At 36.2% G+C, this 58,362-nt stretch overlaps 1 protein-coding gene across 1 annotated transcript; it reads right to left on the bottom strand.

Moving 5' to 3' along the window:
* Nucleotides 1–12,696: 12,696 nt before the first annotated feature.
* LOC140161342 (uncharacterized) lies at nt 12,697–28,495 on the bottom strand. Its single transcript, XM_072184827.1, has 2 exons — nt 27,180–28,495; nt 12,697–12,916 (listed from the first exon to the last, which is right to left on the bottom strand). Exons 1-2 carry the CDS (start codon nt 28,493–28,495, stop codon nt 12,697–12,699), a joined length of 1,536 nt encoding a protein of 511 aa, XP_072040928.1.
* Nucleotides 28,496–58,362: the final 29,867 nt, after the last annotated feature.

Below are 58,362 nucleotides of genomic sequence, written 5' to 3' on the forward strand. Positions count from 1 at the left end.
TTCTGATGTGTTCCAAGCAGCATATACATGGACATGCAGCTAAATGATGAACGTGAACCAGTGCGACAATGATTTCACATAATATGTGCTACATGCTGAAGCGGCACCTCGAAGGAGATACGAAGGCGGCTTGTTATAGCAAGAAGCAAATTTAGTCAAATCCAAAACCTGCTTAAAAGGCCAGTTACTTATAAAGTCAACACCAGACTGCTTTAGGCACTCATGTTCCCCATAGCAATGTGAAGCCTGGACCCTGAAGAAAAACAAATCACAGCCCTTGAACTATGGTGCTACCGTCATCTTGCGTGTCACTTGGCAAGACAAACACACTAATGAATGGGTTCTTGCACGGATTGATCCAATCCAAAAGAAAGAATCCTGACAACTGTGAAAAAACATATGCAGCAGTACCGTTGGTCACGTAGCAAGGAGCAGTACGGGCATTCGTGCTATAGAACCCTGTTGCATAGACAAACACAAGGCACCAGAGCCAAATGACGTCCACGAACATCATGGGAATCAAACATCAGATCCTAGACTAACCACTTACCAATGCTTACGCTGCAACCCAATTCGCACAAGACGGATGCTAATGGAGGCACATCACAAGACTAGCTTAAACCCATCCCAGAATGAGTGAGCGCAACTTGAAGTCAATAGAAAATGTAGACCATTGCATATCATAAGTCATCTTGCAAAAATGTTTACATCCAAGATCATAGCTTGAACACTGAAATGAAGGAATAACCCAAACATGTCAAATGAGCCTTTCTTCTTCTTCTTTTTGTGTGTGCAAATGATAGCTTAAGGGAAGGGGTATGAACGTTTGGACAGTATTTATTGTTGGACATGAGAGCACATCAGACCTATCGAATTGCATTCTGAATACGAAGAATGTCCTTCTGATATCAAATAATTTTGATTTTTTGAAATTCGTAATGTAATACACATTTTATGGCAAATCATTAACAATTGATATTTTTGATATTTAACAATACTCGAAGTAAACTGTATAAATCTGATGATATGTACTTAAAGTGTATGTAGGTGGGATGAAAAGCCGACGATCAATTGAACATTTTGACCTTTCGTATTGAAGATATGGATTTTTCCCCAAAACACCCCAAAATTAGGTCTTTTTGGGAAAAAAATCCATATCTCCAATATGAAACGTTAAAATTTTCAATTGATCGTCGGCTTTTCCTCTCAGCTACATACACTTTAAGAATATATCATTAAATTTACTTCGAGGACGGTTATATATCAAAAATGTGAAAATATTTTTTTAAATAATTTGTCATAAAATTTGTATTATACCGTGAATTTCAAAAATGAAAATTATTTGATATCAGAAAGACATTCTTCGTATTCAGAATGCAATTCGATATGTCTGATGTGCTCTCATGTCCCACAAAATGCTGTCGAAACGCCCAAAACGCTCATTCCAGATCCCTTAAGGATTGTCAAAAATAGATATTACCACATACCCTATAACTCTATATTCATGATACTAGTCATCCAATACTGTACATTTCTAAGATATTTACATGTGCAATCTAGATACAATTAAAAATAACCTGATGATGCTCAACACAATCCTGTTCAATTTATGTAAAATCTCGTGTATTTCCACGCAATCTCCAAAAAAGTTCCGCTTAAATTTCTTCGAAACAATTCCGCGGATTCAACGCAGTCTTAAAAAGGGCGAAGTCGAGTTAGCGCAGCGGTGGTTCCCTCGCTTTGCACCACTGAGGTCCTGGGTTCAAGCCCCGACGCTTCCCAAGGACCCATGTGCACTTGGTTTATCCCGATTCCATGCTCGCTCTCGCAGGTTTTCTCCGGGATCTCCGGTTTCCTCCTGCTTCAAAAAAAAAAAAATCGGTGATTAGTTGTTTGGTTAACAAAACTTCCTTCACTCAATGGAATTTGGGGAGCTGCACAGATAAATGGTGGATGTTACAATCTAAGTGCGGATAGATTTGCGTTATTCCGGCTGCACAATGCCTAGTTGATGCGATCTGATGATTCACCATGGCAGCGAAATTACAGCACTTTGAACACTCCGTGATCTGTGGTAAGGCGCTATACAAATACCGAAATTTATTTATTTTATTTATTTAAAAATCCGCGCAAACATTGAACCCCTGCAAAGTATCTGGATTTTATCGGGCCAAATCACTGTCCCTAGTTATAACTAGAAATATCTGAAAGGAAAAATGGTTATTTTGAAAGCTGTAGACAGTTGGCCTGCAGCCTATAAGTAGAGCCTAACGATTCAAATTTATATATTGTATATTCTTTATATTATAGGCTTAAGAAATGAACACATAGTCGATGGGTAGATTTCATATACACAGGTTGTATCGCCGATAAGGCATTAAACCATCATTCTGGATCTATACTTCTCGTGTACTTTTCTTACATCATCATAAATACCAAAGGCCTGACACTCATGTCATTATTGTGTAAATTATCTTGATTTTATAACCGCGTATAACCCCTTAATGAACACCCTAAAACATGTTTTGTATGTACTTAGTTCTTGCTTAAGGGACATTGGAGGTTTATCTACTGTACGAAGGACACGAAGAACATTATTTATCTGCAGGCAAAGATGTTTCATCATGATGAACATGAAGGTGAATGGCACGACATAGCTTTGACTGGTGAACCTTTTGCTATGTTTTCAAAATCTGTCTCTTCCACGGATTTCTCAGAAATATGATAATATTAAGGTGGGCGGGATGGCAGGAGCCATAGTAATACATTGATCTTATAGGAATTGAGCAAGGAAGCCAATATTCGCATTTATATTTCCGTAAGTCTTAAAGGTTTTGAGTTGAGGCCATAAATTATATAAAAACCAAACTTTTGGTTGGGCGTCTTCCACCTCCCGAGAAAAATCACACACATGTGGCGGGAATAACACTGTTTGGGATCTCCTTTATACCATACCATTCCGCTTGTGTGTCAGCTTTCTTTGTTTCAATATTTGAATGCAAATATTCCTTGAAATGCACTCTTGAATTTAATTTTGCATTCACAGACCATTTCAGATAGCTAAAGCACTTTCTCTCTCATGTTGTCATCGGTTATAGTAGATTCAAGTTCCACTTTCCATGCGTTTATATATTTACAAAAAGAAAAAGGAAAAGAAAACGAAAAAAAAACACGAATCGAAAAAGAAAAGCATATAAAAAGAGTATTTAGCCACTAATCCTACAGATGGCTTTAGATGCAGGTGATATTAGCAGTGCTTTCAGCAGAACCTTTTTGCCCACTCATTTCCCCAACAGTAACAAATGTCCTCCGTCTGGATTATAAAAGATCTGACATAGTTAAAATTATGTCTTTTATTTCCTTGGTGGACATGGTGGATGAAAACTACTTCATTAAACACTCTCCAGTGACATGTAAACTGGCCTCAAAAAGAAACTTATAATATTTCACCGGGTCATATCTTAAAATGCTCTCCATAAAATGAACAAAAATTGCACACAGGATTACTTCAATACTCTACTCTAAACACATGTCAGTAACCAAGCAGTTGTCCAACTGACACAACAGTAAAATGTACTGACACGGAACAGCTTCCGGGACCACATTCACAGGCGAATAATTGGAACCCAGCAAAAGAAATCTGTTGGGCTGTGAATGTGGTCCAGGAAGGCGTTCCATGTCAGTGCATTTTGCTGTTGTGTCAGTTGGACAACTGCTTGTTTACTGACATGTGTTTAGAGTAGAGTATCGAAGTAATCCTGTGTGTATTTTTTTTAAAATTTTTATAGACAGGGTTTTAAGATATGACCTTGTGAAAAAAGTTTCTTTTTGAGGCCAGTTTATATGACAGATGAATTTGCTAGTTATAAGATTATTGGAAATATATCCGAGCATAGTTACAGACAATGCCAGAAATATTTTTTTCAACCTGAGTCTATCTACAGGGTATCCCAGAATGATCTATACCATGTATAAAAAAGTATTATAAGTCAACAGTGTATCTAATTTTAATACATGAAATACATTGGTTCACATGACACCTACTTATTCTGTTACTTTAATGGAAATAGTTCGATTCGTTTTGGCGTGACATTGATATGATTGAAAATGGACTAAAATTAGATGAGCACATGGATATTTCATCACCATTGTCAAGCCGTACTGTGGATGCCTACTATAAGGAAAAATCTTATATTCTTTTTATAGGAAATGTACCACATTTGGCACAGATGTAGACCTTACAACACTGAATAATTCTTGATATCGGATTAAGGGATCTGGAATGAGCGTTTTGTGCGTTTTGACAGTATTTTTTGTGGGACATGAGAGCACATTAGACATATCGAATTGCATTCTGAATACGAAGAATGTCTTTCTGATATCAAATAATTTTTTGAAATTAAGATATAATACAAATTTTATGACAAATTATTAAAATTTGATATTTTTCACATTTTGATATATAACAGTCCTCGAAGTAAATTTTATAAATCTAATGATATATTCTTAAAGTGTATGTAGCTGGGAGGAAAAAGCCGACGATCAATTGAAAATTTTGACCTTTTGTATTGAAGATATGGATTTTTTTCCAAAACACCAAAAAAAAAAAGGTCTTTTTGAGAAAAAAAAATCTATATCTTCAATACAAAAGGTCAAACTTTTCAATTGATCGTCGGCTTTTCATCCCACCTACATACACTTTAAGTATAAATCATCAGATTTATACCATGTATGCAGTTTACTTCGAGTACTGTTAAATATCAAAAATATCAATTTTAATCATTTGCCATAAAATGTGTATTACATTGCGAATTTCAAAAATCAAAATTATTTGATATCAGAAGGACATTCTTCGTATTCAGAATGCAATTCGATATGTCTGATGTGCTCTAATGTCCCACAATAAATACTGTCCAAACGTTCATACCCCATTCCTTAAGTGAAAATTTTCAATATGAGTTATTTGAGTTGAAAAACGTTTCTGATCTCTACCACAATTTTTACCCAAAAATGTCATTATCACAATAACAGAATATATCTTGCTCAAGGAAATACACTCTGCGGCACTAAGAACGAATCGTCTCTATACTTACTATGACAAATGAATCTTTGCAGGCATTTCAAACGATGGAGCTCGCATACCGCAATATTTATCTACAAACTGCCGCCAAAGGAAGAATAGTTTTAGGTCACTCAAGCGTGACAAGTCCTTTATTCCATACATGGTTTGCTTCGTAACATCATCCAACATCATAAATATTCGACCTGCAAAACTTTTGCCAGATAACTTGACCTTGAATGTTTAGTAACTTTACAGATTTTCAAAATAAGTTGTTTGTCAAAATTCTGAAATGTCATTGGTAGCTTTTTATCACAAAGGATGTCCTTTTATCTGCCAAAACAGCACCAGCCAGCCTTGATTCTAAATAAGACTTCCTCTATTGTGTTGTCTTCCATCTTGACTGTCTTACCCAGATACTTTCTACTTTCTCTATCGGTTCATTGTCAATTTCAATAGACTCTATAGTGTCATACATACACCACCAGATAGTGTTACATAATGAGAACTGCGTGAGGTATAGTCACAGACTTTTTTGCATTCCTCATATCTTCTTGTTGTCGCTAACTTGTTAATAAATGAAATAATATAGTAGAATAACACTTAGCACGTTTCAAATATTGTTTAGGGAGACTCCTGTTTTATTGTTTGCTATTGTTGGCAATAGCAAAATCTTTATAGAAAGGAAAGCCTTTAACACGCATCTGACCACACATTATACATACACTAAAACCTTTCCAGGTCGACAAAGGTGGTTGTATGAGCTAAAAGTTTGTGTTCTACTACTATTCTAAAAGGCAGCACTCTCAATATTTCAATCCCCGAAAAAATCTAAAATATACAACAATACCTCATTTCAGCTTTTTATTTTATTTCCCTTAATAAACTCCTCAACAAAAGTTTGGAAAGTTTTTCAAGCATCTATATCTCAAACTATTTGTGACATGTTTATATCGTGTTGCATATCAATGGATAGCTACTTTATTCTCCTTTACAATGACACCATAGTTGAAACAATCAGCTTTTTCACGGCTTAGTACAGATCTTGTGAATGTAGTGGGGTCTAAAACAGAATGTGCCAAATTGACCATTATTCTGTGCAGCAAGCTGCAATCCCATATCTTCACAATCTGGGACCTAATGCAATCCTCCGGGCTCGAAGGTGACAACCCTTGCCCCCACAGAGTCAGGGTAGTCAACAACTACCTACAGAATATGGGGATAGAGAGAAAGGAATAGCCTGCCATCAGCCCAGACCTCAACCCGATTGAGCACCCGTGGGACCAGCTTGGTCGTACTGTGCGTGCCATAGTAGCCAATGCAACCACATTGAATGACCTGCGACGAATCCTGGTTGAAGAATTGAAAGCCATCCCACAGCAATGTGCGATCAGGCTAGTGAACAGCATAAGGAGAAGGTGTCTGGCTGTTGTGGCTGCTCGTAGTATGTCCACCTGCTATTGAGGTTAGTGACTAGTGGTGTTTTTTTTAGCACAGAATAATGGTCAATTTGGCACTTTTTGTTTGAGACCCCACTACATTCACAAGACGCGTACTCAGCCGTGAAAAAGATAATTGTTTCAAATGTGGTCATTGTAAAGGGAATTAAGTAGCTATCCAATGATATGCAACATGATGCGTGAAAAAACTTTTGTTGAGGAGTTTAAATGGACTTATTTGCAGCCAGTGAATGTAGACCATTAATTTTATGCTAATGCTGTTACGTAATAACAGTGAGATTCCATATTTACATGTGTTTTTTCAAATACAAAGATACCGTGATCACAGAGAAATGCCATGAAAATGATCCATTATTATGTGGTCACACGTCAACTTTCGACCCTCGTAGAGTTGTTAGTAGCTGGGCAACAGTGTACCTCTTTGGTGGCAGCAATGGGAATCCGGTCGTGTAATACACTCGCAAAAAAAAAAGAAGATATTTTGCGAATGTTGTTGTTGATAAAGGTTATTACGGAATTCTAATACTGCGCTTTTCTCCATCGAGTCTGAAGTTGTTCGTGGGATACAAGTATTCTAATTCAAATAAAAGAACTTTGCATGAAAAATCCCTTCTAGAACATAGGGGAAAAAACACTGTCCGCAAGGGTATAGATTACGATATTTAAAAATATCTGCATACTTAGTGCATTTCAACTTATTTCAACTTATATCAGATCAGCTGAATTCATCTATATAATTCAACCTATATAAGTCAACGTTTTGAAAGGGCTTTTTAATTGATATAATAGTGCCTTATGTAATAGTGCCTTTTGGTTTTCAAATAATTTAAATTCAAGATGTTCAACAGGAACAATAAAACTACAATTTGGTGAGAATATGTTTGAAATCAAAAGATCCTGAAAGAAATACTCAATTTGCAAGCTTTTAAATCTACTTGCATAATATTTGTTTGTGTTTATTATATACCACGACTGCTAACATTAGACCCAGTTTTAACCACCGTTTATCTGTGGGAGCTGGTAGTCTAACGGATAAGGCGTCCGTCTGGAGATCGGAAGGTCGTGGGTTCGATTCCCATGCCTGCACATCCCTTGCCTTTTTTCAAGTTGGGTTGTGTGCCGGTCGGGATTTGTGTTTATTTGTTACCATGTTTAATTGTAACACTTTGGGTTGGTAACTTATATCCAATTTCCTCTTGTAGCAAGCAATCGTTCCCCATTGTGTTTATTTGTTCTCGTGTAGGATGCGTATCCCCATCCCGGTCCCCGCACTCCGTGCATCCGCGGGTATTCATGCTTGTCGGTGAACTTTAAAAACACCCCCTTTTACATCTCATTTCGCGAAGTTTTTAGGGGAAAACACCCCTTTTTTTTAGCGATTTCGCGAATTATTTGCCCTTCGACAATACCCAATATTTTCGCTAAAACGCGAACGATATTTCTAATATACCCTTTTCTGCCAGAAACGCGTAGGCTGCTCGATGAAAATACCCTTTTTTCAAGTTCGCGAACACGTGGTTTGAAAAAACGCCCCTTTTTTGTGTGTTTCGCGAATCGCGTTTCTTCATCTGAAAACACCCCCTATTTCGGGAAATTTTCGACGAGCATGAATACCCGCGGATGCACGGAGTGCGGGGACCGGGATCCCCATTACCTACTAAACTTCGCCCTGCGAACGTAGCAAACAATAAATTGAGCGTATTTGAATGTTTTGGTACTGTTTTTCTTTTTAGAGCGTGTTATTTTCAATTTCAGTATCTCATCTGCATGGTAATTTGATCAATAGAAGTAATTGTGAGTTAAATATTGGAGCCAACATGGCGAGGAAAACATATTTTCATTGACAAATTTTTATTTAAGAAAGAGTTATGTATTCTGACCATTTTGTATTTATATCAAATATGATGCTCTGGGGATATTTTGCTACCATAAAGTCAAAGTCAAAGAGCCAAAAATAAAATAGCGATATCAAGTCTAGTAAAAGCATGGTAAATGTATAATATGAATTTGCTAGAAATGTTTAACGAAGGACAGGAAAATTAATGACCATGGGGAAGAAGCATACAAAGAGAGGAATCGATGAGAATTTGTGTGTGTGTGTGAAGATTGCAAATTCCGGCAATGAAAATGAAATATTCAATTGGGAGGTTGGATTATGTGTCCACGCCCATACCCAAGGATATACCCCTTATACCCCGGGGTTATACGCTTACAAACAGAAATACCGCCCTCGTACTAAATTACACTGCCGCAGTCCTATTTTATAGTATTGGTTTCAATTGTATAGAACACGTAGAGTAGACCATGTAGACTGTGTCTGTGTTGAAGTGTGTTATTTACGAAAACTGGAACATCCGATTTGTAATGATGATCTTAGAAAGCATAGAGCCGGGCGTAGAGAACTATTAAACTGTTAATGATAGCGGGGTTTTCGGGTGAATGTTCGGGAAAATGGTAAATTGAATGAAATGCAACTTTTTTTTATAGCGTTTGTAAAATAGACAAAACATACTGATCATATTATATTATACTCTCGAATTTGAGCCCAATGGTCAAATAAAATGTTTACTGTTTGAAAGCACAATAATTTTCTTATATTGACCTATGCTTGTTTCAAACCGGGGTTGTGGCTGTACGTAGTATTTCCACCTGCTATTGAGGTTTGACTAGTGGTATTTTTTTAGCACAGAATGATGGCCAATTTGACACATTCTGTTTGAGACCCCACTACATTCACAAGACGCGTACTCAGCCGTGAAAAAGATGATCGTTTCAAATGTGGTCATTGTAAAGGGGAATTAAGTAGCTATCCAATGATATGCAACACGATGCGTGAAAAAACTTTCCAAACTTTTGTTGAGGAGTTTAAATCGACTTATTTGCAAAAATAGTTTACAATAACATTTTTTGAAAACATTAAATTTTTTGTTGTAGTGTGTTTTCATACAAAACGTTTTAAAACGTTATCATGACCTTTATATAACCCGACATTTTAATGTTATTAAAACGTTTTTACCAAAACCATAAGCCAAAATATAACTTATTTGAAACGTTTTTAAAACGTTTTTGTGTTTGCTGGGTTATTTGTTTATGTTTATTATATACTTTACAGAGAGTCTGTTACACGTACGACTTCTCTACTCACTAACCAACAGAGAAATGATGAAAATGAAAATAATAACAGACAAATTAAAATCAAAATTCGTCATATTTTGGCTTCAGGTGAGTTAATGTTCTTTGTTTATTTACAATTGGAAAAAGTTGGATTCTTCTCAGAGTATTGCACTTTTTAAGAATGAAATAACATCACACTCTTGCATTTGAAAGGTTATCTTCGGGCAAATTCCCTCGTTTCTACTTCAAGACCAATGAATAACATAATGAGAACTGCGTGAGGTATAGTCACAGACTTTTTTGCATTCCTCATATCAAAATTTGCGTGCGAGCTTCCCACAGGGTTCTAGAATCTAGATACATAATTATAATATCATGGCCACCATTTACCAATAGAAACCATTGAAATTGAAATGACCAATTAATATAATGTACTCATTGTCTGCAAATTGGACTTCAGCGCTCCCCCAGAAATATGGTATGATAGGATAATTTTGTGTAAAAACTTCCGGCTGGTATCAGACGTCACGTGTGTTAAGACAACCGGCGTTTCTTGGAAATAAAGTAAACTTGGCATCTCGATGAACTTCATGGTTTGTTTGGGTATTTTTCGAAGTACAGAGACCTTTTTCCAGCAAATGCTGGCAATGGTTCTACTACGTGACTCTAGCGTATGGTCTTTATTGGTCAAACCAACATGAAAAGTTCTTTTCAATTATTAAAACATGACAAATTAATGTCGTGCCAAAAATGATAAAAAGAAATATTTGTAGCCATATTGTTCTCATTATGTTCGTCTCTCACTGTTCTCATCGTGTTGTGCGAGTATACTTTTTTCTTCCTACTTTTCACCTCTTTCTTTAAAATGCTATCGACAATGGCTCAGTTCAAGTCTATGATTTTGTTTTCTGACTTTGTTCTTCATCAAATCTGTAATTAATCCATCTCTTTATCAACATCTACTGAATCACTCCGGGTTTTTTTTCATTCCCAGTATCTCTCCTTCTTTGTTTGTCATACTGCAGTTACTGTCCGTTTTCCTATACACAATACACAGTGCTCTCACCATTGACGCGTGACCTCTACAAACAGTGTATGTTATAGGTATATGGGCATTGCCTAGTTAACATCACTGTGTGAAAAATAACCAGCCAATATTTAAACTATTCTCCAAACTTGTAGCAAATATATTTCTCTAACATGACCTAAAATTACAGCTAGGTTAGATGTTCAGAAGGGGTCGCACTTTCGTAGAATATGAGTGCGGGCAAAGCATAACTAGCTCATAGCTAGCCAACTCCCCGTGTTAATTGAATGGAGATTTGACCGAAAATATTGAGCTATATTGGTAACGGACCGCTCCGTTCTGAAGGATGCCACAAAAAAACGGTACAAGCTACATTTAAACTATTCTATGAAATTCTAGAAAATATAGTTTTGTAACATGTCCTAAATTTTTAGCTAATTTAGGTGTTTGGAGAGGGTCGCACTATTGTGTTTTAGGAAGGATATGTAAACGACAGATAACACCAAAAATATGAAGAAATTATTTCCAAACCGTGTTAAGTCAACAATCATTATGTTGCTCATTTTCAAGAATGCTGGTTTACAAAAAGCAGGCCATTGTCTCATTTCGTGAACAAAGGTACACATACCATTGTTTCCTTTCGTTTCCTTTATAATCGGTTACCCAACTGAAGCTATAATACCAGCTTTATTGCTAATCGCACATGTAAAACAGCTTAAAACAGACACATGTGCACAACCAGAGAAGATCCGATTTAATCAGTTGAGCTGTTTCAATGAGTGTTATCTTGGTTTAATAGCTTTTAATGGGGTTTAAGTCCTGCAAAGGTCGAGATGAATTCTACTGTAGACATGACTGCATCATGTAATTCAAATAAAGACACGATACGAAACCAAAACGTCTGGTCGGATCAATTACCATACCAACGGGTTAACACTATTCCGGGACACTATTTTTGAATGTATTGCCCTATACTTTCAAAGACACTAATCGAATCTTGTTGGAGTGATCAGCATGATGATCCTTTCTTTGATAATCTATGTGCAATGCAGTGGGACGGCGTAACTATTGCAGAGCAATGCATTCAAAAAATAGTACCTATTGCCATTGTAATTAATCCTGTTACATCACTACTTCTACGGCGAATACATCTGTCAATGAAGTCGGATAACTCAAGAGATTAGCCATTGTTATGCATTAGAAATGATTTGAACCGACCCATTGACTCGGTTCTATTTACTCATAAACTGAGAGAAAAAATATCTGGTGATATTCATATTCAACTTACAAACTATGAAAAAACCACGAACGAACAAGACATGATTAGCCTACCATATCGGACCACCCATGGTAACATTTTTACCGGGCATTTTTATTAGGATTTGAAATCCCAGAAACTTTTTTATTATTTAACCAAACAATGTCTGTCTCCTGAAGACGTACAGACTAGAGAAATCATTTGAAATTTACAAAAATCATAGCATCTGCCTTAAATTTGGCAAAATACGCCAATTATATTTGGTAGCGTATATTAAGGCAAGTATTTCTAAACACAGTGAGGTTCTGTTAACCAATTTGTACCAATTTAACCTATATATTTACCTACATGTAAAGCACGCGTGTTTATAGTATACCGTCCTCACCATAGCTTGCTGAGCATAGTAAAATGCTTGCTGTGATATAATAGTAAAAAAACTTATGAATGAAACATTCCCCACGAGTATATCGCACTAGGTGAATTTTGATTGAGCACGTGTCACGTCTTTCCAAGATTTGTTTGTTTACAAAATCATATTACTTCGATTGCTTGTGTAATTACTACGCCAAGATTCCTGTCACCTGAAATCCCCATGATTGAATTGTTGAACTTGGGCCAATAAGTGTCACTAGCTCCTTGTTTGATAAGAACTGGAAGATGATGCAATTGTGCGGCTTGTTTCGATGGAAGTTACCCTACACAAGCCCAACCCGACCCCTACATTGGCCTATTTTGTTTGTCAACAATTAAAACAGTTTCTTATCAACATTTAATGATTTCATTGTGCTGATAACTGACAGTAATCTGGAGACAGATATCTCCAGTGGAGGCAAGTATCTTGAGGCAAGTATCTTGAGGCAAATATCTGGAGGCAGATATCTGGGGCTGCATCTGGAGGCAGATATCTTGAGGCATCTGGAGACAGATATCTTGAGGTATCTGGAGACAGATATCTGGAGGTAGGTAGCTGAAGGATGCAGATATCTAGAGACAGATATCTGAAGGAGGCAGATATTTGAAGACAGATAGCTGGAGGCACATATCAGGAGGTAGGTATCGACGACAGATAGATGGAGGCACATTAGGAGGTAGGTATCGGATATCTGGAGGCATGCTCAGGAGGCAGATATAGGGTGCACAACTTACAAGTTCCCCCTAATGCTTTTTGAAACAAATCGAAAAGTATTTGACGAAATGTAAAATTGTAAAAAGTTATGAGTAACGTGGTTTGTTTTACAAATCTGGACCAATTTGTAGTGTCACACATCATTGCGTTCGGTCACAATGGGTCATTATTTAAAAAAAGAGGCAGTATGAAAAGTTGCACCTTAGTCCATAGGAGGCAATTTTCAAGCAATACAGTATCCTAGCAAACACAAAAACGTTTTAAAAACGTTTTAAATAAGTTATATTTTGGCTTTTGGTTTAGGTAAAAACGTTTTAATAACATTAAAATGTCGGATAAAGGTCATGATAACGTTTTAAAACGTTTTGTATGAAAACACACTACAACAATATTTTTAAATGTTTTCAAAAAATGTTATAGTAAACTATTTTTGCAAACATTTTTTGCCAAATATTTTGTCAACACTTAAATAACATTATGTTAAAATATTTGAACCCAGCAAACACAGAAATGTTCTTAAAATGTTTTTTTTCAAAACCTTTTAATAACATTTAAATGTCGGGCAATAAAAGGTCATGAAAACGTTTTTAAAACGTTATTGAAAATATTTTGGGCAAACATTTTCGCAAAATATTTTTTCAACTAAAATAACATTCTGTTTAGAATGTTTTGTATCAAGTTTTCAAGAATCTTTTTGGAATGTTATTAAAACGTTTTTATACCTTTTATATAACCCGACATTTAAACGTTTTCTGTAAAACATTTTTGTTTGCTGAGCAGTAGATTATCAAAAATTGTTTTTTAAGGTTATGAAAACGTTTTATACTCTTAATATACCCTTTATATAACCCGACATTTTAAACGTTTTCTGATAACCTTTTATAACCTTTTGCGAATGATGTCGAAAACGTTTTGTGTTTGCTGGGATGTCTGTTCATGTGTTTGTAATGGAAATAAAACTGAAAGTCTCGGTAGATGTTCTGTAGGGAATGTGTCCTCCTACACTGTTAACAAGTGCATTACAACGTCGGCGCATGCTGTTTATTAAAGTCCGGATCCGTTGCTGGTTTCAGCCAAATTCACTATTGACATGTCCTGACGAGCACACGTCCACGAGGTGATGTCGGCTGATTTTTCACTTCTCATGTCACCTGAAATTTTATTCTCAATTTTCGAATCGCATTGGTGCAACTCCCATACGACGAGCAATTTCTTTCACTGGTACATTTTCATCCAGCAAACCTATTGGTCGACCGCGAAGGAAATCGGGCAAACGAGGCATTTTTAAAATTACTTTTCACATGTGATGAACTACTGGTGATGTATGGTCTATTCTCACCGCAGTACATATCCCGCCCAACTCAGCTATTTATCATTAAAGAGAAAAGAATTAAACACCTTTTTTGCTTTTGAAAAAGAAGAAAAACAAAGATTAAGTTTTCTTTAACAAACACATGAATATTACTGGCATACTGTCTTGTTTTAGAGTTGCCTCCTATGGACTTAGATGCAACTTTTAACACTGTTAAAAACGGTCTCTTTTGTTTACATATTGAACCATTGTGACTAAACAAAATGACGTGTGACGCTATAATTTGGATCAAATGTGCAAAACAAATAAGGCTACCCATACCATTTTACACGTTTGCATTTCGTCAAATATTTGTCTAGTTATGTTAAAAAGTATTTTTGGGGGAACTTATAAGTTGTGGACCCTATATGTCTCTATACAAGCTATTTTTCCTTTAGAGATGGTACTTTTAATTAAATCGGAAATATGTATAAAGAGATGAGACCATAGTAGCAGTAGGTGAGAGCGAATACAACTTTAGGTTTGAAAGTGCGCTTCTCAAAATTGTGAATATTTTAAAAGGCAATACGTTATAAGAATTGAACAGTAGTAATTTGCGATTCAACTGAAGTAAATGAGGTGCCAATACAGGGTGTTCCTGAAAGATATGTAGGTATTTCAATGCCCGAACCACATCGAACCTCGATGTGGTTTAGATAGACCTAGTATAAAACATCTTATTCTTTTTGAATGTTGAAAATTGACGGCTCCGTTCTTTGAATTATGACAATTTAAAAAATAACACCTCATTTTGTGTTCTTTATCCGGGCCAAGTCGGTGTGAATTTTTGAATGCGAAAATTCAAGTGCCTCTTCCTCAAGAGATACGTTGCCATTTCAGAAAATGTTTTCTTTTTCTTTTTGTGGTTGAAACTATTTACCGGAAATAAATAGATAAAAGAGCAAACTACTAATATTTTCGGAAGGGACACAAGTCAAACAGTCAAAAATTCACAAAAACACATTAATCACGAGTTTCATCAAGTAAAAGGTATATACACAGGGTAGCGCTTATCCTTCTCATCCGGTCCATTTTAAACATATTAGTAAAGGCTGTTCTGCGCGTTTGTTTAAGAATTTATCATCAGTTGTTGCCATCTCCTCTTTTGATGGACATAAGTAACAACATAGCTAGTCCATCGGAAAGGGCCAGCAAGTGCGTCATCACGACAACCCACACAGCGTGTGTACTATCTTGTGGTCCTTTCTATATGGACTAACCAGTGGCGTAACCAGTTGAGGCCGGGGGCAAGCTGCCCACCCCCCCCCCCCGACACAAAAAAAATGGGAAGAAGAGGCAAAAAATAGGGGGAAATAGGCAAAAATTAGGCTCGCACAAAAATACTACAACTTTTGATCAGAAATTGGGAAATGTTTAAATCTTGCACCCACCCCGGAAGGTCAGGTCTGGTTACGTCACCGGGACTAACTTTTTCATGTGTGCTCTTGATTGACGTTCTCATTGGCCGATCATAATAATTGTAGCATATATAGTTTCAACAAAACGTCCGGATAATAACAAAAAAATTCAAGAAAGGAAAACATCATTGGAGCGGAAATGCATTTAAACAAGTTAAACAAAATGGTCTAAGCAGTGAGCATGATGAGTCAATACCTAGGTGATTACGAACCGGAAAGAATCAAGGCCAAAATTTATTGTGGTAATTTTTATTCTATAAACTGTACATTTGTGTGCAAATTGAGGGCGCTATTTACATATATTTTAAATTTAAATTTATAGCCAGATAATAAGAGCTGTACAATGTACCTTACATTTCATGATAAAAATTGTTTTGAAAATTCCATTGTCATTTGTTAGTATTTTTGCTGATGTTCTAATACCATGAATTATACAGGTGTCTACCCCTTGTAAAGATGCAAACAAGATTTAAGATAAATAGCACCATCATTGTTCAACTTTTCTTAAAAATGACTCAGATTTACATGCCATCAAACAACCGTGAACCCGTCATAAATCTAAACCTGCTTATGTTGTGCCGATTTGATTGACACAGCCGTATGCAGCTTCTTTTCAGCACTAATTTGATACCGCATTTGCTACCAAAACCTCTAAATTGACAAAGATTGATACCAGTATATGAAATTTGGTGCATTTGTAAAAGTTGCAAATTAAAAAGTAGCACGCAGAGCTGTAGAGGTGAGCAGAGCCCGAAACAGCCTAGCCTTTAGGTTATATCGATTGCATCATGTACAGCATTGAAACAATCCATGCGCTTTAAATTGACAATTGAAATTTAGATTTATGATGTTTTGTGCCCCAGGACACAGTGGTTGGCCCGTTTTTCTCTTTTTTTCTCTTCCAAATCTCACATTTTAGCTTACAAATGATCGTGGGAAAATGGGGTTTGCCCTTGGTGGGCGGGACACTTGGTGTTGTTCAAAAAATCACAGAGAGGTCATAGGGGTTAAAAACGTTTTTTCAACTCAAAATGCTACTTCTGCCACAAATAACGTAGCAGAGTGACATCACTTGCACACATGGATTGACCAATGAATATGGGGTAATCACTTCCGGTATAAAACCAAATACATTCAAAAATTTATCAGCCTAGAAAAACATAGCACAGTGACTTTATTTCAACACAGGAATTGTTGTTACCCAGTGTGTATGTGGTGTTTTTTTTATTTCGGGTCAAAGGTCATTAAGAGGTCACTTATGGTCCGAAACGAAATTCCTAGTAGTAGAAAAACAAAAACAAACATGCTCAAAAATAATGACACTGCCGTTGGATAGGGCATGTTAAATGCAACGTATGGAAAGAGCAGCAGTACACTGTTTGTGACGTGAAATATGTTGACTCAAAAAATTCCAGTGCTGATAACCATTGGGCTATTCCAGAAAATAAATGCACACCCCCTATAGAGGAGTAACTTTTCAATCAAAGAAATGTCTGGATTTCCAAGTCTGCTTTATGAAAACGACTGGAATTCCAGTTGCCAATGTCACTTGAAAAAGCTTGGAAATCCAATTAAATGAATAAAAAATCACGGAAATGTCCAATATGAGCTCACAAATTGAGGATTTCTGATTTTGACCTATTTTTCTGCCGGATTTTTTTGCCTTTGGACACTTGAAAAGTCTGGATTTCCAATAGTCACGACTGGACAAAAAGCCTGGAAATCCAAACTCCTCTATAGGGGGTGTGCATCTATTTTCTGGAATAGCCCATTTGTACATACATCTTGAACTCTTGAAATTATTGGACAATGTTTCTGAAAATATTAACGTCAAAGTTAAACAAAAAGCGATCTCTGTCAAGAATACCATAGTGGCCGAATGCCCTAGTTCTAGAAGCGGGGAAAGCTAGATGTCTGGACACGTAAACAGGCTATTACTACAACTTTTAAACCGATGTGTGTCCGTACATTGAACTCACTAAGTGCGTTTATAAACCCAAATAACCCGTTGTATGTGGAGTTCGTGATCAAAGAACTCCTTAAAGGGGCATTTCGTGATCCACAGCCTCATCCCCCACTTTTCCCAAAAAAAGTTGAGATTTTTACACCACTGGATACCTCTCGCTACATAATGTTTATGTACCAAATATTTCTTGCAGATTAATTCGTTTAGCAAAAATATCGCCAAATTTGAATTTCGTTCTGGTGCACCAGAACGAAATTACAACACATTGTCTATGGAGCAGTGTAATACACATAATCATGCATAACTCGCAAACGCAAAATCGGAATCAACTGAAATTTTGGAAATAAGCTTTTTCGTGGATATCTACTGAAAATGTCATAAAAAGAGGATGCTAGGATCACGAAATCCTCCTTTAAATCTTCAAATGAATATAATAACTGTGGTCTACTTTTTTGCGGTTTGCATTTACAAAGAGATGAGAAAGAGAGCATTTTAAACCGAATCAATTAAGTTCAATGTAGGAGGCCATTATCATTATGTCCCATATATCCCAGTTTCAGTCCGCATAATGCATCCGCTTTCCGATACTTGACCAGCCACTTATCTGTATTGCTAGCCTAATACCCATCAGAGTCAGCCATTGGTGAGATGTAAACAACTAACTACAATTTTCTTTACAGATTAATTTATGGTGAATGAAATAGAAAGTTGTGCTTCTTTTAATCGATAATTAACAAGCATAGGGAAAAAGCGAACATAATTATTAATTTTCAACTTATCTGAAAATAAATATCAAATTAAATATAGACCATAATATTGAATTGCTCATAGACAAATAATGGGATAAAGAGACACAAAATTTGACATACTTCACACCCATATTTGGGTGGGTGGGCGGGATAAAAAACGTTCTTCTGGTATGACAGATAAAAAAACAATGATACCAAATACTAACAAAGAGAGTATTATTAGGAAGATTCGGCACATAAAGTTTGCTGCTCTTAAGGCCTCTTAACATGCATGCATGGCTAGCAAAACCCTTGACCAATCAAGTCCCATTATCTACTTAAGCAATTGAAGTTTTATAAAGATTCATGCATTCACTTTATCAAACCTTATTTTTGCAAACCTAAGGAGATTTTTCAATACTATACTAGTATCTAGTACTTTTTCCTTTTTACTCACCATCTTGTCATAATACCTATATCATGATATAGCATTACAACCCATTGCAATATTGCACAGGTAAATCGGAAACATGGGTTTGTGGACTTAACACGGTTTGGAAATAAATAAGCTCTTCATAATTATATTGGATTTGTATCTTCATCTGTCCAACGCTTTCTGAAAGTCTATAAAAGATAAAGGTATTATAGGCCTGAAATTCATTATTCGCTGTCACGTTCCTGACTAATGTATCATCTCGCGATCGCGGTGAAACAAAAATGCATTCACTGGAATATTCAGTTGGAAATTGCAATATAAAAATAAAGCAAAGAACGCAAAAATACAAATTCTAAAACCTTTCGACCTTTTAAAAAATTGCTGTCAAAGTCTCGAATAGTAGAATTAGGAGGAAAATTGAAATAACCCGCTGTTACACTGTTGAAGACCGTGGAGAGTAACTCTGTATGAAATTGTACTAACCTTTGCGGTAAAAGGGTTAATCGTTGTAGTATAAGCGTGTCATCTTATGATACAGTAAACCATGCAAGAGATTCATGAATGGGCACATAGTTGTGTTGTAGTGCGTTTTCTGGTCGAATTTGCTGAAGGAAATAAATAAGCAATCTCTTTTTAAAGCGACCTGTAAATGAACCGCAGAAATACGTTAACTATTTCTTTGTTTATCCGTATGCTTACGTCCGTTTTAGTTGCTATTGTTGTTAATTGATACTGCTGCAGTTGGTGGTGTAGGGGGCGTGTGTAGCACTATCTTTCAACATCGGGCACAAGTTTGTTTGTTTGTTTGTTGTTTGTTTGTTTACCTAGGTTGGTCCATGAGGGACACATGCTAATCCATGGAAATCCATGGACCGTTCCAAGCTCATACAAGCTAATAAGATGTACGCTGGCCCAGATAGCTTTGATAAACAAATCAAGAAATGGAAGAAAATAGCAAGGAAAAGGAGAAAGGAGAGAAAGCCACTCCCAAATATTGTACAGTTTCACTCTTAGCCCTTACTTCGTGAGAAAGGAAACTGGAATTCAAATTTCAAGCTCCGACGAAGTCTATGATAGGAGGTCTTTTATGGACAATTCTCAAAATTGGAAGTCTCTTCAGGGGCAAATGCTTATTATTGGGGGTACTTTATTGACGAAAGTGGATAATATCATTTTTATATAGTATACTGTATTGAGAATATTGAAGAAATAAAAGGAGTTTCTGTGGAAAATGTATCACACAAAAAAAAACCCAGAAAAAAACCATTGTAGAATGTTCAAGAAGGAACCGGTATTCTGATGAGGATTCTCTTTTCAAAAAGGGGCTCTGTGAGTGACAAATTAAGAACATGTGGTCTTTGGGACCGCAAAAAAAAAGAGGGCCTTAAGGAACGCATATGATGATTCAATATTGACAGTGGTCAGCTGAATCACCATTCCGGGATCACCATCGTTCTCGAATCAATTCAAACAAGTCCTGTGAAAAAAAATCGTTATTGTGTCCAGACGGGGTCGAAGAGATGATTAGAATCTTTACTTTTTTGATGATAACTGCTCCGATGAAACTGTTTTATTTTATCCACTCCACATCCACGTTTTAAGAAAAGGGCTGTCGGTTGGGTTTTTTTGCGGTGTAATTGCGGTGTAATTGCGGTTTTATGGTAAATATGGTTTAAAAGAATTATAGCATAAATTTAATGAATGTAGGAAATGCAACATTTCTCAGCCTAGATTATTTTGTAGGTTATAATAATTTGAATGTCTGGGTATTTTTATTATTCATTTAGGGATGCTAAAAGTCGTTATGAGAGTTTAATTATGAGGTTAAACCGCATCCAAGTTCAATAGTTTGACTACGGCGATGATTTTATGATGCTGCGGCTCATCGTTTGTTTACATGCAGGCATGATATCAGACCAATGTTTCATGTGATCGGTGTGTATTTTTCTGCGTTGAATGTTTTCATTTTTTTTTATCATAACTGTATTTAATAACATTTACACGTCGGGTTAAATAAAGGACATGAAACTTTTAAAATATTGTGTTTGAAAAAAAAAAAAGCCCCATAAAACCTCTTTATGTGGTTCAACCACCTAATATATATTGTGTCCGGGTCGAATATATTTCTTCTTCGTCGTCTTCTGATTCTTTCCCTCTTTTAAATTGCTACAATGCCAGGAATCAAGGCGTTTTTTTGTTTTCGTCATTAGCAAAATGGCCGATTTTGTGATGAAAACGTAAGTATATTGAATTTTACATTCATACAGTGGAATCAACGGAGGATCCAGCATTCATTTATCACGAAACGCCCACAGAAAATTAAATAGGGATTCAACTTTCATGAAGAAAGATGATGTGTATTATTAGGTGTGATTATTTAAAACTTTTTGGGAAAGAGTATTCTAATGCTGAGATGTACCGTATTATGTGAAAAAGACAATTAAAGTAAATGAGGTGCGGTGTTAAGATGATGTGCAAGGTTTACTGCTTCCCGCCTTATTTTGCATATCTCGTGAATATGGTTATTGGTTATAGTCCCGTTGTACAATTTTATTGTATAGACATTGAAATAAGTCCTTATCATTATATTCCCAGAAGATTTGTTTACCGTTGAGAAAATCAATAGTTGCATGTTACCCCGGCATGTAACTCTCTTAAAAATGATTTACCCCAAATGATTTAATAACTTGAACATTTAACAGATAAACCGACATTCATAACCAAATTCTTCATGTGAGATGAATATTGGCGACTGGGTTTACAACTAGATCATGACCGGGCGCTGAACTTAGCTGGATCATTTCCTTCAATTTGCGCTTTTTGCAATAGGATCAGTTTAGCTTTCATTGAATAACAGTTGACAAATCCGCCCCTCCCACAAAACATACGAAATGGTGTTTATTGATAATTTTCTGTAAATCGGTATGCTTTTCGAAATAAAACATTGGCATTTTGTCCCGCATTTTGTCCAACGTTTAAGCATTATAGACCACCATCGATTTAGATTAGTTAAGTCTTATGGTTTTAAGCGAACCCACCTTCAAGCAAACCAATCCTTCAAGTCCTAAATTCGTTGAAGTTCAAATACATCTCATTTCCAATGGCAAGTCTCATATTTTACCAAAGGCAGACTCAGGATCTAGTATTTATTCTTGCCTAAAACTAGACATATGTACCATGTACGTTTGCTGTTCTCGGATGTTTTAAACACGCTGTGATTTAAAAGGCCCACCTTTTTGGTGAGTTGGCAGTATCCCTAAAGCCTATTTATTTTGATGGTAATGCTGTATAAATACGTAATCAAGTATACTTGTAAATTCGTATATTCTTAACCACGAGATTCTCTATTTTTCAAAGATGGTAGATTTTGACGTTGTATTACATGAAAGTCGAGCCAACAAAATAAATACCTCAAATAAAGAAAGTCCCCAGTTATGTTAGTTCCAATTTGATAACAAATTTGCTACCAAATACTCTAAATTGACAGAGATTGAAAGTTGGTGCATTTTGAAAAGTTGCAAATCAAAACGATGCACGTGGTCCAAATTTGCTATGCGTGGTCAAGCTTGCTTGCCTGCGATGAGCCCTTGCAGACTATCCCAAGTGCCGGTACAATGGGTGGGTTTTTCCAATTGTTAATTGGAAAGGCATTGATGAGCGTGCATTGGTTTGATTTGCAACCCCGGGTTTGCAATTTTTGAAAATACACCAACTTTCATATACTGGTATCAATCTTGTCAATTTAGAGTGTTTGGTAGCAAATTTGATCTCAAATTGGAGCTAAAAAGATTCTGCACACGACCTTTACTCTAATGATTTTGCACAACGGTTAATGTAGTTGTGAACAAATGGTTGAACCGTTTTTTGCACACTCCTGATGCTTCGTACTTTGAATAAACCTGTGTACATGCAGTGCTCATAATGATATAATTACCATTGAATGACCATCAAAATCAGTCTTTTGGGAAAGGGCTCGAGTCGTAATTGTTAGAAGATAATTTCTTTGCTCTTTATTACACCATGTATTTTCGGTACAACTATGTGTTAGTGCACTAACACATAGTTGTCCCAAAAGTATGCGTTTGTATTTTCGGGACAATTATGTGTTAGTGCAATATAAGTAGCCAAGAAATTACTTTTACCAATCACGAGCCCTTTTCCAGAAGACAATTGACACCTATGGCTGTTTTATTGGATTTATTATGTCATATCTGATATAGGCACTGTATGTACACAAGTTTATTCAAATTACGTAGCATCAGGACAGTGCAACAAACGTTTCAACCATTTGTTCACAACTACATTATCCGTTGTCAAATTTAGAGCATAGTGCAGTTATATCCACGGCAAATTCTCTGTGAAGATTAGACCGATATTTATTACCACGTGATAATATTAATCCAATGAGCGATCGAATTGTCCGCTACGGTCGACTAATCCAATCGATAATGACGCTATTGACATGTACGAGCGGAGCTCCACTGACCGAGTTTTGAGGTATTTTCAGTGGTTTGCTGTCATTTACTCATCAAGGCGGTCCCCTGTTATTATAAGGACTATGCTAATTATTTGAAGATTGACATGTAGAGAATAAACCATACTTGATTAACAGAAAGTACTAAATTTGTACCTATTATTTTGTGACACCAATCTTCCAAATACGACCAAGCCAGGGCTGCTCGGTGAAGCAAAATGTGCATTGGAATAACACGGGAGTTTGGATAGATGGTAGGATTTCTTTCTCATAAAAATGTATGGTCCCCCGTTATTAAAGCTTGTACCGGGTTGAAAATTCAGTTCATCTCCTATATCTACAACACAGCGCTACCAGTAGGGTTCAATTGCCTATTGTGAGTGCCCCTGTGTTGTGTGCTTACATGTAGTTAACATTAACTGCATGATGGTGTTGTTGTATCAAGATCAGGATTTGGTGTAGGATGGGTTACATAGCTGCGTACTTTCTTTATTTGAGGTTATTTTGACACTACAACTAAGTTTTAGTTCTATTAGATAGGGTATTATACAACAGGTGTTCAACAGGTTTATAAATATCTGTATCAGAGATACCAACCTTGAATCCCGGTCAAAAGTAGTTGCAACTTCTGTGTAAAACTTGGACTGTTTCTAAACTGTATTTACGTAATACAGGGTATCCCAATAAAAATGGGAGGTTGTGCTACAATAAAGAAAATGCATATACTAACCGAAAAGTGAGCCATTTAAATATGTTTATTTTGTTTGAAATATTCATTCGATTCGGTTCACTGGATCTGAAACATAAAGCCAACGATACATGTATACCGTAAAAACTCGATAGTTAGCATGATGTGCTTACTATCGAGCGCTTTTGAAAACATGAAATTGTATCAAAGTCTGGCGCTTTACCAACTGAGCTAATGGGGTTGAAACACACATTTGTAGGTTTACTTGTTCGTATATAACAATGTGTATCGATTATTTGCTCAAAATCCTTTACACTTTTGTGGATGGGGATCTTCGTGTTTGCATATTTTAAGAGCGCTCGATAGTAAGCACATATGCTAACTATCGAGTTTTTACGGTAATACCATATAATCTCTCATTCCATGTTTGCCACCAAATACTCACATCACACTTATAGATGACAATCACACTCTTGATGACAAACCAAAATTAAAAGAAAATACTGAAATTTATACAGGACAATGATAAGGATAAACAGGAGGCCAATGTTGGTTTATATAAAAGCAGTTATTACATATTATAATAATTATCTTCAAATTGAAACAGAGGAAAATGTAAATGCAAATCAAACAATAATCTGCGCGTTCGTAGTAATACTAATACAATATGCTAGAAATGCATAAAAATCGCACAATTTCATGTAAATATGGCTTAAAGTATCACAAAATGCTATGTTAATAGAAATTTAATGATTCATGTAATTTTGATGGATGATCTCAACCTCAAATGAACAGACAAGTCTTGAATATAAATTTGTAATTCAACCGCCGATGATCTCTCTTTATATTCAGCTATTTTCTGTGTAGAGAAATGCTGTGTAAAATAATCCATATATTATAGGGTCACAAGTCAACAGTAATAATTACATACTGACTGACCCTTGTACATTTATTTTGTGTGTAATCATTTACCTTACAATTTTGACCAAATTGAGCCCAAATTATTGCACTACCCCGATAAGGTTCTCATCCAGCATAATACTAAGACGCTTGCGTGTACACCCAAATGACTTGAAATAATCGTTGATCCATCCTTGCGCCCACTCGTTTTTAGTGAAACAGATGTAAACCCACCAGACCAACAAAGTTGACCAGGGGAGGGGAGGGCTTGGTCAAAGTCATCAGGTTTCTACCGTACAATCTATGACGCTTGTTCTACTCTCATGCTCAGTAATGTATTATAGACATTAAATTTAGAGGTTAAAATAGAGGTTAAAAGGGCATTTCGTGATCCACAGCCTCATCTCCCCACTTTTCTCAAAAAAGGTTGAGCTTTTTATATCACTGGAAACCTCTGGCTACATAATGTTTATGTACAATATATTTCTTGCAGATTAATTCGTTTAGCAAAGATATCGTGAAATTTGAATTTTGTTCTGGTGCACCAGAACGAAATTACAACGCATTGTCTATGGAACAGTGTAATACACATAATCATGCATAACTCGCGAACGCAAAATCGGAATCAACTGAAATTTTGGGAATAGGTTTTTTCGTGGATATCTAATGAAAAATGACATAAATAGAGGATGCTAGGATCACGAAATACTCCTTTAACTTAGAATATACATTTCCTTTTGTATTTAACAGACAATCCAGTGAAAATCGCATGATCTATAGAATTTCAGCATTTCGCGAGGGCACACTCACTTAATGACGTCACATCATCATTATGCGGGGTATGTTTGTACTTATTTTGTTATCACTGGACAGAGGAGACTCATGGCAAAATATAAATTTATGATATAATTTCAACAGTAACGTTTAATAATATAGAACAATGGGCTATTCCAGGAAATGGATGTACACCCCTTATAGAGGAGTTCGGATTTCCGGGCTTTTTGTCAAGTCGTGATTGTTGGAAATTCAGATAAGACCTTTAAAGTATCCAAAGGCGAAAAATATCCAGCAGCAAAATAGTTCAAAATCAGAAATCCTCAATTTGAGAGCTCATTTTGGATATTTCTGTGATTTTTCATTCATTTCCAAGCTTTTTCATGTAACATTGGCAACTGGAATTCTAGTCGTTTTCAGAAAGCAAACTTTAAAATCCAGACATTTCTTTTATTGAAAAGTTACTCCTCTATAGGAATGTACACTTATTTTCTGGAATAGCCCAATATAGTGACACCCCTTCGTAGTGCGTGGTACACAACTTGCCTCAAGAACAATGGATAAAATAGGGGTGAGTCAGAATAAACATGGTATTAAGAACAATGTAAATATTATGATAGAACAAGCAATTAGTACTTCAGCCGGATAGATTATAGTACTTGATAGTACTTTAACAGGATAGATTATTCTTTCGTAGTACTACAGAAGGATGGGCTACTATATTAGTATAGGCATTAAGCCGTTACTTAAGGTTAGCAGCTACTATAATGACCATTATTCCAAAAAAGGTTGGTCGTATGCAAAATGTGGGATATGCATTCGAAGCAGAACTTATTTCTGCGCATTATGACACCTCATTTGTTGCGATGGTCCCAATATTCATGTCGCTGCGTACATTTAAGTGAAGGTAACTCAAGATTTGAAAGTTGCAGTAAAATCCTATTGCCTTGTATTCAGTATCCAGTGACAGAAATATGCTCCTCTCATTAGAGTTCAACTCTCCTCTTTGTTTTATGCTCTTGGGGGATCAAAACATGTGATAATCAATAACAATTGTCATTACTCACAACAGTAATCATAACTCACATAATGTTAAATAGTTAAGATTTTAATATTTTTTTCGGATCAACAAGGTCCTAAATGGCCTACAATTGCAAGTTATCCTTTCACTGGTATTTGTAATTTCATACAACTAGTCCAAAAATTTCCACTTACTTGCAGACGTTTCGGAAACTCACAGTTTCCTTTATCGATGCTATTGTTGCAGTGACGATCTGTGTACAGCAGATGATTTTTGCTGCTTAGCAACCGAGTTGCCAGTTGATTTCTCAGCTATCAGATCGTCAAAGACGTGACTCAAGTTGTATTGCCCCTCGTCTCGGTTCATGGTTTTTCCCCGCTTTCTGATGGTGATTGCCTCCTTAATCCATCTCTTATATCTATCACTCTCTTTGCCTACGATTCTGGCCTCCTCCCAATTGATGACGTGGTTGTTGTCTACTACGTGGTCGGTGATGGCTGATTTGTGAACTACCGATTGGGATGCCTTTCTAGTGGCTCTGGTCTTTATATTGTCACCAATGTTTTCAGCCTCAGTTTTATGCTCTTCCAAGCGTTTACCGAACTTTCTTCCTGTCTCCCCAATGTATGACAAGTCACAATTTTTACATGGGATTGAATATATCACGTCCGTGGAATGATGGGGATCTCGCTTGTCCTTAGGATGAACCAGGAGATTCCGCAGCGTACAATTGGGTTTCATGGCGGTTGAGATATTGTAAGATTTAAAAACTCTCGAGATGCGCTCTGAAACACCCTCCACGTACGGTATAACAACTAAGCCTTTAGACTTGGTGGAATCGTCTTTCTTTGGTCTGTCTTTCTTAGGTTTAGGCTTAGCCATCTGGTCTTTCACTTTTTCAATACTCCATTCTGGGTAACCACAATTTTGGAGAGCCCCTTTGATATGCGTTTCCTCCTCTACTCTGTCTTGCTCTTCCGTGACTATTTTGTTCTTTCTGTCAAGAAGGGTACGCACGACGCCAAGTTTCTGGTGGAGAGGGTGATGTGACCTAAAGTTCAAGTATTGGTCGGTGTGTGTTGCCTTCCGGTATACCATTAACTTAACTGACCCATCATCGCGGCGAACAATCAATGTGTCCAAAAATGGGATCTTACCATCCGCTTCCTTCTCAAAAGTGAATTTAATGGAGTCAGTGTCGTCAGCTTGATTCAGGTGGTCAGTGAGATTATTAACTTCATCCTTGCAAACAATTTCTAAGATATCATCCACATATCTCTTCCATAGCTTAGGTTTACATTCCAAAGGAGCAGTGGCGATAGCAATGTCTTCCAGGTGTTCCATAAAAATATTGGCGGCCAAAGGTGAAACGGGGCTGCCCATCGCTGCGCCGAAAAGCTGCCTGTAAATCTTCCCACGAAACGTAAAATAAGTGGTAGAGAGGATGAAATCAAGCAATTCCACTACATCTTCTGTTGTTAAGTTGAAGCCGTGAGATTTATTATACTCTTTCAACCAACCCTCCTTCTGTAGCCTTTCTTTAACAATGTCCAGAACTTTATTGATGGGCGTGCACGTAAACAAGGAAACCACATCATGGGAGTTTAATATGTCCCCTTCCTCTATCACTACATCCACGAACTCCTCAGCTAAAGACTTCGAGTTTAACACATGCTGAGTGGAATTTCCTACCATGGGGGCCAGGATGTCAGCGAGCCACCGAGACGTTTCATATCCTATGGTGGAGGTGTAATCAACTATGGGTCTAAGCGGTCTAAGTACACAGATCGTCACTGCAACAATAGCATCGATAAAGGAAACTGTGAGTTTCCGAAACGTCTGCAAGTAAGTGGACATTTTTGGACTAGTTGTATGAAATTACAAATACCAGTTTAACATGAACAGTCCTGATGAACATCTTCAAGAGTTATCCTTTCAGTTGTAAAGTTAGATTCAAAATGTCCTGATTGAGAGGATTTACCAACAAATGTTCTTGGTCTTCCGCTTCTTTAATGATCTTCTTGGTCCCAAAAACATTGAACTTTTCATGTTTTAATATTGGATTAAGTAAATAATGATCACTGAATAATGATTTTTTTAATTGATTATCACATGCTTTGACCTCCCTCAAATTCACGAAACAAGAAGACTAATCCAATGTGAGCTGAAAACCGTTCCTTCCATGGACACTGAATACAAGGTAATAGGAGTTTGATGCAACTTTCAAATCTCGGGTTACTTTCATTTAATGTACGCTGCGACATCAATATTGGGACCATTCCAACACATGAGGTGCCGTAATTCGCAGAAATAAAGTCTGCTTCGAATGCATATCCCACATTAGTCATATAATTACCGTTTTGGAATAATGGTCATTCGTTAAATGGGGTAATTACTTTTTGGTAGATGTTTATTTTAAACTGTTGATAGTTCACAGAATCTTGCGAATGGTAGTGAGCTTTGGCAAAAACTGCATTGGCCATTTTATAGCGAGTGCGTTGAAGAATTCAAATATTACAGATATACATTTGTAGGTCCTATGGTTCTTAAGTTTTGTTGTAAAGAGGGCTGAAACAACAACACTTTTATGAAACGCACATAACTCATTAAAAACAATAAATCAAGCAAGTTTTCAAAACATATGATTTGTAGAATAAACTTTTGCAAAACATCAAAGTGTCATTTTCAAATAATATATTGATTTAGATAATGAAAATTTTGTTGCTTCGACCAGCAATACCGAATCTACCCTTAACACGCTTTTGAAATGATTAATGTGTGATAAGATAAACATATTAAATCAATTAATAAACAAATAAAATTAAAAAGTGCAAAATAGGTCAATCCATCGCACCTTACTACCAAGCTGCAACCTGTCATTACCGTCTCGCACAACACCTGAAGTGATTAACTATTAATTAATACTAATTATTACTCATTAATTACAACAGGTCTGGTCAGGAAACTATTTTAAGAAGTTAAGTGTTCGCAATATTACTACATGTATAATTAGTGCAACCTTGCGTGTGATGATGGGTACAAACAATACGAGGTCAAATAAGTTGAAATCAATGCACTTGTTTTATTTATGCAATTCGCAATCTTAAGCATGTTTTACACTTGAGTTTTAGGGAATGATAAAGGTTGCGAGTTAATATGTGAGGGTAAGTCAAGGGCGAGTTATGGTTAGACCATTGGGCGAGTTGCGGTTAATTATTTGGCGAGTTACGGTTAGACTATTTGGCAAATTACGATTAGATCGTTTGGCGAGTTATTGTTAGACCTTTTGCTATTTGGCGAGTTACGGTTAGACCATGGAGCGAGTTACCTGGGGGGCACTCAACACAAATGACCATACGGGTATGCTCCCCGGAAAGACCCCCCTTTTGGGTTTCGCAGCTCCGAAAGACCCCCTATATTTGACCAAAATAAAGCTCCGAAAGACCCTTGATTTTGATAATTTCAGCTCTAAAAGACCCAAAAAGACCCGGGGAGATACCATTTGACCATTTGGCGAGTTACGGTTAGCCCTTTTGGCGAGTTACGGTTAGACCATTTGGGGAGTTACGGTTTAAAGCATTTAGCGAGTTACGATTAGACCAATGGGTGAGTTACCATTAGACCATTTGACGAGTTACGGTTAGACCATTTGGCGACCGTGGTGAGTGACCATGGTCGATCATGGTCAATATACCATGGTTCGCCATGGTCACCCATGCTACCATATTTAACAGTTCGTTCTTTGAAACGCCTACTCAAACTTTATAATATGCAATACACAATTTGATCCCAGCAACCTCTCCGATAATAATAACAATCTTTGTTTTTCAATGAATGATACTTTTGATAACCTAATAAACCTCATTCTTTTGCCACACAAAATGTTTGTGACCACGCAGTAAAGAAATGTGAGAAGTGTTGTTGACAGCATTATTTAACCTGTTATTAGTATTGGTTCTATATTAAAAGACAAAGATAACAAACATTTAATCAAAAAACAAAACAAAACAAAACAAAACAAAACAAAACAAAAAACAAGACTGACTCCCCATTGAGTACCATGCACCACCCCTTCTTACTTCACCGCTCCACATCATACCCCAACCTACTTCTTTCCACCCTATCCCCGGACCCTGCACTACACCATCACAGCATCTTAACTCGCCCAAATTATGGTCTAACAGTAACTCGTCTAATGGTCTAACCGTACCTCGCTTAATAGTCTAACCGATGTAAATGGGAGATTTGGGCTACAAAATCGCTGGTCGAGTAATCCTTGCTTTCAATGCAGAAGGGACCTGGATTAGAACAATGGAATTATCGACTATTGCTGCTGCTTGCTTTCGAGATAAAGTACTGAGTTTGACATTTTAGGAGCATGACGTGAAAAAAGGTGAAATCAAAACGGAAATTCTGACAAAACTATAATAGATAGACCCACACGATGTGCTTCACAGAGGTGGGAAATATCTTTCTTTAGCGAATTACATTAGTTTGAAACGCTAAAAAATGAATTCCGAAAAAAGCTCGCGGACGGAGATAAGGCCTATAAAAATCAAAAAACTTTTTCATGCCTAATTTTAACACCAGGATTTAAAAAAAAATGCATATCCAAGCACTATGTTTTTAACTGACATTACTGTTAAAGAAAAAAAAATTGCTTTATATTTGACCGAGAAAATTAATTTCATAGCAAAAAGGTGTATCTCTGAATTGTGCTGATTTTAATATGTATCGATCGACTTTTAGCGCGACTATGCATAACAAAAGAATTTTTGACCATCGTTCTGAGTGTACAGTCTTTATGTGATCATAAAGAAATTCCATCCAAATGTTCAAAATATTGGGTCAAAGGTCAACTCTCATTACATACTGACCGACCCTTGCCTGAGACAAAATGGTTATCGACATAAAATAGCTGTAGCTTTGGACAATATTTAATTTGAGATCATTTCAATATTGCATAAAAATGACATATTAAATAATATTGTTTAATAGATAGTATAGTTATTAACTAAACGTGAGGATTGTTAATTTGTGATCCATTTACCACATTTAAACAGGCTATGAATAACGAACTACTATATCCGCTTTCTACGAATCCTATTCTCACCAATGCCAAACCTATCGAGATGTGTTGATTGATGAAATACAACTTTGTTGACAACTGACAAGGAGCGCTTACATATGTTACTAAGTGCACTTTTGAATTATTCTATGGGGTGATTGTACAGGATTATTAATTTTCTTAATTGAAAAAAGAAGAAACGAAAATATGTCACGCTCGCGAAAGATCAGATTAATAAGTTAATTACCCGGTTAATTAACGATTTTCTTGGAGGGATTTGCTCAAAGTCATACACGGTGTCATAATAAATATGTGTAATCAGACAAAGTCACTTGAACAACTCCAAAGACGTGCATGCAGGATCATCTTAGGCCAGAGATTTACCTCATATGCTGAGGCGGTGCAAGCTTGCGACCTTGAGCGCTTGTCAGATAGAAGAGAAGATCATTGTCGAAGGTTAGCCGAAGGGCTTGCCGACTCAGACCGTACCAAAGATCTTCTTCCTCCATCTAGACAGAGTGCTCATGGTCGCAACCTTCGCAATGCGCATAAATTCACCCAACTGCGGTTCAGAACCTCTCGCTTCCAAAATAGTCCCATACCATACTTTGTGGACCTGCTAAACAAGTAATATGTAATTTTTCTTTTTATTCATGTGCTCATTGTATCCTGCATGCACGGTGGCCGTGCAATCTCCCCCCTTTTCTGAAGTGTATTATGCAATGTGTTTCTTTCCTTTTCTTTTTATTTATTATTATTTAATGATACTATTTTACAAGTGCAATATTAGTTTCTGTAAATGAAATTTTATACCATTTTATGTGTTTTATAGATGTTATTCTTTAAAAAATATTGTTGAATGTTTGTTTTTATCTTTGTAAATTTATCATGTAATTTGACCTTCGGGTCACCTTTTGATAATAAAATATGAATATGAATGAATATGAATAATGATTTCTTAAGTCTGTAGATTAAAAGTGCAGATTTTGAATAGTATTGTTATTGTTTGTGTGTGTGTGTAGTGATTGATGCTATAGCACATTCAAATGTTTTTGATAGTATTTTTGTTTAATTACTGATCATTATATTATACTAGAGGTAATACCCGTATGCGTAAATGATTATTAAGCTCAATATGCCAATATGCATAACAGCAACATAGCCGGACTCACATGACCTTTGACCTGTTTGATGTCCTTTGACCTCGGATGACAATTAATTAATTAATTAATTAATTAATTTCTTTATTTAACTGACCATTTCTTTCTTCAGTTACAGGGTTAATATAATACAATCACCAGCATAAAGTGGTAGGCCTATTATCTATTCCTGGGGACTTTTATTTACCATAGCCTGATTCCTCAGATTTATTTTACCAAGTTTAAGCCCAATCCAGTTGATAGGGTACTTTTTCATCCCGTTGACCCCTTATGACCTTTGACCCTGGATGACCTGCTGTTGGATGACCTTTGACCTCAGATGACATCACTTATTTACCGGTGATTAATTAAATCAATTAATTTATATATTTTTATTGTTTTACTGACTACACTTTCTTTCTTCCTTCATGTAATGGGTTAATATAAAACCCACAGTGGAAGACATTGGCTTTGATAGCAAGAGTTGGTAGCCTATATTGTGCAAGGCCTATACATGTATCAGCATGATCAGAGCATATCATCAGAACTATTTATAGATTAACAGAGAGGGCATTCAGGGTGCAATACCATACTGTGGATTTTGGATAAAACAAAACAAAAAAATCACATTTTTGCCGATTTTGAGCCCAATTCTTTACCGATCTCAACCAAATGTAACCTCCGCGTTCCCCGTGCGAATTTGGCGAGGCTGGGATCAAAACTGACGGAGCCTTTTACACACACGCACGCACCCCCGCATACGCGCACGCAACATTAGGCAAATTATAGTAAGATGAAGAGCTTTTTTTCCAAACCATGGTAAATCCACATACGCATGTTTCTGATTTACCTGTGCGATATTGCAATGGGTTGTGATGCTTTAAGTACAGTAATTTCAGTTGGATGCACCATTACAAAGGAAACAGAGGATGGATGGATGCATAGTGACAATACCGTGTGAGGCCTTTGGTTCCCAATTATAGGTTAATAAACGCGTATCACTTAATTGTTGGGAGTGAAATTGTACAAAATAATTCACGCGTACTGAGATGTTGATGCGTCTAATGCACGAGACCCGAAGGCTACGACTAAAAATCCCGTGATTTTTGCAATTTTTATAACAAAATTGTCACAAAAGTGTTGGAAAATGCAAACAAATATAAATGCATCCACCCGCAAGAAAAATTAACGCGTCCGAAAGCACTGCTAGTAATTTACTAACAATTTGCTCTGTTTGGTTCTCACTATCTAGGAGTGTATGAAATGAGAACAATAGTCTGCATATTGTTAAGCAGCATCGTTGTGGTAAATAATGGCTTGTTGATGGTGCAACTCATGCTAATGACAAACTTGTCAAATAATTGTGATTGTATCACACAAGTAAATGAGAAACATGTTATGGTGTTATGGACTTAACAGGGTTTGGAAACAAGCTCTTCATAATTATACAAAATACAAAATAATACGGAAGTGAAGCAAAGGACAAGGTGAATATGTGTTTCTTTATTTTGTTAAATTATTGTCCTTTTTCCATCTGCTGATGATCTGCACCACCATTATAAATTCGAATAAAAATCGGTACATTATGATATTTCTAAGTGTTTGTTTTTTCCTTTTCCATTTAAAAATGACGGAAAGAACATTCGTGTATGGATATGATCCGAGATAATTATAAGAATTGTCGTATTTCACATGCATAAACCCGTCTGTTTTCTGAAAGAATGTTACCGTGTCCAGAAATGTCATTTAAACATGCAAAGCACGTCTACAGAATGTGTCTCATCAATAAAGATGCGTAAAAGGGATGGTGTAATTCGCAGAATCACGACAAACACATGACAGAATGTACCGGTCACATTAAATGTCGTATTTTGAAGGAAAGCAACAGCATACTAGAAATTACATAATATGTTTACATTCACGGATAAAAAGACATTGTATTTCCTAGTTTTATGTATAAAATGGCTAAAAGTAACGCACCACTATGATTCTCACGCCTTGAAACGTACTCAAATAGAATGTAAACAGAGTACCACCGGGACGACTAAAAATACGCTTTGAGCAATACTATCATTAGACTTAATATTTACAGAACTGGTAAACTTTGCTTCTATTTTTAGATGCTAGACAAGTAAATGTCTACAAATATCTTCCCAAAGATTTAACAGCTGATTAAAGAGGTAATCAGGCAGAAATTGTAATTAATTATGCACATTTTCACTTGTGCTTAAACACACCTGGTTTTTTAATGTGTAAGAAACAAGAAAACGTACCATATATTAAACATCTCAAAAAAAGTAACTAACCCCCCTTAAATAATGACCATTATTCAAAAACGGGCAATTGTATTACAAATCTGTAAAATGCGTTGGAAGCAGAATTTATTTCTGCACATTTTGACATCTCATTTGTAGCAATTGACTACCCAAGTAGTCAAAATGTAACCCAAGATTTGAAAGTTGCAGTAAATTGTATTGATTTTGAATTCAGTATAATGGAAGGAAATCTGTGTAATGATATCTGAGTGTTTCTGTATTGTATATAAGTGCAACTTTCAAATCTGGACCTTACTACATTAAATTGACCGGTGTTTTATTGTTTTCTGGGCTATCGTATCAAATGAGGTGTCAAAATGCGCAGAAATAAATTAGCCTTCCAACGCATTTTACAGATTTGTAAATACAATAGCCTCTTTTTTTAATAATGGCCATTATTTAAGGGGGTTAGTTACTTTTTTTGAGGTGTTTATATATAGTTCACCTGAAAGATACGAGTGGAGGGAAAGTACGGAAAGGGAAGGGAAGGGAAAGAACGAAAGGAAGCAAATGATAAGTTAATGTAAGCTTCCAGAAACGAAAATCAAAGATTCGTTGTCAGAGCTGCATCTTGATATTATATAGTTTGAAGAGCATTTGTTTGGGTACATCTTACACGTTTTTGTTATACTATGTAGACTAAATGACATTTTTTTAAACCAGGAAACCAAACGACACCAAAATATATTTCATCGTGTTCATGTTGTTCTTTCTCACCTACCTCTATGAGAAGTCTATATTGGGCTTCAAATCTACCGTGGTTTCTCCCACGCGGATGTTTATGCGACGCCATATTATTATTAACAAGAACATGTCGGAAAACATCCATCTTTTAAGATTAAAATCGTCACAGACTTACAATCAACATTACGCCATTATGAATCAAATGTTATAACAACATTTCATTTGAATAACATTATTTCGCTCATTGCATACTGTATAATTTCAATCAGATTTTTTTTCCGAGATATCGATATTTCAAATGAGCACGATGTGGTTTTTTAATCTTTTTTCTTTTTCATTTGGAAACCAACAATCATCTTCTATTGCAGTTATATTTCAATGATAGCAGGAATGACTATCTTGCAAAAAAAGGATGAAGATTTTGGTAACAGGAAAGGAAAATGAGAAACTATTAGGGAAATCGCCCAGAAATGTTTAAAATATTATTATTATGAAAGGAGCCGGCAATACTGTAAAAAAAGCCAAGTCGCAATGAAATGATACTTTGACCAATTAAATAAGCTGGCTCGAGTATCTTGTCTTGGAAAACCATTCGGAAAATTCCAAACTGCATTGTATTGGTATTTAATACTGATCCTCATTGTTTATAATTTATCAAGTGTAGGCTGTAAATTATATCAAACGTCATAAATTAGTGTTGTGCCCCAGGGATCTATTCTATGGCCATTATCTCACTTTTTGGACAAAATGATTTTACTTCATGCTCCTTTACTTAGTTGGTCAATATTAGGCTAATCACATAACTAATGACATACTTCTGATATATTAGGATCTCTTCCCAAGGTCAAGCTGACCAACTTATACATTTTGACATTACACCGTTGCTTCTTGGTCATCTCGGCAAGACCTATTACTATAAATCTCTTTTACAACTTCATGCATGCTTGCTAGTCTCATACTGGTATCTCGCAAACCAAGATTATCTCTTATACGCTGCAAACATACATCATTGTACATTATGAACAAATGATGTCTCCCCTGTTTCTTTAGCTAACATGGCACCTTCCGTCTGTTCGTTGGTTTTTGCGGGATACTCCTGTATACTGAAGGTAATAAAATGCTGCTATTTTAAGATCAACATGTTTTAAAAAACACCTTATCATTATCCAGATACAAAAAATGTCCGATGCCCTCTTTCAATGTTTCTTTTGATGCTTCAAATGCCAGTGTCAGTTTGCTCATTAGACATGTCAGATTACGTTATATTACTAAAATATTCCACTCCCATAAAACAAAATAATACAATAAGGACATATTACATGTAACATATACTAGTAGTCTTGTTAGCCTACACCCCCGCTTTATATACCCATTATAAAAATTGTATAGAGTCTAAACTCAACCTTAAGAAACAGTATCTTGACAGCATGTTCGGTTGATAGTGCGATAACGCCACACTGAGCTAGACACCCTTGTAGCATCTTATGTCCTTGACTTGTCTATGAACTTGAAAAGAGGAGCATGAATATGGAGGTGAAATGTGGATGTGGGCGTTGATGCTGAAGGAAACAGATAGAACATTTATCTTAAATATGTTAAATAGCGCTCTTTTAATATGCTATAAGTTAGAAAGTTAGTTATTATCTTTTATATTTTTTTTTTTGTCTTATTTGTCACCCTGATTTTAGTTTGAACTTATACTATTATTAAGGAGAATTTCGTGTACCTAGCATCCTCTTCTTATGACATTTTTCAGTAGATATCCACAAAAAGATTATTCCCAAAATTTCAGTTGATTCCGATTTTGCGTTTGCGAGTTATGCATGATTATGTGTATTACACTGCTCCGTAGACAATGTGTTGTAATTTCGGTCTGGTATACCAGAACGAAATCAAATATAACGATATTTTTGCTAAACGAATTAATCTGCAAGAAATATGTGGTTCATAAACATTATGTAGCCAGAAGTATCCAGTGGTATAACAAATCTTAACTTTTTTTGAGAAAAGTAGGGGGACGAGGCTGTGGATCACGACATGCCCTTTTAAGTTACCCGATCCAGAGATGTTCTTCCAAGATGCGGCACTCATCATTTTTTGCACGCAACTGTTTTCCACTTTCCCAAATGAAGTTCATTCCATTGACTCTTTCCAATCCACCGACGATTTGTTTTATCCGAATGAAAACGAAAATTGATACGAACATTATGAAATTGTTTTTCTACGACATTGAACTGTAAGGGAGAAACCAGGAACGACAAAAATGACCATTGCATAATTATCTTTTTGCATGAAGTTTAATTGACAACAATGATTCGTCATCTATACCAATATTATGATGAATCATCATCATCATATGATCAAGACGATGGTCATCTAGAAATTAAATCAAAACAGTGATTGCTGCTCCCGCGATTTTCATAGAATCAAACTACTGGTGGTCATACAAATTGGGCCAATTGATGACATATTTCTGCTATCAACTTGAAGTCGGCGCCGCCGTATAAAATAGGTCATAGCCCTGCGGGATCTATATATTGGCGGGGTTGAGACATTTTCTAAATATTATGGTGAGAACTGAGGTGATGTGAAGTAGGTCAGAGAGTACGATGGGAAGTACTAGTAGTAAATGGTCAAATAAAGGGCAAGTTTGTTGACATACAAATATTCGAAGGTGTTTCACCTTTAGATAACCTCTAAATAATCACTTTACCCAGGGAAGTGAGATTGAGAATCCTGCTATTTAGGTGCGTGCTTGTTGTGTGACGGGGTGGATGGAGGTGTGTGGAATGGGGTGAGTGGGATGGGTTGGGTGGAGGTGTGTAAGGTTGGGCGTTTGCACAATGTTTTTCTGGGACATGAGAGCACATCAGACAAAGGAAATTGCATTTCTGAATACGAGGAATGTCCTTCTGATATCAAATAATTTTGATTTTGAAGGTCTTTTTAGGATCTTTTTTATCATTAGAATAATTAAAGCCATATTATAACATTTCTTTAAAAATAGATTTGTATTTATTTTCCATAAAATGTTAGCTTTTACTATCAGACATATCCCCTTTTAATTTTGAGCCGAACAAGTGAGGTAAAGCAAATGATCCAACATTTTATATTCATGTTTTAAAACGTTTATAGCGTTTAAAAACATTTTTGTTGAGTTTTAGCTGAAAAAAAATTAAGAGCGGATACAGTTTTGATATAATTGCTACAAAACTTCCAACTGCGCGTGGAGGCTACTTAAGTTATTTCATCTCAATTATTAAATCAAAGATACTCCATGATTAAATGGACAAAACTGCCACTCCCTTAAGTTACCACATGTTTGCCTTGAACACTAAACGGCTACGAAGGGCAGACAGAATACTACGTGAGTGAATGCCCTTTGCAAATTGTTCTACAACCAAGTTGATAGAACCCAACTGTGCAATCACTGCAATGTCAACTTTACCGTCTCAGTTGGAATGGAATTGTTCCAAGTAGGTCTACATGTTTGGGTCAATGTACTGAGTATTTATGAAATTCATACAAAAGATAATACTCTTTGATTATGTTTTAGCTTCACACAGCTTCAGAAACTGACATTGTTCACTTGATTTGTTGGAGGTGGTCTTCGTTTCCTTGAGTTCGGATTTCCGGAATTTTAGTCCAATTTGTCCAATTGTGACTGTTGGAAATCAAGACTTTTAAAGTGTCCAAAGGCAAACAAATCCTGCCGAAAGATAGTTCAAAATCAATTTGAGTAAATGAGAGCTCATTTGGGAAATTTCCATGATTTTTCAAGTGACATTGGCAACTGGAATTCTGGTCGCTGGCAGAAAGCAGACCTGGAAATCCGGACATTTCTTTGATTGAAAAGTTACTCCTCTTCATGGGGTGTGGACATATTTTCTCAAATAGCCCAATATCTTAAAAGTTCTCTCTTTTTTCCATATGGCTTGAGCATTTTGTTGGAGCCGCGACCGTTTGAACAACCTCATTGTTCATTTGATCCCTTGCTTACTTGTAAGTAAAGTATCTAAAATGAATTTTTTTACCAATACATGCAAAGTATCCTTTTTAAATAATCAGATTTACTTATATATATAGCAAATTCCCGATACTGATTTTTGTCACGCATGATGAAGACTTGCGTTATTTGAGTTAGTTAGTCTTGTATGATATAATAGTGAACCATCCCCTGGGAATCGTCCGTGGACAAATATCTGTATAATTTTGGGGAAATAGAGTAGAATTTTCTTAACAACATACAAGTAAATTCGGTGATTTATAAAGGTCATTAAAAGATACTATTGGTAAAACCCCATACTTTGTGTTTATGAGTTTCAATTTGAACATTCATCCGTGCAAGTTATTGGAACCAAACTAACTCTGGACTCTTTTACATAGAAAGTTCGCAAAGGGTGAAATTTACATTCTGAATACGAAGAATGTCCTTCTGATATCAAATAATTTTGATTTTTGAAATTCGCAATGTAATACACATTTTATGGCAAATCATTAAAAATTGATATTTTTGATATTTAACAGTACTTGAAGTAAACTTTATAAATCTGATGATTTATACTTAAAGTGTATGTAGGTGGGATGAAAAGCCGACGATCAATTGAAAATTTTGACATTTCGTATTGAAGATATGGATTTTTTTTCCCAAAACACCAAAAAAAAAGGTCTTTTTGGAAAAAAATCCATATCTTCAATATAAAAGGTCAACATTTTCAATTGATCGTCGGCTTTTCCTCCCAGCTACATACACTTTAAGAATATATCATTAGATTTATAAAATTTATTTCGAGGACTGTTATATCAAAAATTTGAAAAATATCAAATTTTAATAATTTGTCATAAAATTTGTATTATATCGTGAATTTCAAAAATGAATTATTTGATATCAGAAAGACATGCTTCGTATTCAGAATGCAATTCGATACGTCTGAGGTGCTCTCATGTCCCACAAAAAAATACTGTCGAAACGCCATAAACGCTCATTCTAGATCCCTTCAGATCAGTAGTTGTTATTTTCTTGCAGTTGTTATTTTCTTGTTCTTAGAAAGCCTAACTCCTATCAGTGTCTCAAACTAAACATCTACCAAAAAGTAATCACCCCCTTTAAATAATGGCCATTATTCCTCAACAGTTGATCATATGCCAAATTTGGTATATGCAGTTGAAGCAGAATTTATTGCTGCATATTATGACACCTCATTTGTTGCAATGGTCCTAATATTGATGTCGCAGCGTACATTTGAATGAAAGCGACCCAAGATTTGAAAGTTGCAGCAAAATCATATTGTCTTGTATTCAATATCCATTGAATGAAATTTGTTCAGCTCTCATTGGATTATTCTTTTTGTTTCACGCATTTGGAGGAGATCAAAACATGTAATAATCAATAACAATAATATTGTCATTATTCACTTCAGTGATCACTAAAGTTAATTCTTTATTACTTCCGTGGTCCGAGCTGTGCGCCAAGCGTAGACGAGCGTACACACAGAAGAAATAAACAATCACGCTGATTGGCTGATCAACAGACTTGACAACAAGCCGTTTGACCCATTGGACGTAGGCGCGGCGCGTAGTAGGCGACCATGTCACTTCTACGCGATCGCAATTCACCAGCGCGTACTCGGCCCACGGAAGTAATTAAAAATTTACTTTATTTACGTAATATCAAATTGAAACATGACGTTTTAAATATTTTTCTGACCAATAATATTCCAAATGGCCTACAATTGCAAGTTGTCCTTTCGGTGGTAAAGTTAGATTCAAAGGTCGCAAAAAGTGGAAGGCCAAGGGTTACATCCTTCTTGGTCACAGAAAATATTGAACTTGTCATGTTTTAATATGGGATTAAGTAAACAATGACCACTGATGTGAACAATAACATTTTTTAAAATTAATTATAACATGTTTTGACCTCCTCCAAATGCCCGAAGCAAGAAGAATAATCCAATGATCGCCGAAAATTTTTTCTTCCATGGATACTAAATAAAAGGCAAGAGGACTTTGCTGCAATTTTCAAATCTTGGGTTACTTTCATTTACACGTACGCTGTGACATCAATATTGGGACCGTTGCAACAAAATAAGGTGTCATAATGCGCAGAAATAAATGCTGCTTCAACTACATATCCCAAATTTGGCATACGGTCAACCGTTTAGATATAATTGCCATTATTAAGGTGGGGGTAATTACTTTATGGGTGATGTTTACAATATTTGACTGTATCGGAAACACAAGTTTATATTTTAAAAAAAAACACGTTTTGCCAATCGTCTACTGACATGTACGCCAACGTATGCTGTAATTTTGTAGCGTACGAGAAACTCCTCATCATGATCACTCAATCCACAGAATATGTTGGTCAATAAGTCATTGACTCGTAAGTCATCATGATCACTCAGGCTTACTCCGTTTGTGATACACATAATATGTTGGTCAGTAACCGTGTAAAAAAGGTCTGGAGCTTGTAGTCGCGCCATGTAAATGACGATGGCGATGAAAACATGGTGAGGAGATGTAACGTAACATCTCACGTTTCGGTAAAGTATCACATATTAAAGTATAGGCCAATGCATCAGATGATGGTGATGATGTTTAGGCCTAGCGTCATAGTACCCAGAGACCTGACGTAGTACTTACTTAACCCTGACCTAATAAACTTTGAGCCATATTGTGGGTGTTTATTTATTATTTACTTTTTTAAAACCATAAAAACTCTGGCACATGAAACCAAATTTTGACGACATTTGGCAATGATTCTAAGACTACTACAAAAGAGATGGTTACTAATTTACTACTCGATTCTCTGAATCTGTATACATCCGAGGCGACATCTTCTTGATAAGGCGACATCTTCTTGAAACCTGGTGGGAGAGCGTGGCGCAATGGTTATTGGTACTTGCCTTTAGTGCACGAGGTCCCGGGTTCAATTCCCGGCGGTGGCGATTTGCTGGGATATTGACTTGGGAAAAAAAAGTCCAAAATTAATTGGCAACTTCTTTAGATTAAATTCAGACTTCCGCTTTACATATGTTGCACTAAAAATATTTTGTGTAAAACCTCCCAAGAGCTAGATATCAGCATGTCGAAATGAGTTAACTGCATCATTTACCTCATAAAACCACGACAAAACAATTTAACTGACAAAGCCTATGGAGTTTTACACACTTAACACTTCATTGATTATTATTAATTATTGAACAATGCTTGAGCAATTCACAGTTTGGTCTCTAATTAAAAACAACGAAATTGCAGTTAACTCGTTTTGTCATTGAGGGGCAGCATACCTGTACACGTATCTCGCAGCCAGTTTCGAAAAGAGTAGGGTGTTAAGCCCTGACTGTTCCCAACCCGTCCCGGTGTTCAAATGGACCCCAATGGAAATAAGCTTCAATAGAGAGGCTTTCTTGGGTTATCCAGGGTTGTCACAACCCGGAAAAATCAAATCAAAAACATTCTTTATAGAAATATTAGCTATGTGCATCTCTGGAGAATATGTCATCGGCATCTCAGAGGAGGCATATTTAAAAGAATTACATTTTAAATTTCTGAAATTTTTACACTGTTTTTGGTGCGCATTTTGACAAAAAGATATATATACTCTTAACACGTCAGTTTTATGGAAAACAGATGCTCCAAATTGTGTTCTTACCATGTTAAACACAACTGGCTGAAACTCTTAGGGTTTGGTATGTGTATAAGGTGAAAATGAAGGTAAATCTTGGTTATAATAATTGCTTACTTCAGGACTCCATTTCTTCTTTTATCAAGATTGGTTTGATCGTGGTATATCTACCCTTGAGGACCTTAATAGAGGTCATAATTTTATTAAAACTTATGAAGATCTTGTTCTTGAATTTGGCATCTGCCATGTCTGTATTAAATATAGAGGAAAATACAACTATCTTATGAAGGGAATTTCGATTGTCTGGTGTTATAACCCCTCTGATGTCTGATGTTCAAGAAAATAATTTTTGATATAAGATTGTTGGAAGTTTATTTGAAAATGGCAAAATTAATTACCAAATATTTTGAAAACACGGGAGGACCTGCAAAAACTGAAAGCTTTTGGATTGATGTTTCAAATATGGATCAGGTCAGGATACGGATTGGAATGAAGTTCATAATAATAACCTTTCTTGAGATATAATGGGCTATTCCAGAAAATACAAGCACACCCCCTATAGAGGAGTTCGGATTTCCAGACATTTTGTCCAGTCGTGATTGCTGGAAATTCAGGCTTCTAAAGTGTCTAAAGGCGTAAAAATCCAGCAGAAAAATAGTCCCAAGTCGGAAATCCTGAATTTGAGTGCTCATTTTAGACATTTCCGTGATTTTTCTTTCATTTAATTGGATTTCCAGTCGTTTTCATAAAGCATGCTTGGAAATCTTATTTATTTATCTATTTATAATTTATTATCATCTATAATCTCTGAGATGTATCGATGAATCGATCAAAGATTATCGGCAAGTTCCTCTTTAATAGTATATATATATCCTTTGCGTATAAAATCCTCGCGCAGATAACAGTTTCCAAAATGTATAAGAAGATCCTGTACGATAAAAGACACAGCGTTAACTACGTCAACCGCTGTGTAAGAAGAAGAAGAAGAAAAGAAGAAGAAAGATTTTGAAAGTAATGAAAACATTTAGCAAATATTTTATTGTTTTGGCATGTTTTGCTATTTACAAATCTAGAATAATATACAATGATATTAGAAAAAATGTACCGATATCATGGATATTGATGTTATTGATTCATGAATTAAAAAGAATTGATCAAATAATATTGAATACAAAACAAAAGCATAGAATAAATATAAATAATAAAAAATGGAATTATTGTAAAATATATTGGAATATTAAGTGACATTTTATGATAAAATATTTACATAATTGTACGAAACAGAAAAAGAGAAAGAATGTAAATAAAGCGTAAGCTAGACAATTTATTGTCAAAGATAAAAACAAAAAGTAAAACCAGACAACAGAAACAGATTAGATAGCATTACATACAGATTTCTGGGCAAAAATTATGGTATAACGTCAAATTAATGTCAGATTCGGATTTCTTGGGGTCGACTTACCGGAAAAAGTGTATTTGTACACGATTTTAGGTAATCTGGTTCAAAGCTTATTTTTTCAAGATGGCGCCGGCGGCCACCATCTTGGATTTCTGGGTATATATGAGTTCGTAATGTCAAAGTAATGTCAAATTTGAAATCCTTGTGGTCGACTTATCCAAAAAGTGTCTTTGTACATGATTTTAGCTCCTCTTGTTAAAAACTAAACTTTTCAAGATGGTGCCGGCCACCATCTTGGATTTCTGGGTGAAAATGATGCCGTAATGTCAAACTAAAGTCAGAATCGGAATCCTTGTACTCGACATATCCGAAAAAGTGTCTTTGTGCATGATTATAGGTGCTCTGGTTCAAAACTTAAATTTTCAAAATGGTGGCGGCGGCCATTTTGGATTTTGGCCTCTAGCGAAAAATGCCGGGATTTTCGCGAGGGACATGGTGGCTATTTTTTCCTAAATGGTCCATAGAAGTCGAATCAATCGTCAAACCTTACTAGCCAGAGAGTGGTCACCAAATTGAACTTTTTCACCTAACTAGATAGCATTACATACATATTGTATGGGCTGCTTAAGAACGGGGCTACAAGATGCAATAATACTAGTATGTGACGCACCAATCGGCAGTCACTTCTTCATCGCATGTCAAATGTATACTTTATTCCTATTAACAAGCAACCCATTTTACGATACAGTCTGTGTAAAGTCATAATAGGTGGATGTGCAAAACGTGTTGGGATGCTTAATGCCCAGCTCATGTTCAAACTGTTTGTTTAATTACGTCTTCATTCAAGACCCTTACCTAAAAGTGTAAGAAACCGTTCAAAGATTAAAGGTAGTTCGCCCATTTCAATGAAGTGCCCGTAAATTGGAAAAATATCAAAGCGAAACAGCAAGTATATTTCCTAATTTGTCGAAGTGTGTGGAATGTATATTCCCATTTAGCAAGCAACTTATTAATTTGAAGTAATAATAAGTGGGTGTGCTAAACGTGTTTGGATGCTTAATGCTCAGCTCATGTTCAAACTGTTTGTTGAATTACTTCTTCAATCACAATTCAATCTATGACCGTTAAAAGTATACGAAACCTTTCAAAGATTAAAGGTAATTCGCCCATTTAAATTAAGTGCTCTTAAATTGGAAAAATATCAAGCAAAACGGCAATTCTTATATTTCTTAAACCACCGGTTTGTCTTGAGAAAATAAGGGTCTGAGTGTGGTACAGGGCTATTGACGGATAGAAATGTACTTCAATATCAGTGCTTCTCAAAATGAATCTAAATAAACATGTACTAAAAATAATTACCCCCTTTACACAATGGCTTTTGATTGTATGCCAAATTTCGGATAATTACCCACCCCCCCATTAGATAATGGCTATTATTCCTAAACGGTTGATTGTATGCCACATTTTGGATATGCAGTCGAAGCAGGATTTATTCTGAGCATTATGACACCTCATTTGTTACAATGGTCCCACTATTGATGAAAGTTACCCAAGATTTGAAAGTTGCAGCAGAGTCCTATTGCCTTGTATTCAGTATCCATTGAAGGAATTATGTTCATTTCTCACTGTGATCATTATTCACGTAATGTTAAATTAAGGGGGTACTACACCCCTGTGGTAAATTCGTGACTATTTTTGCATTTTTCTCAAAAAATAATAACACACTGGCAACAAAAGTTGTGTATATTATTGGGGCAAGGAATCCAGTTACTACACTGAAATTTCAGTGATTCAAGACAAGCGGTACAGTATATATGATAGCAAATGAGGTACATCCTATCGGTACCTTATTTCTTATCATAAATAACAAACCGCTTATCTTGGGTTACTGAAATTCCAGTGTAGTAATTGGATTCCTTGCCCCTATAATATACATAACTTTTGTTACCACTGTGTTATTAGTTTTTGAGAAAAATGCAAAAATAGACACACATTTATCGTGGGGTGTAGTACCCCCTTAAAACATGAAGATATAAATATTTTTTCCGACCAACAAGGTCGTACCATTGTAAAATGGCCTACAATTGCATGTTGTCCTGTCAGTGATTAAGTTAGATTCAAATTGAACAGATTGAGGGTGTTCACAACATATGTAACCATTGACCTTCCACTTCGTGTGACCTTCTTGGTCATAGAATACATTGAACTTGTAATGTTTTAATATGGGATTAAGAAAACAATGACCACACATTTTTTGACCTCCTCCAAATTCACAAAACATGAAGAATAATCCAATGAGCGCCGAACACATTTTCTTCCGGCCCGGAATTCCATGGATACTAAACATGTTATACAACAGGACTTTGCTGCAACCTTCAAATCTTGGGTTACTTTAATTTGAATATACGCCGCGACATCGATATTGGGACAATTGCAACAAGTGAGGTGTCATAATGCGCAGAAATATAGAAATAAATTCTGCTTCGACTGCATATCCCAAATTTGACATATAATTAACCGTTTAGGAATAATAGCCATTATATGAGGGGGGAGTGGGTAATTACTTTTGGTAGATGTTTATATAATTATCACAGTGTACGTAGCGCTTACATAACTTAACGTTGAGGGAATAGGATTTGGATATTAATGATTCCAGAATCCTGCGGGAAAGAATTTGATTGCAGCGTGGATATTCAGTAACAATTTTGTTTATCTATAATTATCCTCAAATTTTTTTTTATGAGTTCCGTTAATTAATTTGCAATAATAACCTATACTTCTACTTAACCTATACCTATACTGTAGGGAACCTTCGAACTAGCGGTCAGTCTCCCTTTAGACACGTGTTTTAGATTTGCCTTCTTATTGAATGTTACTTTGTTTTCAAAAATAGAATCCAATTAAACACTCCACCCACAACAAAACAGTTTTTTCACACTTTGTTTCAGAAGACTGAATAGATGTATTCATGGCTGTGTGCAAATACGAAGGTCCGGGGTTTAACATCTAAAGCTCTACTAACTGATTGGTCTTTAAAACTCGAACCAGAAGCAATACTAAGTATTGAAAGAGCAATACGTGGGTGGAATTAATCAACCTTGAGCAAACCCGAGACCTCTATATTGGCAGATATGCACTCTGAAGACCGATGTTGAAGAGATGTGTGGCTTGAAGAATTAAGTGTATATTGTAAAAGCAGCTTAGGCTTATTACATAATCAATAAAAGAGTACACAAAATAAAAATAATTAATTAAGCCATATTACATTACCTCTTGGTTGGCCGTATAGAATCATGGATTAATCATTTACGTGTAAAATATATGCAGAAACATGTACCCGTTTCGCACAAAGTAGTAGAGAGGTTGCGATTTGCAAACGCCGTGATCGTATCTATTCAAAATCACTCTCCTGTAACGGAGCGATGTCACCTATTTATAGTAGAGAGTACACAAAATTTGTCCGATTTACAATATACTAGCGAGATGCCTGCGCTTCGGACATTATGGAAAAGGTTACAATTACTATCATCATCTGGATACAGATCTGACAGGCAATAGCCTTTATTATGACAGTACAGTGTTGTTGTGGGCTATATGCTTATAGCTTATTTCCTCCAAGAAAGGAAATTGCGAACCAGAAATATTTTTGGAGTCAACGTACTACAAGCCAGTAATAACGGAGAAGATCTAGAATACGTCAAAGTGCGTACCTCTTCCAAAAAAGGAATAAATTCTTCTGACGACTCGCTGAAGTTTGGTTTATGAAACAACATATTTGTCAATGTAAGTGGAGACATGAGAGCAACTGCAATGCATACTTGTTTCCCATTAGAAATTGTGTGGAAGGTAAAAATATCATCATTTTGGAAGTGATCTTCGCAGGACAAGTGAATCAGGATATACATCAAGAACATTGACATCAGAACTCTCAAATCAACATCAAGAAGGAGGATGCTAGCTAATTATCATTATCAAACATTCATATCAAATCGATGGATTAATTTTGATTGCATGTAGGCCTATTTATGTTTATGTATCAGATCATTATAAATTACTTTTGATTAAAAGACTCCGATATTGTTAACTTAATTAAACAGTGTGTTCTGTTGTGCATTTTGAAGTGAACTTGGGAAAAGGTGTGTTGGCCTTGAGTCATTAACGACTCGTAGCAGTAAGATATGACTTTCCATACTGTTGAATACAAAACATATTATATAACTCATACAAAGATTCTTATCTTTTGATTGATCAATCACTATTGATTATTTTTGCCAATTTTAGAAAAAGACTATTGCATTCCGCGCCAGTGTAATAATCCATTTTCCATTGCACTCACTCGCAGCTTCCTTGTCGTCCTTGGCGACGCTGACAAACACGAGCGTATAGCGCGCACGATGACCACCTCGATTCGCCGATTATAGGTGTGGGTGTTGCTTCTAAAATAAATTAACTTTATATATGTTTTCTATTTATTTTGTTTTCCTGGTGATTTATAAAATTAAGTTGAAGAAAAGGAATTTGCATATGAGTTATCCTCATAAAAACAAATATTGAATGTTTTAATTCGTTCAATGGAAAGAATATTTTTATTCGGTGAAAATGAACTGTTGCATTCAACTCGGCAAAGTTTTATTCGTTCAATGGAAAGAATATTTTCATTCGGTGAAATATGAACTGTTCCATTCAACTCGGCATATTTCACCTCATAAAATATTCTTACCATTGTCCTCATAAGCATTCAATATTTGTATACTGAACTTCAACGTCTGCTTCTGTTTATTTTCTATACAATAAAGCGTTAAGTAGCACACTTCTGTAAACTGTTCTTTGAAAATTAAAATTCATTTCCTGTTTTGAGTGCCTTATATCTTAGTGAGTTTGTCTCCAGTGATTTGAATAACAAATTGTTAAGACAATCAGACAAATTCACTTCTCCTTTTTGTATTATATAACTGTCTATCAAGCTGCTCAGTGAAATTCAGATGATTTCGCGTCTTTGCTATTAGTGCAGAAAAGAGGTTCATCATAATAAAACCTGTCTCTCGTTTGTGTTGAGAGGAAAAATAAGTTAACATTGCGTATTATCATGATTATACAGTAATATGCAGCACTCCCGGGGCAGCACTAACGGTTTACGGTTATGGGGACAAAAAACTGGAGTGATAGGGATTGCAAAGTTTCCTCAAAAATTCAAGAAAATATCAAGTTTTTCTAACTATAGAGGGCTATCATGATTAACGGCCCACATTCTCCCTTCTCTAAAATGTGCCGTCCCAGTGCTACAAACCACATACTTATAACGTAGTTAACCATACAGCCCGCTTTACAACACGCATCCAAATGGGCTAATGAATAGTTATTGTCAAAGGCACTCGGAACACGCAGAAGGACATATATTGCAGGTCCATCTTTCTAGATAATATTTTAACATTTTATGGTATTTTAGGAATCCAGGAGTGAAGCTGTTTTAAGCAAATTGATAATGCCGTGAACTTTAAGAAATTGGAGAGCGATATCACAGGACAATAGTTTCCCGGACGAGCCCCCAATTTGTAGCCCGTATAAGTTCAATCACCAACATTATGAGATACATGTTATTATATATTTTTGAATTTTTCCTTTTTTAAAAATAATTCTTTATTTATGTGTAAGGAAATTCAATAATATATAACAACTTGATGAGAACAAAACGACTATGAATGATACTTTATTTATTATTATGTACATTCACAATATCAGTAATTTCAATCCACAGGATACTCAGGACGTACATGTACGCGCACGCTTGCAAAACGCAAAAGTCTCTACGTTTTGGCCCGATAACAGGTCCTGCAACCATTGTCTTTGCAACGGAGATATGCTCATAGCGGCTCAAAAGCGCTAAAACTAAAAGGGCACGATTAATATTTTTTTCAAGTTTTGCACTAATAAACACTGCCCAAAGTTAAGGTTTATATATGTATTGTATATATCTATTTTATTTTATTTTATCTATTCATTTATTCATTTTCTTTTTCAATTAATTAATTAATTTGGGAAAATTGCCGAAATCGGTGCTCCCAATTATGGTCGGCGCCAACCCCTCCTAGGATGACTCACGTTACGCCAGTGAGTGTTATCATAAAAGCTACCAAAGATGTGTGCAAGCCTTGTATACACCTTACAAGGGTAACTGAACCCTTGTAACTTTTCTTGGTATTTCCGCTCATACCTGCCTCCTACTCAATCCCTAACACCTCCATGTTTTCAATTCTTAGGATGACTTTTGACTGGTACCATGGTCATGCTATAAATACGCGATTCGTTTAACTTGTTGTTAGGAAAATAATGTAGGTAGAGATGTCCTCTAGATCGTTGACCCACTGCATTATTACGTCGTTAAAACAATACTTAACACTTCAGACGCCATCAACTCATCTTATTTGGCAGTAGATCAGAGAGATATTTGGTTATAATTTGAAAATTATGCAAGTGTCACATTTTCTATTGATATCATAACAATATTCGTAGAAACAGTACAGCATTAAATTTGGTTCGTATAATGTAGCATCACTTGTCACTCCAAATCTAGCTTTGTTTTTAGTTTTTGCACGGTGATAGGGTGATAGGTTGATGGTAAAACTATCAATAGAAGAACAAAAGGCTTTCAAGAAGCAGCTCAAGAAGCATTTCAATTAGCACAGTAAATAGCACACACACGCATCACCGGTTCGTCTTTCCCCACTAGGGGTGTTGAACTGTGCCATTAAGAGATTGAGATTGAGATACCATGAAGTAAATCGACAACTTGTTCAAGGGATTCAAACAGACGGCCTTGAAATACCAAGCGATTATGACTCGAAATCTCTACTGTTACGACATCTGCCATTTGAAATCTTTCAGCATTCATTTTTTCCACAACCAGCTTCAACTTCAGAAACATTTTTTTCTGGAATATCGCCACAAAGAACAGAGTCGATACGATGAAGTTGATTTAAAAAAAAAAAGCGCAGTGGTTTATAATGCGCGCTAAGCAAAGGTACAACCTCTAGACGTTGATCTACAAGCCTCAGCACACTTTATAGATTGTCGCTGACCACTACGGCCCATCTCATTCCATAAACCATTTAACAAAAACACATGGACTTTGCAGCTTTAAGAGCGCACGTCCTAGACATTCCACAAACATGACAAATGAACATCGCAACCAGGATCAGCTCGTACGGGTTACAATGAGACAACTAGCAGTAAGCTCCTTGTCCAGGGGAATTTCTCTAGCTCTATTTTCCACGAGAGCACCAGGGATCGAACACGCAACCTCTCGCACCATAGTCTAATGCCTTATCGATTGAGCTAGCTTGACTGTGTTATTTTTTCTTTCTTTTAAACTTCAACCAAAAATGACCAAGTAATCAAAACTCCATCCTCATATCTAAGCCTCAATAAAAGCCCTTTCATATTTTATATAAATATGGAGTCACTGGCGAGGAAATGGAGAAAATCTGCACATGTAGCTACAACGAAGACAAAAGTAGACCAAATTGAAGTGAGCATAGAATACCATTTGGTCACTTCAGATAGCTTAAATTGAAGCTGACATAAAAAACAATGACAAAAAGCAGGTTCAATACAACAAAGAAACTTAAGAGCAGATAAGACCTATAATTAAATTTAATGTTTTCCTTAAAAGTCATTTCATAGAGATGGTCCACAATGATATTCTTATGCTCTGAACGACCATCAGACATAACAGTAAAAATCGGATGCTTATGTTGAAATGCTTTTTTATTACTGGTCGTCTTGCTGTTTGGTTTAATACACTTTGTTGTTGACATTTGATGTTGTTTCAGTTATAATCTTAATACATATCGAGCTAATCTCGTATAAGGGATATACATTGTAGTATATGGCGCTATGTTTTTAGGAGTATTATATTGCTACCTTAGTGGAACCAATGTTGTTTGGCATCTTTACACCTCAAATCCGGGCATACTGCAGTTACTGTCCGTTTTCCTATACACAATACACAGTGCTCTCACCATTGACGCGTGACCTCTACAAATGATGTACGTTGGAAGAATGGGCACTTGCCTAGTTAACATCACTGTGTGAAAAATAACCAGCAAATATTTTAGCTATTCTCCAAACTTCTAGCAAATATATTTCTCTAACATGACCTAAAATTACAGCTACGTTAGATGTTCAGAAATAGTCGCACTTTTGTAAAATATGAGTGAGGGCAAGGCATAGCTAGCCAACTCCCCGTGTTAATTGAATGGAGATTTGACCGAAAATATTGGTATCGGACCGCTCACTTCTGAAGGATGCCACCAAAAACGGTACAAGCTACATTTTAACTATTCGAAATAGGTTCTAGAAAATATAGTTTTGTAACATGTCCTAAATTTGTAGCTAATTTAGATGTTTGCAGAGGGTCGCACTTTTGTGTTTTAGGAAGGATATGTAAACGACAGATAACACCAAAAATATGAAGAAATTATTTCCAAACCGTGTTAAGTCAACAATCATTATGTTGCTCATTTTCAAGAATGCTGGTTTACAAAAAGCACGCCATTGTCTCGTTTCGTGAACAAAGCCACACATACCATTGTTTCCTTTCGTTTACTTTATAATCGGTTACCCAACTGAAGCTATGAATACCAGCTTTATTGCGATATCGCACATGAAAACAGACACTTGTGCACAACCAGAGAAGATCCGATTTAATCAGTTGAGCTGTTTCAATGAGTGTTATCTTGGTTTAATAGCTTTTAATGGGGTTAAGTCCTGCAAAGGTCTAGATGAATTCTACTGTAGACATGACTGCATCATGGCCTCAAATAATAAAACTAGAATTGGTTCGTTCCCATTTTCTATATGTCCCGTATGATTCCCACGACGGATTGAAGGTCATAATGGGGCCAGAACTCAAAAATCGTCCTATCATGTTGTAATGCATCCCCTCAATGTTAGGAATAAAAGAAGTCAATTGTCATATTGTTTTAAGGTGCTTAGTTCAGGCGATGTTAACAATTTCACACAAAAAGCGTGGGTATTCCGCTACTTCTTAATAAATGACACATCTAGCGCAATCAAGTCTTATCAAGAAGAACAAATTGTCACCGAGAAAAACCACAAGTCATCACCCGGGAGTCATCAGCCTTTATTTGACATTTTGTTATACCGGTCATGGCAAAACCAGGACGGTCACTGCTAGTCCCATATGTCCAAAGCATATAAGGCCACTTGTGTACAAGACACTGTGAGACACAGGATACATAATTATGAAAAAAGAACAAACATAGAAGGAAATAGACGGATGGAGACTACATTGGAGAGTGAGGGAGAGAGAGCTTGCAATTTAAGTGTCCCAGAAAAAGCTATAGCCTATACAAGGTGCCCCATAAATAATGGGCCCGATAAAAATTGTGATATTTTAAAATGTATATCCACCAATTATGTGAAAGCCACATCCTCAGCTATCATTTGCAAAACACAATGCATCATTCAATGGATCCTTACGTGCGTCCCTCTCTGCAGTGGTCCAATTTGTCAAATTTTTCTCAAAAATATGTGGCTCAATTTGAAGCAATTTTTCTCAGGTATCAAATGTGTTTTGTAAAAAGTATTCTGTGTATATACGTGTTCTGTAAAGATAAAGCATTCATAATTATTTTCAATTTGGTTACTTGCAAAAATACTGTTTATATCATTTTCACCCATTATCAATTGGCCATTATTCAAAAACGGGTGATTGTATTACAAATCTGTAAAATGCGTTGGAAGTAGAATTTATTTCTACATAATTTGACACCTCATTTGTAGCAATTTACTAAATATTGACGCCACAGCGTACATTTAAATTAATGTAACCCAAGATTTGAAAGTTGCAGTAAATTCTATTGATTAATAATTTTGTATTCAGTATAATGGAAGGAAATCTGTGTAATATCTGAGTGTTTTTGTATTGTTGTAAGTGCAACTTTCAAATCTGGACCTTACTACATTAAATTGACCGGTGTTTTATTGTTTTATGGGCTATCGTATCAATTGAGGTGTCAAAATGCGCAGAAATGAATTCTGCTTAGAACGCATTTTACAAATGTTTAATACAATAGCCCGTTTGTGAATAATGGCCATTATTTAAGGGGGAGTGGTAGTTGCTTTTTTTGATATGTTGTTTGGACTTCTTGCCTGTCAGCTGCTGGATCATTTGCAAAAATTACTGTTGGCCTACTTATTTTTACATTTCTCCAACTGGAAAAATATTTTGTTGTACGCATGTGATAAACACAAACGTTTTTCATGAGCAGTGCTGAATGACCTCTTTGCATTCACCAAAGCTACATCGATCTGTTCGGAGTTAGATTGGTTTTTATTCTATTTGCCAGCGATGACATGAGCCATTTAAGTTTTGTCAATGAACTGATATGATAGTACTTATAGAAAAAAACGAACTATTTGTTGGTGAAATTGTAAGTGGTCTTCGCTGGCGACCTGATTATGATGCAGTTTTACAATAAACTCTCATCAAAATGGTGGAAATGTCGGATGACGTCATTGGACGTTTCGGTCTTGTGCGAATTCAGTATAAATCTAAATTTCAACACCTACACATACATCAATGAATATCATGTATGATTGATTGATATCACAGCGCCACTTTTGCTACGGTGATTTGAATTGTGAGAGCTGTTCTGAATGGATTAACGATGTAACCACTTCAATAATAAAGGTTAATTAATGCAAGCAAACAACACAAGATTGTTTGCAAGTTTTGAAAAGTTTGTCAAGATAGAACTTGATTAAAATATTATTTATTTTGTGTGTCTACTTCCTGCTTTTCCTGCTACTTCCTTGTGAGAACAAACACAAATTTACGTTCATCAGAGGACACTGCCTTTTTTAAAGGTATTACGTAAAGACGTTGAAACCCACACACAGAAAAACAATTAATCAAGTGATTTGAAGTGTTGGCTCTTATATTGGGCTATTCCAGAAAATAGGTGCACACCCCCTATAGAGGAGTAAATTTTCAATCAAAGAAATGTCCGGATTTCCAAGTCTGCTTTCTGAAAACGACTGGAATTTCAGTTGCCAATGTTACTGGAAAAAGCTTGGAAATCCAATCAAATGAAGGAAAAATTACGGAAATGTTGAAAATGAGCTCTCAAATTGAGGATTTCTGATTTTGAACTATTTTTCTGCCGGATTTTTTTGCCTTTGGGCACTTTAAAAGTCTGGATTTCCAACAGTCACGATTTGACAAAAAGTCCGGATATCCGAACTCCCCTATATAGGGGGTGTGCATCTATTTTCTGGAATAGCCAATTAGAGGCGTAACCTGTTCATAATCGAGAAGATTTCTAATAGTTTTGAGTAGCGGGGTCATTTAAGCTGCCAACAAGTCAGCAGTTTCTAACAAGACCCCCTTGCTAATTTGGCCTACGGTCCCCATGCTCTTTTTTGGCTTTTACTTCTTATAGATAAGTTAAAGCTGTGTTCAACGGTGCAGTGGGCAGCTCTACAACATTAAAAGGCCCGGTATGTGGCACACCTAGGGCCCTACCCTGAAGATGTGCATTTTGATAATTTTGGTCCCAGTCAGAGCCCAAGGTCAAGGGCCCAGGGCCCAAATGTAATCATATCTAAGGAGAATACTGTGTCTCAGCCAAAATATTATATTCCCATTGATGAGCTAGCAAAACTACGAAGGACCCATGGACCATACGTGGACCGGTAAAGGTAAAGGGCCGACCGTTTCTCAGTAACTATAGCAACTTCAAAGCTATTAGCTCCACTGTTATCACTGAGCATTTTATCTTTACATGGCACGTAAGCTCCATGTCAACTATTGTGGGCCCGCATAGCCCTTTGTTTTAACATTGGAACATATTTTATTTCGTATTTATAAATACTACAGTACCCTCAATCCCGTACCCATCAATGTATCCTGGTCTCATGCTACGTAAGTTGGCCTATGCGCCCCCGGAAAATGTTAATTTGATTAAAACTAAAATCTCCGCTTATGCAGGAATTAAATTTCAAATTTGGTTGATTTGGGTCAAACCCATTCAATAGACTTATATTACTCTCATAATATTAGAACTCAAAGTATAGTTTGAGTCATAAAGGTCAAATTTTGGTCTCCATTCATTTCATTTCATTCGGCTGCGAAGTAGGTGACTACAACCTGTCTCCATGTACTACGATTTGAAGCCAAAGTGGTAATGGCATCTGGCAGTAAAAAGTTATTGAAGTCCCCAACAGTTTTCGCAAGACAAGTAGGATGTTCTTTGCCTTCCACGTCTTCTTTTACCATGTAATGGGGTGTAGGGAGCATCTGCATGGTTCATCTTCCTGCATCCTCTTGATATGGCCCAGGAATCCTAGTTGTCGTGATTTGACAAAGTTGATAAGAGGCACAGTGTTGGTGATGGCATAGATCCTTTCATTTAATACTAACATGGTCAGTGCGCTTGATGTTCAGCATTATCCTGTAACTTGATGTACCATAAGCGTTGATCTTATTTTCCATGTCAGTAGCTATCACCCAGGACTCATAGCCATAAAGCAATACTGTAACACAAGTGGTGTGAAAAAGCTTGACTTTTGTTTGATTGTTGGACTTCTCCACAGATGAGGTCACTGGTGCTAGTGCCTATATCATGGAAACAAGATATTTGAAATCGGAGACATACTTGATGTGTTCTGCGTATACTTGGAGTGGTGGCTGTGGATTGCAGTTGATTGTCATGTATGCTCGGTGATGATGAGACCCAGGCTTTCTGCTGCAGCCGCTGTTCTGGTCAGCTGTGCCTGTGCCTGTGCCCGCGGGATGGAAGATTCAAGTAAGGCAATATCTTCAGCGAAATCCAAGTCGTTCAAAACCTTGGCAAGATATCGCTTGGAACGACGCGGATGTGTTTCAACATCACTGTCAGTCCCCTCGGTAGCCATCTTCATCAAATAGTTGAAGAGCTAGAGAACAATGAATAGGAATGGAGCTAGAACATCACCCTGCAATACTCCAGTAGTCACTAGGAAGGGATCCAAGAGGTTGCCATCTACCAATACGGCGCTTTATAAATTAGTATACAGTACACGTATTGCCTTTAAGATGCTCTCTGGGATACCATAGTGCCGCAAAACAGAAAACACCATTTCACTGTTGATTGAATCAAAGGCTTCCTCAAAGTCAATGAATGTTATAGTGAGTGGGAGTTGGTAACTATGGAAAACCTCCATGATTCTACGGAGGATATGCGTATGCCGTGCACAGCTTCTACCTGGTCTAAATGCGGCATGATACTACTTATTGATTAACATGGTCTCTAATTCACAAGGCATA

Source organism: Amphiura filiformis, chromosome 1, assembly GCF_039555335.1.
Source record: "Amphiura filiformis chromosome 1, Afil_fr2py, whole genome shotgun sequence".
In the NCBI taxonomy this organism is placed as follows: Eukaryota; Metazoa; Echinodermata; class Ophiuroidea; order Amphilepidida; family Amphiuridae; genus Amphiura; species Amphiura filiformis.

What these genes read in the sequence shown, in the direction of transcription:
- LOC140161342 (XM_072184827.1), bottom strand. Translation starts at nt 28,495, where the DNA reads ATGGTAGGAAATTCCACTCAGCATGTGTTAAACTCGAAGTCTTTAGCT. An exon ending in GAGGCAATCACCATCAGAAA is followed by an intron (nt 12,917 to 27,179) that starts GCGGGGAAAAAC and finishes TGCCTCCTTCAG; the next exon opens with ATATCTGTCTCTAGATATCT.